This window comes from Mesocricetus auratus, unplaced genomic scaffold (assembly GCF_017639785.1).
Source record: "Mesocricetus auratus isolate SY011 unplaced genomic scaffold, BCM_Maur_2.0 Super-Scaffold_4256, whole genome shotgun sequence".
Lineage (NCBI taxonomy): Eukaryota > Metazoa > Chordata > Mammalia > Rodentia > Cricetidae > Mesocricetus > Mesocricetus auratus.
Genome location: NW_024429182.1, coordinates 16,579,903 through 16,651,991, shown reverse-complemented (window position 1 = coordinate 16,651,991; position 72,089 = coordinate 16,579,903). Strand labels below are relative to the sequence as shown.

The 72,089-nt window shown below is 47.1% G+C and overlaps 3 long non-coding RNA genes across 5 annotated transcripts in view; 1 reads left to right on the top strand and 2 right to left on the bottom strand.

The window, feature by feature from the left end:
- The first annotated feature begins 26,335 nt into the window (after nucleotides 1–26,335).
- LOC121139889 lies at nucleotides 26,336–41,575 on the top strand. The gene is made up of 5 exons (XR_005876710.1): nucleotides 26,336–26,508; nucleotides 30,279–30,428; nucleotides 31,628–31,876; nucleotides 34,787–34,902; nucleotides 41,053–41,575. It is a non-coding gene; the product is annotated as an uncharacterized LOC121139889 (long non-coding RNA).
- On the bottom strand, nucleotides 27,823–49,689 carry LOC121139882. 2 transcript variants are annotated; one of them, XR_005876704.1, is made up of 5 exons: nucleotides 49,333–49,689; nucleotides 30,300–30,399; nucleotides 30,041–30,144; nucleotides 28,280–28,321; nucleotides 27,823–28,008 (listed from the first exon to the last, which is right to left on the bottom strand). It is a non-coding gene; the product is annotated as an uncharacterized LOC121139882 (long non-coding RNA). The 2 variants fall into 2 exon arrangements; XR_005876707.1 differs by lacking the exon at nucleotides 30,041–30,144 and having other exon boundaries at nucleotides 49,333–49,687.
- Nucleotides 49,690–65,596: 15,907 nt separating this feature from the next.
- Nucleotides 65,597–72,089, bottom strand: part of LOC110343001 — a 7,081-nt gene continuing 588 nt past the window's right edge. The window contains exons 2-4 of one of the 2 annotated variants that reach the window (XR_005876702.1): nucleotides 71,136–71,339; nucleotides 70,580–70,636; nucleotides 65,597–70,297 (exon numbers count right to left, since the gene is read on the bottom strand). This is a non-coding gene — a long non-coding RNA (uncharacterized LOC110343001). The other variant, XR_002385195.2, reaches the window with a different exon arrangement.

Below are 72,089 nucleotides of genomic sequence, written 5' to 3'. Positions count from 1 at the left end.
TCTACGAAGGAAGGGGTTTCAAGGGCTGAAAATACAGTCCAACAGACAAGAGAATGCATACTGCTCTTCCCGAGGACCTGGGTTCGATTCACAGGACCCATATTTCTGACCACAACTGTTACTCCAGTTCCAAGTGATCAGACACTCTATTCTGGCCTCCCACGGTATCAGATACACACATGGCACACAGACATATGTACAGACAAAACACCTATACACATAAAATAATTGTTTTTGGTTTTTCAAGACAATGTTTCTCTGTGTAGCCCTGGCTGTCCTGGAACTCACTCTGTAGGCCAGGTTTGCCTCAAACTCAGAGATCCTCCTGCTTCTGCCTCCCTAGTACTAGGATTAAGTCATTCACCACCATGCCTGGCTCATAATTAATAATTTTTAAAGGAGGAGTTTTAACTCTGAACATAGCAAAATGTGGGGTCCAGCAGGACCACTAACGTTTCCCATTTCAGGACTTCCACTCTACTGAGGCAGTCTGGGAGTCAACACACTCCAGACAATGCCATACAACGGACTGCTGATGAATACATCTGGAATAAACAAAGTCTTTTCCCTGTGATCCACCCCCAAGCCCTAACTGATGGGGAAAGCCATTCTGTGTATATGATTATCTTATTCGTTGATGAATAAAGCACTGTTGGCCAATAGGGAAGCGAGATATGTGGGACAAGGAGAGGTGAAGGATTCTGGGAAACGGAGGCACAGTGAGTCACCATGAAGGACACAAGAGGAGTAAGAGATCTGACCCTTTCTCCAGTAAGAGAAGACCACGTGGAAATACTCAGATTAGCAGGAATGGGTTAATAATTAAGACAGAGCTAGACAACAAGAAACCATAGAAAACGGCCAACAGCTTCATAATTATTAATATAGCATTCTGCGTGTTCATTTGGGACTGATGCGGCTCTGGGACCAGGATGGCAGGAAGAATTATCGCAGCACCTGACTTTAGCACTGCACGTGCACCTCTGACCTCCATCTGCCTGCAGGGCTCCACATCCGCCCTCCCTGTGTGTCGCCTGTCCGTGTAGAATCGTTGTTCCAGCTTGTCGAGATCATTTCAAATCTAAGTTCTGTCATCCAGTCTATTAGAGATTCTGTTGCTCTTGGTGTCATCTGAAAGTGCAATGAACTGGACGCCTACATCTTCATCTGGGTCACCCAGAGAGAAACATCACACGGCCAGGGCTGAGTCCCTGGCTCAAAGAGCTCCTACTAGCAAGTCATAAAACACATCATCATCGCTCTTTGGGTTAGTTAAAATCTTCTAGACGGGGCATCACGCAGCCCACACTTCTCACACGGGACAACATGACAAACTGCCTTGTTGAAAGCAAAACAGACCCAAAAGAGGAAAACCCAAAACCTTCACCCACCATCAACTTATTCATCCATTCTCCTCATCAGCAACAGAGTATGATATTTCTTCCTTTGGTGCGTATTAATGGAGGAAGCATTCTGATTTCTGCCAATCATCACTCCCCTTGTCAAGCATAGATGAAGGCAATTTGAACTTGTGACCCTTTTGCCTCCCCCTCGGGCATGCTGGGATTACAGGTGTGTGCCCCCACACCTAGTTGATGCAGTAAATATAGGACTTCCTGCATGCCGGGCAAGCGCTTTACCACTGACCTGCAGCTCAAGCCCCACGTGTTCCTGACACTCTACCAAATCTATTGGAAAGGCAGCTTGGAATTTTCCTGCACCCCACTGTTTCTGAAATTAGAGGACAGACATACTGTGCCTATTTTTTCCTGTATAAATGATGGGAAAATATTGTGTTATACATGTATCACATAAAGTTGGGGTATTAAAACCCTAGAGGTGTTGGAGGAAAGTATTTATGTATTTTTCTATGTAGCTTAAGCAGAAAAAGCAAGCTATATGGGTGCATGTGCGTGAATGCAGACCTCTGGAAAAATTTATGACAAACTACCAGCAATGGAAAATTAACTAGAGCAGGTGGTCAATGAGAACTTTAGCTTCATCTCTAATATTTGCGTTTTGTTGAAAATATATTTATATATTACTAATCTGACTAAACCTAATAAATGTTGATTTAATGCCCAGGACCTTTAGGTTAGAAGGTTATTATGTAGGATTCACTTAGACAGAGAGAGTCCTCTAATTTTTCCTTCTGTTTCCAGAGTGTTAAGGTGAGTAATTCCAAACCAGAAGTAGAAGAAAACTGTAATTAAAAATCCAGACATATAACACTGGGAGTCTGACAGGGATCTTTGGGGACTCATGGAGGATGGGAAGATCCTGTGGAGTAATCATCACACAAGGGAAGATCCTGTGGAGTAATCATCACACATGGGAAGATCCTGTGGAGTAATCATCACACATGGGAAGATCCTGTGGCGTGATCATCACACATGGGAAGATCCTGTGGAGGAGTCATCACACATGGGAAGATCCTGTGGAGTGATCATCACACATGGGAAGATCCTGTGGAGTGATCATCACACATGGGAAGATCCTGTGGAGTGATCATCACACATGGGAAGATCCTGTGGAGTGGTCATCACACATGTGAAGATCCTGTGGAGTAATCATCACACATGGGAAGATCCCGTGGAGGAGTCACCACACATGTGAAGATCCTGTGGAGTAATCATCACACATGGGAAGATCCTGTGGAGTAATCATCACACATGGGAAGATCCTGTGGAGTGATCACCACACATGGGAAGATCCTGTGGAGGAGTCACCACACATGGGAAGATCCTGTGGAGGAGTCATCACACATGGGAAGATCCTGTGGAGTGATCATCACACATGGGAAGATCCTGTGGAGTAATCATCACACATGGGAAGATCCTGTGGAGTGATCATCACACATGGGAAGATCCTGTGGAGTAATCATCACACATGGGAAGATCCTGTGGAGGAGTCATCACACATGTGAAGGTCCTGTGGAGTGATCATCACACATGGGAAGATCCTGTGGAGTAATCATCACACATGTGAAGATCCTGTGGAGGAGTCATCACACATGTGAAGATCCTGTGGAGTGGTCATCACACATGGGAAGATCCTGTGGAGGAGTCATCACACATGGGAAGATCCTGTGGAGTGATCATCACACATGTGAAGATCCTGTGGAGTAGTCATCACACATGGGAAGATCCTGTGGAGTAATCATCACACATGGGAAGATCCTGTGGAGTAATCATCACACATGGGAAGATCCTGTGGAGTGATCATCACACATGGGAAGATCCTGTGGAGGAGTCACCACACATGGGAAGATCCTGTGGAGTGGTCATCACACATGGGAAGATCCTGTGGAGGAGTCATCACACATGGGAAGATCCTGTGGAGTGAACATCACACATGTGAAGATCCTGTGGAGTGATCATCACACATGGGAAGATCCTGTGGAGTGAACATCACACATGGGAAGATCCTGTGGAGGAGTCATCACACATGGGAAGATCCTGTGGAGTGATCATCACACATGTGAAGATCCTGTGGAGTGATCATCACACATGGGAAGATCCTGTGGAGTGATCATCACACATGGGAAGATCCTGTGGAGTAATCATCACACATGGGAAGATCCTGTGGAGTAATCATCACACATGGGAAGATCCTGTGGAGGAGTCATCACACATGGGAAGATCCTGTGGAGTAGTCATCACACATGTGAAGATCCTGTGGAGTAATCATCACACATGGGAAGATCCTGTGGAGTGATCATCACACATGGGAAGATCCTGTGGAGGAGTCATCACACATGGGAAGATCCTGTGGAGTGAATCATCACACATGGGAAGATCCTGTGGAGTAATCATCACACATGTGAAGATCCTGTGGAGGAGTCATCACACATGTGAAGATCCTGTGGAGTAATCATCACACATGGGAAGATCCTGTGGAGGAGTCATCACACATGTGAAGATCCCGTGGAGTATTTATCACACATGGGAAGATCCTGTGGAGTATTTATCACACATGGGAAGATCCTGTGGAGTGATCATCACACATGGGAAGATCCTGTGGAGGAGTCATCACACATGGGAAGATCCTGTGGAGTGATCATCACACATGTGAAGATCCTGTGGAGGAGTCATCACACATGGGAAGATCCTGTGGAGTAATCATCACACATGGGAAGATCCTGTGGAGTAATCATCACACATGGGAAGATCCTGTGGAGGAGTCACCACACATGGGAAGATCCCGTGGAGGAGTCACCACACATGTGAAGATCCTGTGGAGTGATCATCACACATGGGAAGATCCTGTGGAGTAATCATCACACATGGGAAGATCCTGTGGAGTGATCACCACACATGGGAAGATCCTGTGGAGGAGTCACCACACATGTGAAGATCCTGTGGAGGAGTCATCACACATGGGAAGATCCTGTGGAGTAATCATCACACATGGGAAGATCCTGTGGAGTGATCATCACACATGGGAAGATCCTGTGGAGGAGTCATCACACATGGGAAGATCCTGTGGAGTGATCATCACACATGGGAAGATCCTGTGGAGTGATCATCACACATGGGAAGATCCTGTGGAGGAGTCACCACACATGGGAAGATCCTGTGGAGTAATCATCACACATGGGAAGATCCTGTGGAGTAATCATCACACATGGGAAGATCCTGTGGAGTAATCATCACACATGGGAAGATCCCGTGGAGGAGTCACCACACATGGGAAGATCCTGTGGAGTGATCATCACACATGGGAAGATCCTGTGGAGGAGTCACCACACATGTGAAGATCCTGTGGAGTGATCATCACACATGGGAAGATCCTGTGGAGTGATCATCACACATGGGAAGATCCTGTGGAGTAATCATCACACATGTGAAGATCCTGTGGAGGAGTCATCACACATGGGAAGATCCTGTGGAGTGAACATCACACATGGGAAGATCCTGTGGAGTAGTCATCACACAGCACAGACAGCGCTAGTTTTTCATTGCTTGATGTAAAACCTGGGAAAATCAACTTAGCAGGAGGGAAGTGTTGGCTCACAACTCATGATCGCTTGGCTCCATTGTTTCTGGGCTATGGCGAGGCAAACTGCCATGTTGGGGAGCATGTAGGAAGCATCTCCCCTCATTTCAAGCCAGGAAACAGAGGGAGAGTAGAGGAAGGAGCCAATATCCCAAAACACCCTCCAAAGGTTTGCCTCCTGTGACCTGCTTCCTTCCATTAGACTCCACTACTCAAATTCCCACTGCCTCCCAATAGCACCACTGTCTGGGATCCAAATCTTCAAACTATAATATATAAGTATAGGGTCCAGAAATTAAAGATTGTCAAGATGTTGATTCCTGGAAGAATTCTAGAAATGATTATTGCTTATGGGAAAGTGAGCACAGTATCTACATCCTCCAATCTCAATTTGATATTCTAAACACAGTGGGGGTGCAGGAAGTATCTCACGCTGCGTTCCAACACATTTGGTAGAGTGTCAGGAACACGTGTGGGGCTTGAGCTGCAGCTCAGTGGTAAAGCGCTTGCCCGGCATGCAGGAAGTCCTATGTTTACTGCATCAACTAGGTGTGGGGGCACACACCTGTAATCCCAGCATGCCCGAGGGAGAGGCAAAAGGGTCACAAGTTCAAACTCATCCTCAGATACAAAGCAAGGCTGAGGACAGCCTGGGTTACATAAGACCACACCTTAAATTATAACAAGTAGTCACAACAAGCTGGGGTGGTGACACATGCCTTTAGTTCCAGAACTGGGAGTTAGAGCAGGCATGTCTGAGTTCCAAGCCAGCCTGGTCTACAGAATGAGTTCCAGGACAGCCAAGGCTACTGAAACCCTGTCTGGAAAAAAATCACTGGGGGACAAGTGGATATGAGCCTGGAGTGTGGCCAGCACCACGGTCCTACTCCTGCCAGTCACAGGTCATTGCTTGGTACCCAGGAAGCAGTCTTTTAAGCACTCTGCATCCTAACGTAAGGCCTTTTGTGTTGGAGCCAGTGAGATGACTCATGGGTAAAGGCACCCACATGGTTTGATTTCCAGAATCCACATGGTGGAAGGAGAAAACTGACTCCACAAAGTTGTGTTCTGGCTTCTGCATGGGCACCATAGCATAGTGGGTGCACACACACAGAGACAGAGAGACAGAGACAGAGAGAGGAAGGAAAAGGAGGAGGAGAAGGAGAGGGAGGGGGAGGAGGAGGTGAAGAAGAAGAAGAAGAAGAAACTGATCCTTATTTACAGGGCCTTTTCTGGGTTTTAGTTATGTTTCAAGAAGTCAGCTGATTCGAGCTGACACAGCCTGTTAACATCCTTCCTAGTTGAAATAACGGAAAACAGGCTCCCAGTTAGTGTCTGCACACAGAACATCAATTTGAAGGAATGGATTTAAAGAAGGGAATGTCTACACATCGATAGATGATTGGCGAAACAAAACCTGCCATAAACATACAATAGGACGTCGCTCGGTCACAGAAGGGAAGGATTTCCCTGATGCACACCTCTGCAGGGATGAACCCTGATGACTGTGGATGCTTGTCTACACAGAACGTGAGTCCATGTCTACACAGTTACCAGAGTGCACAAAATCACAGAGACAGACAATAGGGGCTGGCAGGAGGGAGGGAGGGAGTGACAATTGTTTACTGCGTATGACATTTTAATTAGGGGTAATTAAAATATTTTAGATAGATATTGGTGGTAGTTGTACAACACAGGGAATAATCAATGTGCACTTAAAAATTATTAGAATGAGGGCTGGAGAGACGGCTCAGAGGTTGAGAGCACTGAATGCTCCTCCAGAGGACCCAGGTTAGAGTCCCAGATTCCCAGCACCCACATGGTGGCACACAACCATCTGTAACTAGTTTCACAGGATCTGACACCCTCTTCTGGCCTCAGTGTGTGTGGGGGGGGGAGAGTGTGTGTGTGTCTTTAAAGATTAAAATGGCGCATTCTCTTTTTCTACCACTATGAAAGGAAAGCTATTTGAAAAATATATATTTTTAGCGCCAAGATTCTGTAAATAAGGAAGAATTAAGGGAGAATGATTTTGCCTTATTAAAACATTTAATTTCAGCGAGGTGGTGATGGTAACCGGGCGTTGGTGGCGCACGCCTTTAATCCCAGCATTTGGGAGGCAGAGGCAGGCAGATCTCCATGAGTTCAAGACCAGCCTGGTCTACTGTTGTGGGATATTCATATACTGTATAAAACTATATTGTGTGGTTGGTAATAAAAAGCTGAACAGCTAAAATCTAGGCAGGAGATATAGGTGGGACTTCCCAGCACAGAGAGGAAGTGGGAGATGAATCTGGATGTGTGTGAGACACCAACAAGACATGGAGGAAGCTGAACATACATAACGAAAAAAAGATTTTAAAAAAGGAAAAAAAGGTGGCTGAGCGTTGGTGGTGCACGCCTTTAATCCCAGCACTCTGGAGGCACATGCAGGTGGATCTCTGTGAGTTTGAGACCAGCCTGGTCTACAGAGCGAGTGCCAGGACAGGCTCCAAAGCTACACAGAGAAACCCTGTCTCAAAAACCTAAAAAAAGGGAAAAAAGTCAAAAATAGATTAATATAAATGGGTTAATTTAAGTTGTGAGAGTTAGGGGGACAAGCCTAAGCTTTTGTAATTAATAATAAGTCTCCATGTCATTATTTGGGAGCTGGCTGGTGGGACAGAAAAAGACTCGTCATAGTCTACAGAGTAAGTTCCAGGATAATCAGGGCTACACAGAGAAACCCTGTCTCAAAAAAATTTTTAAGTAATTTCCTTGAAAAATATGCATATATGTACACACACATTTACACATGGAAAATGTCTGTTCCATCGTTTGTCTTTCTCAGTCAGAGCACACTTTAGCTGGCCCTCTATCCCCCTTGGTGACTGCTGTGGAGTCCTCACCGGGGTGGGCACACTTGGGGGTCTGAGAAACCACCCTCTCCAGGCAGTGTTAGCAGGGTAGCTGGCAGTCAGGTGTCCCCCGTCTTGTCACTCTTCACCCCTCTCATTTAAAGCCTCAGCCAATCTAACCTCACTAAAAAACTTCTCAAACAGGGGTCACAGTGGTATCCTCCTGTTCCTTTCTTGGATGCAGACTCTCGAATCCTCCTTACACTACTGTTTATAAGAGGAGAAGGCAGAGACAAGTGTCCACCAACAAAATACATTCAATCCTCACAGGAGGCTCTCATGTATCATTAGTAATATTTACTACACAACTACATGAAAAACTTTCCACAGTATTTACTAAATGAGAAATAAAGCTTCCAAGACCATGTGTATTAAATAATTCTATTTCTGTAAAAATAAAATGTTGATTATGTGTGCATAAAAACTAAAACCTGGGAGACTGCATACGAAAATATTAAAAGTGACAATATAGGGATTATAGGTGATGTTTTAATTTGATTATGTGAGTCTACCAGGTTCTCTTCCATTAGCATTCATGTATAGAGAGTTCTAACCAGGTTGTGGTGGCACACACCTTTAATCCCAGCACTCCAGAGGCAGAGGTAGGCCTACCCCTGAGTTCAAGGCCAGCCTGGTCTATGGAGTGAGTTCCAGAGCAGCAAAAACAACAACTAAAAAGTGGTTCTTAACCTGTGGGACACGACCCCTTCGAGAGTTGAATGACCATATCAGATATTTACACTACAATTCATAACAGTAGCAAAATTACAGTTCTGAAGTAGCAAAGAAAATGACTTTACGGGTTGGGGATCACCACAACATAAGCAACTGTATTAAAGGGCTGCAGCGTCAGGAAGGTTGGGAACCTCTGGTGTAAAAGTTAAGGTTGACGTAACTGGGCAGAGCACTCTCAGAGCACAGGAAACACTCTTCACAGCCCCCACCTTCCTCCTTAGAATTTCCATGTCCATCCCGTGGTGGACGGCGACGGAGTTGTCATTTATAGACCCAGTGTTGGGAGGGGTGGAGAGGGGGGAAACTGTGGTCAGAATGTGTATGAGAGAAGAATCTATTTTCAATTTAAAAAAGGGAAAACAAAGATACCTGGAAAAGTCGTCTTTAATGGATGGGCACCAAACAGAGCGTTTGTGCATACCAATGACCAGAGTAGGTGTCCAAAGAAGAAGCAGCCCAAAGGGAGGAAGGTGTGGCAAAGGCAGATGGAAGTGCGCTAAAGGGAAATTTCTAGAGCTTTGCATCGTGACTTCATTCTTGTTTTTTCCTGTTTCTTGTTTCTTCAGACCTTCAGAAGTCATAAAACTTGTCAAATGACAGAAGATAGTGTTAAAAATCTCACAGACATCTTAGCATAATAGGCCAAATTTTAAGAGAAATTTGTCTTAAATCAGTGGCCCCAGTGCTCTGTCTGTGAGGAAGCCATGGTTTGCCAGTGGTTCTAGAAGAAAATGAAAGCAATCCCTGTCACCCATGCACTCAGTCTTGGTCCACAAAGATAGCTGGCTGCTAAAACCTAGGAAGCAGGCATGAGCAGCTCTGGTGGAGCCCAGAGTGGACTGGAAAGACACCTTCCCCTGGCTGCTCTTAGAAGGTTCTGAACTCGCACAGCCATCAAGGCAGATGTGTGGAATCTGCATTGTTAACAGATTCCTGTTCTTACTTATAGAGTAGCCAACTGAAGTCCAGAGAGGGAAAGGAGTCTACCAAGTGCAACAACAAGTTTCACCACACTAGCTCTCTACTCTATGAATGAATGAATGAATGAATGAATGAACGAACATAAGCAGGCTAAAGTTCATGGAAGGCATCATGAGACTAGGGATAGACATTTCATCTTCTTGGGAGCTGTCTTGGTGTTTCTATTGCTGCAAAGAGACACCATGACCATGTCAACTCTCACAAGGAAAACATTTCATCGGGGCTGGCTTACCATTGCCAAGGCTTAGTCTGTTATCATCAAGACTGCAAGACAGTATGCAGGCAGACATGGTACTGGAGAAGTAGCTGAAAGTTGTACATTTTGATCAGCAGGCCACAGGAAGTGAACTGTGTCCCATACTAGGTGCAGTCTGAGCATATGATACCTCAGTGCCCAACCCACAGTGACACACTTCCTCCAACAAAGCCACACCTACTCCAACAAGACCACACCTTCTAATAGTGTCACTCCCTACAGGCCAAGCATTCAAATACATGGGTTTATGGGAGCCATAACTATCCAGACCACCACGGGCATCAAGAGGAAGTTGACTAAAGCATTTCCACTAACCAGTGCACAGGTTCCCTGAAATCAATACACAAAGGAGGTGTCCTCATCGCACCCCCAACCCCTGCCTTCATTCTACCAACTCCTCTCTGCCCAGGCTGGTGCAGGATACAGCGAGGAGAGCACTGGTTAGCTGTCGCCTACCCGGGCCTCTGCTAGAGGACATCCAACTTCCTTCCTAGAGTCCTCCCAGAAGCCCTTCTGAGCAGGAAATGTATGACTGCTTCCTTCCTGCCCAGCAACCCTTGGAAAGCTGGCCAGTTAGCCCAAATCATACTCCTACACTGGAGCTCTACATTCTCAGGCCTTTTTGCAGAGACCCCCTAGCTGGTTACCCTCTTACCCATGCCATGCATGACTCAGATCCAGTGCCACCCTCTGATCCGATCCGTGGATCCTAGGACCCCAGGTCCCAGGTCTGGCCCCTCCCCTGAGATTCTCTGTCATTATCTTTGGACAGGGAGGCTTGTGCATCATCATTAATGGGCTAAACAGCGAGGTCAGCGAGGCAGGTAGCAGTAAACGCGCCAATTACGGCCGCACCTCCATCCCAGCGCCTTCGCTCCCAATCCATCTCCCCTCATCACCAGGCGGTGCTGAGCCGGCCCTGCCTTCATTACATTAATCAGGTTAATTCCAACTTAGAGTCCACATTCTAATCAAAAGGCAGTGGGGGGAGAGGGAAAGGCTGTCCTCCCAAGAATGGGGTTGACAGCAGGCCACAGACATGGACACCAGACAGCCTGGCCTCTGGGGCCAGGTCTCTCTCGGGATTATTCCCACTCTGCCAGGGCCTTTGTGCTTAAAATTGCTTTTGCTTTCTTGACTCCAGGCAAGGCTGAGACTCTGTATTCAGGAGTCAAAGGAAAATCTCATTCTATCTCTCTAAACAAAGTGAGCACACCATCCAGTTTTCCCTTCTCTTTCTCGTGAACCCAGGCAAGGCTGTTCTCGGAGAAGCTAAGAAACTCATATTGCAGTGTTTGTGATTAATGCCTCAGAGTCATGCAACTCACGACTGGTGTAACCGTGCAGAGATGCCCTGCAGGCCACCTCCAGCAAAGCCAAGTGCCTGGGGTCAGTGAGAAGACAGCAAAGGGGAGACACAGAGGCCATGGAGCTGGCTTAATGCTAACAATGATCAACAGGACCTCCTCTACCCACAGCTTCCCCATCAGCCCTACAGCCCCTCCCTGCCCACAGCTCTGTCCCCAGCCAGTGCTGAGCAACCTCACTTTTGTGCTTTCAAAATCCCCGTGTCAGTGTGGAGCCTTGTGCGGCTCAGATTTTGTCACTGTAATCACTGTAGTGAAACTTCTGGGGCTGGGCACTTTATTTATCTAGCTACTTATTTATGTATTTCTGAGATAGGTTTCCCTGTGTAAGAGTCCTGGCTACCTGAAACTCACTCTGTAGACCAAGCTGACCTCAACCTTAAGAGATCTGCCTGCCTCCGCCTCTGCCTCCTGAGCGCTAAGATTAAAGGCGTGAGCCACCATGCCCAGTGTTTCTTTTTTTTTTCCTAAAGGTATTTAGTTTAATAAGTTCAGCTGGAGGCTAAAAGTAACAACAGCAGGGACCTGGCCAGGGCTCCCCTCGTTATAGCCCACCGAGGCAGGTAATGCCACAACGGTTGCAGCACAATGGAGAAGGAGAAGTCACGAGGTGAGACAGGAGTGAAGGGAGGGCCTGTTCTTACAACAACCGCCCTGCAAGAACCAACCTGGGGTCTGGGAGACCTACGTTAGTCTCCTCACTCGTCTATTCTGAGGGTAGTGTCCTCAGCAACCTAAGGGCCAATCACTGGGCCACCTCTTTTTTGACGGTGCTGTTTTTCCATGTTGTTTGTGACAAGCTCTCATGTCACTTCTAAACTGCTTGCATGCATGAACCCCTGTGAATGAAATGACATACAAGCCATCCCCACACCCCCTCATGTCCTTCCTGCATCCCCCAGCTTCATCTCTGGCATGGAAAACTCTGAAAGGAAAGTCACTCCAACCACAAAGTAGGGTGGGAACAGCTCAGATGTTTCTCTCCTAAATTTACGTCTCTTCCCTTGTTCAATAACTTCCTGTTCATGGGACTGGAGAGATGGCTCAGTGGTTAAGAGCACTGACTGCTTCCTGAGGGCCTGGGTTCAGTTCCCAACAACCACATGGCAGCTCACAACTGTCTGTAACTCCAAGATCTGACACCCTCACACAGACATACATGCAGGCAAAAACACCAATGCAATGTGTGTGTGTGTGTGTGTGTGTGTACATATATATACATATATGTATGATACTGCTCTCCAGAGGACCAAGGTTCTAGTCCCAGCACCCACATGGCAGCTCATAGCTAATAGACTCCAGCTCCAGGGATTCCTGTGCCTTCTTCTGACCTGCTTGGGAACCAGGCATGCATTCAGTACACATTCATACATATAGCTAAAGCAGTCATACCCACAAAATAAAATAAAATTTGGTTAGTAAATAAATAGATCCCTATCCAGTCAATGCTAGAGCTTTCCTCAGGAACCATGCCAGCCTCATCCTTGGATTCCCTTTTATTTCATTTTTGCCACTGTAACACACACCGCACGGTTAGTGACTTACAATAACCCCAATTCATTATCTTTCAGTGTGTCTCACTGAACTCGAGTCAGACAGTCAACAGGGACAGTGTTTCTGGAAGGTTATAAGGAAGAACTCACTCTCTGGCTTTTCCCAGTTTCTGGGGGCACCTGCACCCCTCAGCTATGGCTCCTCCATCTTCAGAGGAGCATTGCAGGCCTCTGAGACTGACTCTCCTATCCCTTGTCTATAAGGACTTGGGGGAACACAGTGACCCTTGGCAACCATGACTCCTCCAGCTTTGCAAGGTAATTGAAGGTTTTCTGGACTAGGCTATTGGTAGGCTATTATTGTCTCTCACAAATGCTAAACGTGGAATTTATCTCCAAGTGCAATTAATTCTACACCTTCAAGACAGTCCTTCCTCTATCCGGTCCCTCTGCTCTTTACCTTGAATTGCCTACACAGTGCAGTCATATGGCCACATCTTACCCTAGCCTGTTCCTCTCTGGTTCGCTTCTTTTTAAAATGTTTTAATTAAGAAAAAATAATAATTCTGGGCGGTGGTGGCGCATGCCTTTAATCCCAGCACTCGAGAGGCAGAGGCAGGCGGATCTCTGTGAGTTTGAGACCAGCCTGGTCTATAAGAGTGAGTTCCAGGACAGGCTCCAAAGCCACAGAGAAACCCTGTCTCAAAAAAAAAGCCAAATAATAATAATAAATAATAAAGGGCCAGGTATGATAGTGCAAGCCTTTGACCCCAGCACTTGGGAGGCAGAGACAGGCAAATCTCTGTAAGTTCAAAGCTAACCTGGCCTATTTAGTGAGTTCCAGGATGGCCAGGACTGCATAGAGAGACTCAGGCTAAATAATAATAATAATAATAGCAAATTTAATTAAGTGTATACATGTGTTGGGGAGTGTGCAGGGGAGGGGACAGAAGAGGACATGGGATCTCCTAGAAATAGAGTTACAGGCAGTTGTGAGTCACCTGACATAGGAGCTGGGAGCCAAACTCAGGTCCTCTACAAGCCATTTTTCAGCCCCTCTAATCTGCTTCTTAAGTGTCTGTCTCCATGTAGCAGAGCCTTCCACTGGGCATAGCAACTCCTCCTCCCAGCCTCCTTGGAGTGTCAGGACAACTAGCCCAGGAAAAGACATTCCACGGCTCTGACGCAACCTTCTAAGGGGGACTAACCCAGTAGGTAAAGGCCTGGAGTCCTGTTCTCAAGTACAGCCTGCATGCTTCCTCAGAGGGTCCCTAACAGTTAGTTGTGCTTCGGTTGTCTGCAGTGGCAAACAGCTTCCTTGTTTAGCTCTTTATCCCTGTTCACTGGCGTCACCTCCCAAATGTACCGCCTTTATTCCAAGTTCATGTCTCCAGCTCTGATTTCAGAGACAATCAAGTGTACCACCACCACCCGGTGTGATCCCTGCCTTTGCCCTTAACTGTCATCTTTTTGTTTGTTAGTCTTTTGGAACAAGGTTTCAAGTGGTCCAAGCTGGCCTTGAACTTGTTATGTAACTAAGGACAACTATGGATTTCTGGCCCACCTGTATCTACCTCCCAAGTGCTGGGATTATAGGCATGTGGTGCCACAACCCAACCCTCCTCCTCTGCCTTTTAATGAGGATCCTGAGATTAAAACAAACACTCTGCCAACCATGCTACAACCCCAGACTCTTTCTTTTTTTAAGATTTATTTATTGATTATGAATACAACATCCTGCCTCCATGTATGCCTGCAGGCCAGAAGAGGGCGCCATATCTCATTATGGATGGTTGTGAGCCACCATGTGGGTGCTGGGAATTGAACTCAGGACCTCTGGAAGAGCCTCCAATGCTCTTAACCTCTGAGCCATCTCTCCAGTCCCTGCCCGCCCCCCAACCCCTTTCTTTTTCTTTTCTTTTCCTTAATATTTATTTATTTAATGTGTGCCTGTGTGTGTGCCTGCATAAGTTTATGTGCACCATGAGAAAGGTACCTGCAGAGGCCAGGAGAAGGCATTAGAGTCCCTGGAACTGGAGTTACAATTAGTTATAAACCACCTGGTGTAGATTCCGGAAACAGAACCCAGTCCTCTGCAAGAGCAGTACACGTTTTTAATCATGGAACCATCTCTCCAGCTGCTTTCTCCTTTAAATGTTTTTTAACACTGATTGATTGATTGATTGATTGATTGATTGATTGATTGATTGATTGATTGATTATGTGAGGGTTGTGCATATCATAGTGTTCCTGTGGATGTCAGAGGACAACTCTCCAGAATTGGTTCTCTCCTTTCTTAATGGGGTTTCCTGGGGATTGAACTCAGGTCATCAGGCTTGGTAACAAACGCTTTAACCCACTAAGCTATCTTTCTGGCCCTTTCTTTTCTCCCCCTAGCCCCTAAAAGTCCACAATCTTCCCTCCTCAGCCTCCTCAGAAATACAGGCATGTGCCACCATGCCCTGCCCCAGATACTCTTGGGTTGGGGACTTGATTTGGTTGGTTGGTTATGGCTTTGGTTTTTGATTTCTTTGTTTTGTCTGCAGAGTTAAAGGTGGAACCCAGGACCTCATACACGTTAGGTAAATGCTCCACCATAGAGCTCCGTGCCCATCCACATACACTCCCCTGCTCCTGGGCATGCTCATGTTTCCAGGCTAGTTCTCTCTGCTGAACTCCAGCCCTGTATTTGGTTGCTCAGTGGATAACCTAACTCTAATGCCCCAGTAACTGCATGTGTTCCAGGCTGAGTTGTCGTGCACAGCCTCCGTCTTGCTTTTACTCCAGTGTAGTTAGTCCTTTAAGGGACCGCTCACTACCATTCTGTTTAGAAACTGCTTCCCAAACCCTGCTCATCTTACCCAACCTAGTCGCTCTTCCCTCTTTGCTCAGGCTACCATCACTTCTCCTCTGCATCCTTGAGAGATCTTGCCTTCGGTCTCGCTTCCCCAATCCCCCTCCACCCAGTGGCCAAAACCATCTCTTTTTTAGTTGGTGGTGGTTTTTTGAGAAAGGGTTTCTCTGTATATCCCTGGCTGTTCTGGAGCGTGCTCTCTCTCTCTCTCTCCTCTCTCTCTCTCTCTCCTCTCTCTCCCTCTCTCTCTCTCTCTCTCTCTCCTCCCCCCCTCTCTCTTTGTGTGTGTGTGTGTGTGTGTGTGTGTGTGTGTGTGTGTGTGTGTGTGTGTGTGTGTGTGTGTCTAGACCAGGCTGATCTTGAAATCAGAGATCCACCTGCATCTGTCTTCCGGGTACTGGGATTAAAGGCATGCGCCACAACCACCTAGCTCAAACCCATCTTTCTTTTTTTTATTTATTTATTTACTTATTTTTATTACATATACAGTGTTCTGTCTGCATATTTGCCTGCACACCAGAAGAGGGCACCAGATCTCGTGACAGATGGTTGTGAGCCACCATGTGGTTGCTGGGAATGGAACTCAGGATCTCTTGGAAGAGCAGCACAGTGCTCTTAACCTCTGAGCCATCTCTCCAGCCTCAAACCCATCTTTCTAACAACATATCTGAGAGTTACTTCCCATTCAAAGTCCATATTTTTCAGCGCTATCTATAGCAGTGGTTTTCAACCCCTTCAGGAGTGGCATGTCAGATCGCCTGCATTCCAGGTGTTTATATTATGATTCATAACAGTAGCAACATTATAGTTTTGAAGTAGCAACAGAAATAATTTTATGGTTGGGGTCACCACAACATGAGCAACTGTATTAAAAGATCAGTGTTAGGAAAGTTGAGAGCCACTGATTTAGAGTCCTTTCTGCTCCAGGATCTGCTCTCCTGAGAGCTCCAGCTTCCTGTCATGCTACATATAGTGTTGGATTTGGCCACAATGTCTATCCTGTTCTGCATGCCCAGCAATCCCTTCTCTACTCAGAAACTGTAGTCTTTTAAACATCTCTTCCGAGAGCTTCCAGAATGCCTCCAGCGTCATCCATACAGTCTGTGCTACAGCCATGGCATTATCCCCGGCCTCCTCTGGTGCACGCAGGCTCCCTGTCTCTGTCATCTGCCCCGCATCTCTGCGCCTGGCCCTGACAGCAGCTTACTCAGTGCTTCCTGAACAAATGAAAAAATGTCTGTGCAGCTCACACACGGGGGTAGCTCTTACCCACATGATGGCACACATACAGTCGCTGTGTTACTCATAGTTCCATGGGCTGTGACAGCCATCCTCACTCACGCTCTCGTTGCAGTATACCAGGAGTCTCTGACAGCCAATCATATGCCTCTAACGTCACATACCTACAACCAAATACCAACATTCACCCACGTACCCACCTCCACATCCACCAAGTCACCCACAGTCACACCCACACAAACATGCCTAGTCACAAACTCCCACATAGCCAAGCACACGAGCGAGTCCCACATCCACAGCTCCAAACACCTCGAGGGCACACTTCATCTCCAATTGTGAGCAAATGCTGTTGGTTTTCATTAATCTGCGGATTCTGTGTTTGCCAGTCTCTCTGGCTCCCCCTCTCCCTCTTCCCCACTCTCTCTCTTTCTGCTCCGAGGCAGGTGAGCGCATCAATTTTCTCCTCGTCTGTGGCAGTTAAATTAAATGGAATCGGCCTGATTGCTGAAAATCAAAGGGAAGGCTGATAAAGCAATTAAATCCCTCTAATTCCTCGTCCTGAAAGGTGCAGTGGCTCTGAAGCTAATTAACTTCATAATGAAAATCCTTCTTTACCCTCTCAGGTTCTTCTCCCCAGGACCTCTCCTCTCCTTTCCTTCTGGGGAGAAGCTGGCTACTGCGGAAGCGCTGGATCAGCAGCATTGAAAGTCAGAACCCTGGAGAGGTCTCCAAGGCGCTCTTAAGTTCCTGATTCCAGCGCTCTCTCCCTCATCCTGTCTCACTCACCTGCCCCACACCCAGCACCCTGTTTGCCTCTTAATGTTGCATTTCTCTCTAGCAACACGCCCCAGACACCCAGTACCACACCAACACCCACGCCACCCCCATACGCAGCCCACCTCCCCACCAGTCCCATCTCAACAACAGCCTTGTCCTTGCTCCAAACACTGAGTCTCCTACATTAGCCAACCTGATACTAGCCCAGCCCAACACCCAGCCTCGGCCAACTGCAGCCCATTCTCCTACCAGCCTACTCTACCCCACCACCTATAACTCTGAACAGCTGATATGTGCAAGCAGCTATAGAGAGGAATGAATCCCAAGCCTTACCAGAGGGATTTCTTTGCCTAGAGGTAAAGACAGACTCAGAAAAAGACAGTCACTGTGTGAACTACTCAGACTTTCCTAAAGAAAAAAACGGTTTGGTTATTCGGAGAATTATAACAAAATGCCACAGCCTCATTGAACAAAAGTGGAGGTCTGAGGCTGTAGCTCAGTTAGTAGAACATTTACCTAGCATCCACAAAGACTCAGGTTCAATTCCCAGCACCATAAAAAAACTAGGTATGGTGATTCATGCTTGTAATTGGTGGAAGTGGGAGAATGAGGAATTCAAGGTCAACCTAGTCTATATCAAATGTTGGAAGCCAACCTGAGCAACGTAAGACCCTCTCTCAATAAATAAATAAACATGGCCTTTAAAAGTAAAAAAGCAAAAATTTATTTTTCACAGTTGTGAAACTGGAAGCTACAAGGTCAAGGTACCAGCGGCTTGTAGCTAGCAAAGGCCTGTTTCTTCACAGATGGTAACTTCTTGCTGTACCCTTAAATAGTGGAAGGAACCAGTAGGCAGGAGTCCCTCTGGTGAAGGTTCTGCCCATATGACCTAATCACTTCCCGATACTCTACCTGCTAAAATAATCTCTGTGAGGGCCAAGATTTCCACATGAATTGCAGAAGGCACACACAGACATTCAGACTGCTGCGCAAGACCGTTAGAGGGGCCATGCAGGCTTCCAGAGGCACAGGGAGGCTCTTAGAGGAGAGCCCCTTAAGTCAGGCCATGGATTTGGAGAGGGAGATAGTATCAAGGGAAAGAAAGAAAAAAATCTGAGAGCTGCAGGGAGTGAGGCTGGTGAGGGCTTGTGAGTTGGTTTGGAAAAGAGTTATGATGCCTGGAAGGCCCGGCTGTGGTCAAGACAGAGGTCAGGCAGCGCCAGGTCATAGAAAGCTGTGAAGGCCACACCCAGGAGCCTTGGTTTCCTTCAGGGTCAGGGGTTAGAGAAGGAGCTATGCATCGGACAGAAACATTTTTGTTGAGTGTGTCCTCCTCAGCCCTCGTCAGCTCCATGAGGGGGAGCAGAGCATCAGGGAGCCTGGCTATCTCCCGGTCATACATGAGAATCCGTAGCACATTGTAGGGTTAGAACTGGAGAACAGGGACCGCAGGACACATGCAGCCATCCTTGGCCTTCTGGAATGTGAGAGAAGACACTTTGGTTCCTGCACTGCCTGTTGACATTGATACATTAGTAACCCCCTTCTCTCCTCCTGGGAACTGTCCCCATACTTTTAAACATCACTTAACTCACTGACGGCTATGAGCCTCGCAAGGGAACAGGGAAGGTCGCCTCAGCACCGCAGCAACCCCAGCCCAACCTATCACAGACGCTCGCTCGTGGACATCTGTTGATTAACACGGGGCTGGGAACTACACTCCCAGCCCCAGAGGTCAGGACTCCCTGAGGCTCTGCCCTAACCCAGGTTAACAAACAGCACAGAGAGTTTTGTGACTGGCTAAGCTAAAGGCCTCACTCCTGGTTCCCTTTCTGTCCCCTCCTATTCCCACCCCTCCAGTTTCCACTCATTGTCTTCCCTTCAGTTTCTCCGTCCCTGACCATTGCACAGCCCAACTCATCACCTTTCACTGCCTTTCTCGGGGGTTTCTTAACTGATCTGTCTGCTTAGGTCCCAGCCACCCCAGAATCTTCTAACGTGGCAAACAGGACCGCAGACTTCACCTGCTTACTGCCCTTCAATGGCTCCTCGCAGTTTCCCGTCAGCCAGCACGCAGGGCTCCGGCCGTCAGCGACAGTGGCACATTCTTGCAGCTGAAATTGCCACTGCTGTCTGGACCAATGGTCCCTATCTGTGCCTGGAACAGTCTCCCCAAACTCTACTGCACCCGGTTTCTTCCAACTTCACCACATTCTACCATCTCTTGCCCAGTGTGGTGACACACACCTTTTCTCCCAGCATTTAGGAGGTAGAGGCAACTGGGTCTCTGTGAGTTCAAAGCCAATCTGGTCTACATAAAAAGTCCCAGGCCAACCAGGGCTACATAGTGAAAATCTTCCTAAATAACAAATTAGTAAAAAAAAAATAAAAGCTCCCCCACCTCTCAGAATTCTCTGGGATCTTTTCTCTTATAAACTTATTTTATGCACGTATGTGTTTTGCTCGCACACGTATCTATGCACCATGTACAGGCGGTGAACAAGGAGTGCAGAAGAGGCTCTCAGATCCCCTGGGGTCACAGACAGTTTTGAGCCACTCTGTGACTGCCAGGAGTCCAACCCCAATCCTCCAGCAGAGCAACCAGTGCTCTTGAAGGCTAAGCTATCTCTCCCGCCTAGAATTCTTTAAAAGTTCTATTTGGAGCCCAGCAGTGGTGGCTCACACCTTTAATCCTAGCGCTCAGAGAGGTAGAGGCAGGTGAATCTCTATGAGTTCAAGGCTAACCTGGTCTACAGAGTGAGCTCCAGGATAGACAGGGTTACACAGAGAAACCCTGTCTTGAAGAAAAAAAGTTCTGTTTAAGTCAAGTATAACAGTGTGTCCCTGTAATCCCAACACTCCAAATGCTGAGGCAGGAGGATTCAGGCTAGGCTGAACGGCACAGCTGGTTCTAGGCCAGGCCACGATAGAGAGTAAGAACCTGTCCTCAAAAACATCAATTTGGGTTTTAGTTTAGTTTTCCTTTGAGCTTTTCTGTGCCTTCTAAGCATTCTACACTGAGCAAGTAGTTGTTAGTAGAGAAAAGACGATGCTGGTCTGGGCTATACCCCAATTATAGAGCACTTTCTTGGCACATGCAGAGTGCTCTGTGTGCTCTCCAGTGAAGGGAACAAGAGGAAGGAGAGCATACGTTTCTGTGAGAAAGAAAACGTTTTAACGCTGCTGAGAACCCCCTTCTCCGAGGCTCTCACACCCCTTCCTGGGCCTCTCTCCTGCCTCCTAGATGACTGGATCAGTATTTGCTTGCACACCAGCACTCAAACCTAGAACAAACTAAGTAGATGGCTGCTTGCTCATACTCAGCAACACTGTTTGAGCATGCACCACGTGCCACGAGCATGGGAAACATTTGCACACTTACTCACACCCTGCACAATTCTCAGCTCCATGCCCCCGGATCCGCTACACTGAGTCAACGTTGCCTAGGGCACTGCTTGGCTCATCACATGTGCCCTGTGGGGTTTTTTTTCCTTGTGGTGCTGGGGTTTGAACCTGAGGCCTTCAGGAATGCTAAGAAGCCTCTACCCCTGAGCTACAGTACCATCTCCCACACAGGCACCCATGATTACTGAACAAATTAATGACCAAGTGGCCTGAGAAGATCAAGGTTTCATCAAATCCCAGCCGCCTGTGGGGATTAAGGTGCTGGGGACACTTGCCTAGAAGAGAGACCAGCAGCCACAGTGCCCGACCCCGCCCTATCACATTCCCACCCAACACCACTGTATCCTGCTGCCTCAAAGGAAGGAGGATAAGAGGCTTTTCCAAAAGCAGAGGGCCATCCTAAGGACCTATGACCCCTGCCCCTACCCCAGCCTTGATCTGTACCTCCAAAGACCCTCAAAAGTGTGTCCAGGCACAAGGAAAGAAAGCAGGGGGAGAGAGTGAGAAGGAGGGATGGAGCAAGAGGGGGAGGAAGGCAGAGAGGGAGGGATCATCAGAAAAGCAAAGACGGAGGAATGGAAGAGAAACAGAACAGTGACAGACAGACTCAGGGGGCGGACAGGCGCTAAGACCCCCGAGGGGAGCACAGGAGCATCAGCACACCAAGTCCCCCTTCCCAGTGCTCAAGTTGGGGGATGTGGATCTTGAGGAGGGGGGGAGAGGAAAGCCAGCTCCCAGCCCTCTGCAGGTGCCAGCCCCTATTTCCAGAGCCAGCGGGCAACACCCAGCAGGGGGTAGATGAGGCTTCGACTTGAGTGATGGGCGCCGATTTGGGCCCAGATTCTCTGCTTGTGGGGGCTGGCGCAGCTTTGAAACTAGGAAGGCCCTGGGTAAGCAAACCAGGCTGGACTGGTGATGGGAAAGAGGTAGGCATCTCTGTGGGAAAGGGTCTGGCACTTTTCTTTGGAGCACTGGCCTAGAGCTAAATTAACCAGTGATTTGTGTCGAAAGCCAGGGTATTTGAGTGGGGACCCCATGCAAAGCCTGAATGGAAGAGCTTATGTACATTCCTACACATATACTGCATTCCCAAGACCAGCATTGACACCTACAACGAACTTTAAGTAGATGGCTGCTTGCTCATACGCAGCAACACTGCTTGAGCATGCACCACGTGCCACGAGCATGGGAAACATTTGTACACTTAGTCACACCCTGCACAATTCTCAGCTCCATGCCCCCAGATTCAATGCACACACACCCCCACAACTGCCTCGCCACTACCCCAACTCATGCTCACACACCTACTCACATGGAGAAGTCAGTCTTGCCAGACCTAAGACATTGTCACCAGCTCTCACTCACAACCTCAGTTGCTCAAAGTGAAAAGGTGATTTACTAACTCATCACACAACACACTTGACAGTCTCCCAGACATCCTCCCATGGACCCACAAGTAGATATATGCATGTGCATGCATGTGCACACACACACACACACACACACACATGCACGCACGCACGCACACGCGCATGCAAAGTTTAGCAAAAGTGATAGGATAGCCCCAGAGAATGTTGGTTTTGGAAAGTACAAAAGCCAGCACTGGGTTCCTGAAATCACAGCCCTAGCAACACTAAGTGGTGGCAGACATGGAGTCCAGGACTCTTAGCAACAGTCCTTCCATCCCATTTGATCCGTTCCCTTCCCACGCAGTCTTCAGGAGCCCTTACCCTGCCAGGGTCCAGTCCCCCTTAGTCCCTCCAGTCACCCCCACCCCGTCCCTCTCCTGTCAGCTCATTCTCATCCCATCTGCATCCCTTCTTCTCCCCCACCCCCATCCCCACCCCTCCAGCCTTGGCGATAAAAGAGCCAGATTGGAGCGGGTGCCACGCAGCTTCATTCCCCACCATATGGGCCCAAAAGCCAAATCGTCAGCTAAGCGATTAAATCAAGTATGTCGAACAAAATGTTATGAACTGACATTATGGGTATATAATTTTATGCCATTTGTTGCCATCTGTTTATCTAAACAGCCCCCATTCCACACAGACATACAGACTCACACCTTCCCTCCTACCCTCCATTCAGCAGATTCCCCACCCAGCCAGGGCCAGAGGTCAGGGGCAAGAAGACGTGTCCACCAAAGTCAAAGAACCCAGGCATTCGAGATTCATGGGGATCCAAAGAAATGGGGGGCCAGGTGTCCGGATGACTGGGATTGAAGAGTGGGGTCATTGCCACTCACTGACCTGAAAGGGCCAAGGCCCTTACAAAGCTGGAGATTAACTCCTCAGAAGTCACAGCCATAAAGGGGACTGGGGTCCCAGCTCAGGACTATGGACCAAAGCCAGGGAACCTCACTGGCAAGCCTCCAGCATGGCACGTGACATGCGAGTGGGTGTGTGTGTGCTGAGCAGGTCCGGCACTAGAGTAGCATCTGTGCACAGTCACGGCTGTGGACACTTCTCTGCCCTGCCTGCTCTGGGCCTGAGATCCCCTCAGAACCAAAGGCCCAGCCAGGGGTCCAGAAACTTCAGCTGGATTCATTCGTGTCTCAGCATGAGGCCACAGGACAGGTGCCCTGTCATGTCCAGGTTCAAGGTAGCACTTCCTGGACCCCCAGCTTTAATCAAATGACCCCTTGGTGACAGCTCTGGACTCCCTGTGAGCTTGAGCATGGATTGCTAGTGACAGGTCCTCAGCCACTCTGTCCTTCCCAACCTGTGTCTCTTCTCCAGTGTGAGTCCTGAGTGTCTATCCCGTGTCTACCACAACCTCTGTGCTGAGTGTCTGGCTCTCTGGTGTTTTTTCTTCTCGTTGTTTTCATCCTTTTGCAGCCTGCTTCTGACTCGGTGCAGACTCAGGCCTGGTGGTTTCCCACTTGAAGGTGATCTCCACGGAGGATATGGGCCACGGTGAGAGGCCACAGTAAAGGAAAATGTTTCACACCACAGACACAGGTGGTGAACAATCAGGTAGTCCTGGGAGCACGGACAACTTGGAGCTGTGCCAAGAGCCAGAAAGAGGGCGGCTGTCAGCCAGGAAGTGAAAAGGAAGGTCCTGAGACTTCATGCCAACATGGAACTGGACAGAAGGTGTTGGAAGTCCAGGAAAAGAGATGGAAGACAAATTCTCTAGTTTATTAAGACTTACCCCTAACACACCACACACACACACACACACTCTCTCTCTCTCTCTCTCTCTCTCTCTCTCTCTCTCTCTCTCTCTCTCTCTCTCTCTCTCTCTCTCTCTCTCTCAAGTAGGTCTCTGATGCACACTCATACCCACCCTGGCAGACACATATAAGGAGCCACACACAGAGCCAGAGTAACACCTTCCAGATACACACCCTCGCGGCCAAGGACAGAGTCACTAATAAAATAGCTCTGCTCTCTGAGCCCGAGTCAGGCATCCCCAGGCCCACCTTGCAGGGCCACGTGCAGGTGTGTGAGGCCAGGAATGCTGAGTTCAGTCTCCACTTCCCTACACCGGACCACAGGGCATCATCAGAGACCCAAGTGTCCATCACTGCTGCGGGAAGACATTGGAATCACCCAGAGAGAGCCAAAAGTGAGAGACAGAAAGCCAAGACAGAATCTGATTCAGCCTGGAGAGGCTTGAGGCTGAACCCAAGACCTAGAGAGAAAGAGAACGAAAAAACAGAGACAGAGACAGTGGTCAAGGGACCGAAGAGGAACAAGAAAGACAAAGAGAAGAAAGAGACTCAAAGGCCAACCGGGAGAAAACGGAACAGCAAGCCGCGCGAGGGGACGCTGCGGGCGGGCGCGAGGGCGGGCGGGGGCTGCCCGGGACGCCGGAGCCCGGCCTGCGCGGGTGGCGGCAGCGGCAGAGGCTGGAAAAGCTCATTTTGCTAGTAATTTACTCTCCTGCTTTTGGGCCGCTCCGCCTGCCGCTGCCGCCCGCCCGGGCTGCCTGTTCCAATATTAGATATAAACAAGTAAACTGTGTAATGGATCACATTAAGCAGGCCTTGCGTCTTGAGGCAGGATTTAATTTGCATGGCAGATTAGCTTGTCTTCCCAGCAAGGCACCCCGGGGCACCCCGAGCTGTAATAGGATCCCGCCTCTTAGAGCCCATTAAGGCAATTGAGAGCGCCTCCTAATCTCCCTCCCCGCCCAGCACCAGAATCCCCTCCTGCCGGACTGGGAGGGACTTGTGATGGCCGGACCCCATCTTGTCACCGTGGGTGGTGCCCATCTCAGGGCCCACCTCGCCCTTAAAGTGACAACCCCGAATCCTGTGGGGTTGCACCCTTCTACCTCTTGCTTTGGCGCCTAACCTCAGAGAAATGTCCCTCTCCTCACTCCCAACATATCCGAGCTAAGGGACTGCTCTCGGCTCGCCTCCAGGTCTACTCAAACTCCAAGCCAAGTGCCCCAACTTTCTCTTCCCCACATGGCTTCTAAACCTTCCACCAACGAATGAGCTTCTTGGCTGATGTCAAAAGCTAGAAGATGTTCCACAGAGCAGCTGTTTGTGGAGGTGCCTGTCGCCTTAGCCATGCAGTTAAGATGGGGTTCAGAGTAGGACTCCGACCTGCTTGGAAGTCAATGAACAAGTCACAGTTTGGTTCCAAATTAAGGCTAAGTTGTTATGATAGCCATCATTGGGGGGAGGGGGTTTCTAAAGTTTGCAAGTGGGATCCTTTTCAATCAACCCCACTTTGAAGGCAACGTAGGCTCAGAGGGGAGACCGTGACTCACTCAAGGTTGAACAGTAAGTGACGGACAGCTCCAGGACTCAGTCAGGTCTCCATGACCCTAGTGCGCAGCCTTGTGACACATCATGGTATTGGAATGAGTCCTGGGACCCAGAGAGGCATGGGAGTTTTAGGTTAAAGACAATAAGGACTATATCAGGGTCTACATCAAGACCAAGCATCCATGGATACCACACTCCACCACCAACCCCAACCTCCCACTGGGCTGGGCAAGTGGAGCCCACAGCAAGTTTCTGAGTGGGCTTGTTTTGGACTACACAGTTTCATCTGGAGGCATCAGACTCAAAGGCGATTGACTCGTGGTAGACATAGAGAGGAGTTTCCATCCTGCAGGCATACTGTGTGGGCATACAGCGCTTTGCTGTTATTGCTGGAGGGACACTGAGCTGGATGGGCCAGGATGGAGGGTAGGCAGGGTCAGGGCAGCCCCGCTTGGCTCACAAAGGGTCCTTGTTGTGGGTAATGGGACTCCCCTGGTAGCTTTATTTGCTGTCAGTGGCTTTTATTAAAGTCTCCAGTTTCAGACCCTCCAACCTCCAGCCATTGTGTGTGCTCCCCATGGGCCCTGCCCCCAGCCCCCCAGCCCCCAGCCCCCCAGCCCCCAGCCCCTGGCTAAGCTGACTCCAAAGGGCCTCCTGCCCCCTGCCCTGCCTCCTACCTCTACCTCCCAGAAGCTACACACTCAGAGGGAATTTCTCAGCCTCAACACCCACCAAGTATCTGATCTACCACAGGTTGAGCTGACGCTGGCTGAACATAGCGGGGTGAGTTGGCCAGGAAGAATTCACAGTGATGCACACATGTGTACACATGTATGTGTGTCCTCAAGGGGTGTGCACCCATCTGTTTCCTCAGCCTGAGACTGCACAGATATGCTAGGATGTGTACTGCTTAGGAATCAAGAAGGAGGTGGGGGAGGTACAGATTGATTCCATTGGCATTTGGTGGCACCTGATAGACATCCTGATCCAGGGAACCTGCCAGACCCCAGATCAGTTCTGGAGGTAGGAACATAAGGTGTTCCAGCCTTGACTGCCATCTGGATACCTTCTCCCTGCTCCCTTCTCTCCTTCTGTCGTAGGGGTAGGAAGGAAGCAGTGGGGGGGGGGTCAGCCTTGACCTTGGGGAGGTAGGGGGGGTCTCAAACACACTGAATATCTGCAGGTCGTCTGACCTCACTTCACCCAGGCCCAGGATTATAGAGCAGAGCCCCAGGCTGAAATTCCCAACCCAGAACCCAGGCAACTAAGGGAAGCCTGGTCCTCATACACTTCTAGTTGACACATTTGGGGGTTGGGAGTGGGGAACCTAGGCTGAAGTTCGAAATGAACATGAGCACTTGGTCCCAGGGAGTCCCTGCTGAGCTAGGGAGGCAGAAAGGAACACAGACAGAGGCCTAAACAGTCCCAGGTAGGACCTGGGGTGGGGGAGGGGGTCTCAGGTCCCACCAGGGGAGCTATGCCGTGCCTGATCCCACTCCACAGGGGCAGATGGAGAGATGGCTATTCCTCTCTGTACCCCGCTATGTGAAATCTGAGGTGAACACAGTGCAAAAGCCTCTGACTGTGTGCTGTGGAGTGTGGACCAGGGGCAATCGTATGAATGTGCACGTGTGCGTGTACACCCATGTGTGTAAATGTGAGTGTGTTAGTGGAGGCTTGAGTGAACGCAAGTATCTGGAATGAGTCAAGAAATGAACTTGCACAACAGTGTGTGTCTCTTCCGGGGCGTTGCTTCGTGAGGAGGCGCGCACTCTGTTTAAGTGGAAGAAGGTGTCTGTGTTTGAGGGTGAATACATAGGGTGAACACATGCATTTGTTGTCGGCTGTCAGTAGTCCATACATTGGAGTGTGTCAGAGTTGGGGAGGGCCAGGGGGTCCACAGCCCTCCCCAGGGTCTTCTAGACTCCTGGCTCGGCCTGTGCCAGGCCATTTGGGGAGCGCCCGTGCTTTATGGTGCGCGGGTGAAAAATGGAAATGCTAATAAGTAGTCGTTAAGTTGTCTTGCAAAAATGTTAAATGATAAATTGGGTAATGTTATTGTTGAAATGAAATATGTAAAATAAATGAGTTATTTATTTCTAATAAATATTTTGTTTACGATATATTTGTAGGGATGTTAATTATTTTCCCCCTCAATCGGGGCAACGTATAAATTCTAATAAAGTACAGGCTGGTGAAGACGGTGAGGGCGGGGTGGCTCCTGTGGGCCCGGCTGCCGAGTTCTCCTCCATGGGTGTCTTCAGGACTCACTGCTGTCCCCGGCTCCAAACCCAGGGAGAAAAAAAGGCAAGAACAGATAAGGAACTCCTGTGATCCCAGCACTGGGGTGGCTGAGGCAGGAGAATAGTGATGTTTAGACTGCCTAGGCTACATAGCAAGGCCTTGTCTCAAAAGAATGAGAAGGGGTGAAAGAAAGAAAAAAGGAGAGAGAGAGAGAGACAGAGACAGAGACAGAGACAGAGACAGAGGCATAGATAGACAGGCTTCCCCTGAGGAAATGGTTGAATATCCCTCAGCTGGGCCTGTTCCTTACCTAGCTGCTCAGCTCTGGGAAGCTCTGCTGCTGTGGAATGACCTGCATGCAAACAGCAGAAATGGCAACAGGAATCACACAGTGACCTCACACAGTCACCAACACTTCCAACAGCACTGAGAGCTCCGCTGGGCTAGGTGCCCTCAGAGACTCCCGTTCCTCCCTGCTCTGCCGGGGATGCCCAGAGAGGCAGACAGTTCACCCTCCACTGTTTCCAGATCTCCACCTGCACCCCTGTCTGCCCAATTAAACTTTCTCTCCTCTTCCTTGGAGGAAGCTTACCCTCCCCTCCCGCCTTGACCCCCCCTCCATGCAGGACTGTCTAGGGCTAGTGGTGTCAGTGGCCTCTTTGGGGTCAGCCCAGCTGAGCCCCTTGGAGATCCATCCACCTGGCCGGAAATCAAGCTAGGCCCAGGCCTGGCCCCTGAGGCTGAACCATGGGGGTGGGTTGGGGTTGCACATTCTCCTTCAGAACAAGCTGCTTCCCTGCAGGCGTTATCTCCCTGTGGCAATAAAACTGCTGAGACAGGACCTGGCGGGCAGGGACAAGCCGCGGGACCTGAAGTAGGACTGTTCTGTCCCTGCCTCAGGGGCCCCCAGCCTTCCTTCCAGTCTGCCCATCCAACTCCTGGGGCTAAACTAGACCCAAGTTCCCACGATGAACCTCTAGGCTGACCAGATGGGGGCTCAACCACTTACAATGTCTTTCTCTGGGGCTTGCGGGGGGGGTCACAGTGTAGGGTTGAACAAACTCAGCGTGTTCCTGAGAGTTCTTTAAAGTTGGGGTGGAGATTCATGCTTCCCAGACTGGAGTGCCTAAGTCTGTCAGAAAGGGACACCTGTAGCTCTCTGTCCACCTACCTCTGCCCACCATGCCCACGAGCCTCCACACCTACTTTATAGAGGGACCTCCATGCACAGCCAAACTGTGTGCTTGAGTGTGCACACGCGAATGTGTGTGCAAGAGGCCTGGTCTGTGGGAGGACAGAGACCTTTGGCCTTGACTAAGAAGTAGGGAAATAGCAGCGGTCAGCAGGGACACGCCGCACCCATGGCCACACTCACAAACCCCACGCACAGACACACTTGGACACATAGCCTCATGAGTACTGGTGTTGTATACATCCAGCCGCAAAGTCTCAGTACCATATTACCAAAGCCCTACAGATGCTCCTCGTGGGGGACTTGAATCAGGTCCAGGAGTTGTGAGGACCAAACAAAAAGGGTATATGAAATCATTGTTCATCTGTGGGGCTTTGAGGTCTTGGAAGGGGGTATTGACACTGGGAGAGGGCGTCCCCTGCTGGACAGAACAGCTACACCAGCTCACCACCTCAAGCTTTCTCCCTTACCTCAACCCACTCATAAAACACACAGTATACAAGTCTGCCACAGAATGGATGATGTGCAAGCAGGCAGCAGAACTCTAGGTTCTTTTCAAAACATGTAAAATATTTGATCATCATTTGTTTAAACTGTATAAATAATCCACCAAGTTTTAATAGGATTTTTCTATGAATCGGCAACAAAGCATGAAATGTGATATTTTCACCATGAGTAACTTGGAAATTAGTCACCTCTGTCTGAAGTTCTGCTGGCTGGAGACCCCCCATACCTTTCTTCCACCTCAAGCTACACTGGATTTTCAGAATGCTACCCCCTCAGCTTTTGCCTTTCTTGGGTAATGGAGGAGGGAATTCCAAGGAACCCCTGATGGCTATTATTTGGTTTGAGAGCAAAGATCAGGTACCCTGTCTCTACCTGAGCAGAAAGACCTGAGTCCAACCTCTACCCTGAGTCCCACCACAGGCTGCAGTGAAGGCTGGACTAACGTTTAAGATGAACAGTCAATGTAGGGATAGTTTCTGGAACAGAAAGCAACAACAGTTTAAAAGTAGAAAGTTTGAGCTATTCCCCATTTCCCCCAGATGTCCCCAAAGAGTCCTCCAATTCACCCTTCCCTAGGCTGTGCATACCCTCATATGTTATGCCCTTTCAGGAGAGAGACCCATGAACCTACCAAGAAGGCTGCCAAGCTCACCACCTAGGCTGGGGACAGAAGGTTCGAGACCAAGGAGCCACAGATGGTTCCGAGGAAGATAAGACCTGAAGAACCAGACCTAGGGAAGTAGAAAGGGAAACATCAAAGGTGAGAGACCAACAGAGATTAGAGGTGAAAGACTCAGGGATGAGGCCAGACTTGGGGAGTTATATGGGTAAGAAACTATCCAATGTCCAAGAAAGGTTTTCCGATTTACTTCCAGAAGTCTCTTGCCTCCTGAACTCTGGTCCTACCACCAAGCCAAATATCCTTCCTCTGCCTCAGGCCCCTGTCTGGAAAAGCAAACAGCCCATGTCAGTGACCAAGGGCATAGGAGCAGAGATGGCTGGCCCTGAGGCACTCAGCCAGCTCAAGCCAAAGCCTGATGAGGCTCAGCCTCAGAGTTGGGCATGGGCCATGGGGGAGGGGAGGTGGGCCTCCTTCCTGCACCAAACCACTGTCCACGTGCTCCCCTTTCTGCCCCCTACCCCTAGCCCTAGTTGAATAAAACTCAGGGGGTTAGGGGAGCTATTCATGGAACCAGTGAATGTGTGAGCTGCCCAGCAGCCCCCTCTCATTAGGGGACCCCCGTCAGGTGGCGCTCATTAACTTCAAGTTGTCTCTTGTTTTAAAACTCGAGTGAGGGGGCAGGGTGGCAGGCACATTGTCTGGCTACTGCCCCAAAGAGATTAGGCTCCGGGGGAGGGGGCAGGCAAAGGACCTTTAATTAGTTACTTTGAAAGGTTCCCCGTCCCCTTTCTCTCAGGTCCCCCTCCCAGCCCCCTCGCCCCCCCCCCTTGGCTGGGCCCAGCTTCGAGGGGGGACAGTCTTTTCTGCTTGGTAGAGTTGCCTGGTCACTAGGCTTAAATCCTTAGTCTTTGTTCCCGCCTGGACAATGGACCCAGTGCATCAACCAAAGAGGCCAGAGAAGACGCGGGGCCATCTCCTGTGAGGTTGGACCCAGCTGAGACAGTGTATCCTGGCACCAGGACACAGCAGGGGCTGGACATCATGGACCCTTTCTAGGCAGACAGGAAGAGGACGGGAGGGAGACACACACACACACTGTCTTCCTCCCCATTAAATGGGGGAACTAGCGCAAGGCGTGGTGACAACGCCAGCAGCCCCAGCACATAGGATACTGAGGGAAGTTTGCAGTCTGAGACATATAGTGATCTCTAGGACAACTTAGACCATATACTACGAGCCGTCTCAAAACAAAAACAAAACAATCTGGGGGCTTGGGTGGTGGCTCGGCACATGAAAACACTAACCACTAAGCCCCACCACCGGAAATTGATCCCCAGGACCTGTCACCAGGTAGAAGAAGAGAATCAACTCCTGCAAGCTGCCCTCTGACCTCCACATGTGACACACAGGGAGGCAAGAACACAGAGCAGACAAGGGCTTGGGATGGACCTCAGCCAGTGGAGTGGCTGCCGAGCCTGTGTGACGCCCGCCCCATGTAAGACCAGATGTGGTGACACACACCTGTGAATCTAGCACTCAGCGGCTGGAGGAAGTAGGACAGGAAATTCAAGGTTCTCAGCTACATAGTAAGTCTGAGGCTAGCCTGGGCTACATGAAACTGTCTCAAAACCAAACATCAATTTTAAAAGATGTGCAGGAAATCACCCTTCCCTCTTAGGTACTGAGGATTGGATAGCCTGTGTAAAGGCATCTAAACTAATGTCTGTATACTGTAAGCATGCCATACATGCTACGGTTTTTCCCTTGGATGCGTCCTAAAGCCAGAGCTTGACCCGAACCCTCTGCTACGAAGCAGCAAGCACATGGGACCCATTTTGCTTCCAGGTACTAGCGGCAAACATAAACTAAACAAACAAAATGCCACATTTGAGAAAGGCTTAGTGGACAGGCGTGAGGAGGAGGGAGAGGAGGATAGATAGTCAGTAAGTGGTGGGGGCGGGGCGGTATAAACTGAACTGGAGAGAGTATTTCTGCCGGCTCGGGGGTGTCTCGGGGTTGGGGTGAGAGACTGGGTTGCAGGAAGAGATGGCCATTTGCCTGGGTCAGCAGATTAATGGTACTAACGAAGTTTCTGAGAGCGTGGTGTGTTGGGGGGTCGCGGCCGTCCATGTGGAAAGGCACATGACTAGGGATTGATCAGGCTGTAGATGAAACAGAGAGAGCTTCCCGGACAGCGGAGGTAGGAAATGCCAAAACCAATTATGCCCCAACCCCTCTGGCCTCCAGATCCCTCCTCTGGAGAGCAGGGAAGAGGCTGTGACCTCTCTCTGTGGGTGTGTGCACTCCCAGACACACACATAGACACACGGCTCACGTGCCTAGGTTATGCTCTGTGTGTACAGGGGCAGACCACTTATAGGAAGGGGCAGCCTCAGGACATTAGTGCTGGTTTGTGTGCCATCTCCACAAACACATACATTTGTGTCTACCTCATATGACACCTGAGTGTCTTTGTCTGACCAGTACACGAGTCACAGGATGGAGCTAGCCAGGGAATCAGGATAGCAGAAGAAATTAAGAAGTAGGCTACTTTGGGCTCAACCCTAGGTTTGTCATAACAAGTCATTTAGGCGACTAATTCTTCAAGTAGGTAACTGAAAATTTATCAGCCTCTGGTTGATGGGCGTGTACCCCACTTTGGGGAAACCCTCCCTGACGGAAATAATCAATTTTGCAATGATTCCTTTTAACAGCCCAAGTTTGTTGAATGAATAAGTGTGTCAGGTTGGGCACTCTCTCCAGTTTAAAGAATTCACAAAGGATATCAAAGAACCAGATCAAAGACTGAGCAAACATCCCGTACAGGACCTGGAGAAGCCCTTGGTTAAAAATCAACAGTTAGGGGGTGATTAAGAAGAAGATAAGGGCCCTTCAAACTCAACACTAGCCCAACAACAGTGGGGGTCTTGGGGTCTTTGGGGGAGACAGGGAGGGGGTGAAATGGCGAACGGAGGCACATGGAGGCTTGAATTTGACTCCTGCATAGGAAGGAGCGACTTCCTTTCGAGCCGTGTGTGCGCTGTCAGCATCAGAACCTCCAGACACAGAATTCATATCCTGTGCCATATGTTGAGTGCTGTCATTATAGTTATTAGCAATCATGTCTTATCATAAAGTCACTTTTCCTTAAATATGTAAGAAAAAATAGCTATTCTTAGAGTGAGTTCTATCCAGTCTATTCCTCTGGGAAATTATTTCCAGTTTTATAGTGTAAGAATGTAAACCAACAAGCAGGTGAGATAAGGGCCCAGAACACTCATATGAGGCCCTGTTGGAAGCTGATGCAGACACAGGGAGCTACCACCATACTGCTAGGATCCACAAGGTGTCCCTTTTCGAGATTAAACTCCAAAGGTCACAGTCAGTGACCTTGGGATCCTAGCTCACCCCCTTAAACTCCAGACTCACAGACTCAGTCACTGAGACTCTTGGCCCTATGATGGCTCCCTCTTCCCATGCCTCCCCCCATAGCTACCCTGCACCCCTTTGCAATGTCTATGAGGGAGACTGCTCCTCTTGGGGCCTGCAAGCTTTTGTTAGCGTTATGTGAGCCGCTAGTGACAAGGGCCCTGAAACCCAACTCGACCAAACTCATAAAAGGGGTCACTGTCTCTTTAATTAAAGTTCCCTGTTTGGAGGTTAAAGACAAACCCGTTTGATGGTGCAGGTGTGTAGAGGTGGGGGTGGGGGAAAGAGTGGGAAGGGCTGGAGGGAAATGGAATTCTATCCTTGGAAGGGAGCAAGGAGGGGCCTCTGTAGGGCAGACTGGCTGGCCCACTAGTAGGTCTGATGGGGAGCTGAGGGTCCCTGGTGTGGAGAGAACCTCAGGGAATAAATCAGGGAGCTTAGGGGCCCCGGGACAGCTGGCTCTGATGCCCCTCAAGCATGCTGTGCAGTCCAGGCCCAGAGCCAAGCCTGTGGCAGACTGCAAACTCAGCCACCCCGCCCAACATTATGCCTGGCTGACCACTCCCCTTGACCACTCTGGGATTTCCCCCTTTCCCATCCCAAAAGTTCTCCATTAAATGAGGGCCCAGGGCCTAATCCCATCTCCACACAGAAGCAACTTCATCACAGTTTAACATAAAAAGATCAGCTGGTATCGACCCGTAATTTGGACCCATGCCACGCTATTGGCAGGAAGACAGAATAAGTTAGGGTGGCCATGTTTCAAAAATTCTCTGTGTGCACTCAATCACAGCCCAGGGAAGGCGGGCGGGTGCGTAATAACCCAGCCGCGCTCTCCATTTCCCCTGTAGATCAATGCTAATACCAGGAGGCCCCGGAAGATGGATGGAACCGACAGGAACCTTGAAATCCCGACACGGGGGCTGGTGCCTCAACCGATAAAGAATTTCATTGCTGCTGGGGCAGGGACACCAAAACCCTTGGGGTTGTGGGGAGACAGTCTGGGGGGGCAGAGAAGCTAGAGAGGGGACAGCCTCTCTCTCTCAGGGTTATACCATATGTTGCAGGCATGATACACCTTGGCTCCCAAAATGCTAGCCCAAAGCCTTCTCCTCCGAAAGGATACTCAGGACGGGTCTTGGACTCACTCAGACACAAACGGGGAAACTCAGACCTGGTGCAGGTAGGCAGATCTGCTGCGGGGAGACACGGTCACTCTTGGCGTCCACACCCGCCACTGTGAGACACCGAGCTAGGGTCTTTCCTGTCTTCCCTCCATCTCTGCCTTCTCTGTATTTCTTTCTGATGTTGTCCAGAAAGTTGCTGGCAGAGGGAAGTCTGAGAACTTTCTAACAAGTAAACCACCAAGACCAAGGCATCTAGACAGAAGCACCCATGCAAGGCTGAAAGCAGGAGTTGGGGGTCCATAGGATAGCTCAATTGCACTGTGGGCCTCAGTTTCCACATCTATAAAACCAGAAGCTTGGCTGGGCTATTTCCTCCCTCCCTCCTCTCAGCCTTTCTCTTGCATTTTAAAAAGTCTCATCATGTAGCATAGGTTAGCCTGGAGCTCCCTATGTAATCCAGGCTGACCTCCAACTTCTGGTGATCCTCCTGCCTCAGCCTTCTGAGTGCAGGGATTCTGTGATCATAGACATAAGTCACATGACCAAGTAGAACAGGAACATTTGTAAGGCCACCTACCTTCCAGATCTGAATTTGTCTGTCCAAACACTAATACTTGCAGCACCACACACAACACGCAGGCAGCCCTAAAGCTAGCATTCCCAGTTTTGTTTTGTTTTTTTATTTCACTGATAGACTAAAGCATAAAATTTGTACATATCAGCATGCAACATTAATGTTCAATACACGCATTTGCTGCAAAATGTTTAAATATGGTTTAAATATGCATTTATTTCTTTGAACATTTATCATTTCTTTCTTTTTTTTTTTTTTTTGGTTTTTTCGAGACAGGGTTTCTCTGTGGCTTTGGAGGCTGTCCTGGAACTCGCTTGGTAGTCCAGGCTGGTCTCGAACTCACAGAGATCCGCCTGCCTCTGCCTCCCGAGTGCTGGGATTAAAGGCGTGCACCACCACCTCCCGGAACATTTATCATTTCTATATGATGAAAAATTATTTTTAAAAAACTCTAGTTTTATAGTTAATACAGATAATGCCTTATCTTTTGAGGATGACCTGAACATACACACACACACACACAAAACGGGGAAGGGGGGTGTCTACATCATCCTGGAGCAGGATGCCAAGGAGTCTCAGAAACCCACTCTCAACCCTCCTAACAAAACATCAAGAACAAGACAGAGATACAGAGAACTGTCAACAGTTTGGGGAGAGAGGCAGAGAGAGAGAGAGAGAGAGAGAGAGAGAGAGAGAGAGAGAGAGAGAGGGAGGGAGGGAGGGAGGGAGGGAGGGAGGGAGGGAGGGAGAGAGAGAGAGAGAGAGAGAGAGAGAGAGAGAGAGAGAGAGAGAGAGAGAGAGAGAGAGAGAGAGGAGCATAGGGCTGAGATTGACTGCCTCCCTACCTGCTGTCTGATTTCCTCCCAGGCCTTGTAGGACAGAAGCCATTTGTATGGCCTGGCACTGACATCTTGTGGCCACCTCTAAGGATTGCAGGCATCTCAATGAGTCCCTTGATCCCCTACAGAGGGAACCATGGTCCTAGCCTGGTCAGAACCGCAGGTCCCACCCCTGGAAGCCTTCCTCCATGCTCAGCTGTCGAGAAGCTCACAGTAGGCTGGCAAGGACATCCTGCAGGGTCAGGAGAGGGGACAGCTACCTTAACAAGAGTCTCCACTTAGTGACATACAGGACTGGAGAAAGGGAATGCCTGAGGGAACTTCAGTCTAGGGCAGAAATAGAATCGTGGTCTTCTATAACCTTCACCTGACAGAAACTGACCCTGAGCCAGGAGCTGAGAGCTGAAGGAAGAGATGTGGTTTTCCCTAGGTCACCCCACCAGGAAGAGACTAAACCCTGGCCTCGTGCATAGCCAGACTGCAAGGGAGTGTTTACCCTCCTTACAGCCTTAACCTGTTGCAGGGTGAGACATGGGAAGGCATGGATTTACCCTGGCAGAGCCTCTAACCTCGAGGAGCAAAAAGACTCAGCCCCTTGCCAGTACCTCATCCCTTCCTGAGGACAGTGGAAGCCCAAGCCATCACAGCCTTCCATATAAAGCACCAGTCTGGAAGTCAAAAGAAGCTGGCTTCCATCACCAGCCTAAGGCTGGTGAGAGGGCTTGGGCACAGGACTGGAGTGAGTGGGGTTCCCTAGAGCCAGCCTCCTCCATTCCACAGAGATCTAAGGTAGGGACGCACAGAGGTAGCCGTGACTAAAGCAGGGCCTAACTGCAGACTCCCAGGACCCATGTTCCCTCCTACTCTACAGAAACTCTGCCACCTCTGAAACCACATCTCAGGCACCTAAAAAGTGACAGACCACACACAGGCAGAGGCCATGAGTTCCCAGCCTCAGAACCCTGGAGGTGCTGGTGTGATCAGTTTGTTATAAATTAGAGACTCATTAAGAAAAGGTGTGAAGGGCTCAGGAACAGCTTTCGGGGCCATCTTTTCGATTTCTTGTTCAGTTTGTTTATTGCGATTGTCCTTGTCTCATAAGCTTATTGCAAAACCAATAAAAATGATCTATTCAAAGAGGGGAAATGCTCTTTTGACTAGTAAGCTGCCACTTAGTCGTAGACCCCACCTTCCCCCTTCCCAATGGCTGCAGCCGTAGCTTGGTTGACCAGCTGTCTCCTGCCGCGGGGTCAGCAGAGGGTGCCAGATTCCTGCTCACCAGAAACTGTGTCCACCTGCCATGCAGCCACCCTGGGCTGGCCTCAGGCCTCCAACCTGGCCCCATCACACCAGTGACTGTGTACCCCAGCCCTCCAGCCCAGCTCAGTTACAGGGGGATGGGGGCCAGAGCAGGGTCCAAGGACAGTCATGGGAGCTTAGAATTTTAAGTGGAATTTTGCTGTTTCTTCACTGTGCCTCAATGGAGATGTGTCGTTAGCATGAAAATGAGTAGGATTATGAGAAAGGCCTCCAGAGCTTCCCTACAATCAGAAGTCCCGGCTTTGACCTTGACAGAACAGAAGCCACTGAAGTCACAATTAAGGTGAGGGACATAGAAACCTCCATCTAAGGAAAGTGGTCCTTCCCACACTCCAGTTTCAGGAATGAAGTCAGTTGTACCTAGTGACTACAATAGCCTGAGACATCCTAGATTTCCCTGTATTGCTGATGTTGATATTAGTTTAAAGGTTTTCAGATTGTTACGGGGTAGAGAGGGGCACACGGCAAAGGAGAGGAAACGCGGAGAAAAATCCAGCAGACCTTTTCTTGGACTCAGAAGTCCACAGTCTGAGTGGGAGACTTGAAAGTTTTTTCTTCCCATTCCTTTCTGTCTCAAACATGGAATCAAGGTCAGACCCGAAGTGACTTGGTCAAAGTCCCTCAGTCAGTGGCAGAGTTAGGAGAAGGACCTAAGATATCCAGCCTTTGCCTCGTGTTCATTACAAAACTCTGCTGTCTTCTACATCTTGTTCATGCCAAAGAGTATGGCGTCCTTTGCCACGCTGCTACAGCCATCACGACCCCAGCTGCCCTTCCCTTCCACTTGCTAGAGCAAGACTGGTCTTTCCCAAGGCCAGCGCATAGCCAACCTCAGGGGCCTGGAGGAGGGAACAAGCCTTGGGAAAAACATGTGGAGTTTCTCTGCTGCTCCAAAGCAGTTGACGATGTCTTTATCTATTTGGACAAGGAGGACAAGGAGTGAAGGGGAGGTGACAGAGCGTTCTCAGGAAATGGAACATCTCAAGGACTTGGCCTGTCTTCAGAGTCCCAATGACATTGTCCCTTGATCTCTGTGGATATGTTTACACTGACAAACACTTAAAATAGCCTTACTGTGTGTCAGTACTGTTCTAAGCATATTGCTTACTCATTTGCTAATTTCATTTTATGTAAATTTAACCTAGGCTTGCCTGTAATATCACCAGCTAGGAAATAGAGGTAGGAGCATCAGGAATTCAAAGTGTGCCTTGACTACAGAGCAAGTTCAGACCCATGGGGTGGCATAAAACTGCCTCAAAATATTAATTTAGTAAACTTGTATCTTTTGATTAAGTTACTAACTCCTCTTACTCTTCTGAAGTAGAGAGTTATTAGTCCCACTGAGTCATAGTTTAAACAGCTTGCCCCAGGTCTCACAAATGGGAAATGGCAGAGCAGGGATTAAAAGTCAATCATTTTGGCTCTTACCTACCATGCTAGTACAGAAGCAGAATTTCCCTCACCCTGCCTCTGAAGGGTCAATATTTCAGCCTATGAAGTGAACTGACAATAGACAGATTAACAGAAGAGAGATACAGATGCAGTGCGTGTACATGCACAAGAGCCACATAGAATATAAGACTCAAAAAGAGGCCAGACTGGGTTGGAGAGACGGACGACTTCAAATATGCAGAATCCACATAAAAAGCCACACATGGCATATCTGTGACCCAGCACTTCAGGAAGACCGCTGAGGCTTTCTTTTTGTTTTTGCTGTTGTTATTTTGTTTTGTTTTTAGAGGCAGGATTTCTCTGTAGCTTTGGAACCTGTCCTAGAACTCCTTCTGTAAATCAGGCTGGCCTCGAACTCCCAATGGCTGGGATTAAAGGCATGTGCCACCACTGCCCAGCCTGTTGTTTTTTTTTTTAATTTTTAGTAATAGCCAGATCTTGGAAACAAACCAGATGCCCCTCAACTGAATGGATAAAGAATATGTGGTATTTTCATATAATGAAATACTACTCAGCAGTAAGAAACAATGACATCATAAAATTTGCAGGCAAATGGACAGAACTAGAAAAAACCATCCTGAGTGAGAAAGACACATATATAATATGTACTCACTCATAAGTGGATACCAGACATAAAGCAAAAGATACACAGCCTACAATCCACAACCCCAGAGAAGCTAGAACCCTCTTCCAGAAACAGATGGAAGCAGATGCAGAGATTCACAAAACTAACCAATGGGCCAAGCTCCTGGAGTACAATCCAAGTGAGGGAGGAGCGATAATGTGAATAAAGAAGTCAAGACCTTGATGGGGAAACCCACAGAATCAGCTGACCCGAGCTAGAGAGAGATCACTGACTCAGGTCTGGCAAAGGTGGAACCTGAGTAAGACCGAAATACACTCCTTTAATAGGTGAAAATGGTGCAGCTGGGACAATATACGAGGCTACTGGCAGTGGGTACAACATCTAACTCTTACCCTTACTCCTCTTACCCGAGGAGCAGATGGGAGGTTGTGGGGAGAGGAGTGGGGAAAACAGGAGGACAGGAGGGAGGAGAAGGAACTGGGATTGGGATGTAAAAAATAAATTAATAAAAAAGCAAAATATATATATATATATATACTTTTATGTGGGCTGGAGAGTTGGCTCAGAGCTTAAGGGCATTGATTGTACTTCCAGAGGTCCTGAGTTCAATTCCCAGCAACTGCATGGCATCTCACAACCATCTATAATGAGATCTGGTGCCCTCTTCTGGTGTGCAGTCATATGTGCAGGCAGAACACTGTATACGTGATAAATATAAATCTTTTTAAAAAAGATTTATTTTTATGTCTATGAGTGTTTTGCCTGCATGTGTGTATGTATAGCATGTTTGTGCCTGTGGAGGCCAGATGAGGGCATTGGATGAGGACATCAAATTCAGGCATTGGATCCCCTGGAATTGAACTGTCATGTGGGTGCTGGAAATTGAACCCAGAAAGCACTCTCAATCTCTGCAGCATTTCTCCAGCCCCTCACTGGAGCCTAGCTGTAGAGTCTCAGTAAAAGACCCTGACTCAAGGAAATTACACACACACACACACACACACACACACACACACACACACACACACACTGAGTTCCCGGTGACCGAATGATTGCATTATGCTTTTACTATTTGAGACAGGGTTTTGCCATGGAGCCCAGGGTTGGCCTGGGACTTTCCATGTAGTCTGAACTGGCTTCACACTCTCGGTCTGCCGGTCTCCGCCTTCCTACTGCTTGGATTACAGAAGTATGCCGCCACGCCTTTGTGAAATTTTTAGACCACACATAAAAGAACTGGGGCTTCTGATGGCTGACAGGGTGAGCTGTACAAAGGTGGGAGAGGAACAGAAAGCTGAAAGCCATTACGCTATCATGCAAGGAAAATCTCTCAGGTGACAACCCTCTGAAGAATGTGCGACATCCGGGGGCAGGAGTGTGAACAGGACCTCTCCTACAGCCAGATAAGACAGATAAGAGCTTGTTTACTTTACAGGCCCAGTGTGGATTTCCTCTCTAAACGCAGAACGGCTGTAGGAAGGGACTGAAGCTCAGAGCTAGCCCTCTGTCCTGCTGAGCCGCCTCTGAAAGCGGGAACACATCTACACAGCAGGCTTTGGAAGAGCACATTCCCATCGTCTGGGAACCTTCTTTTACTGACAGTACAAGGACTTGGGGCTCCCTATGATAGGGAGGAAGGAAGATGCTGGACATTCCAAAGAGATATGATGTCCTTGGAGCTAACACTTGTTTACCACAGTCTGGGTCACTGCTGCCCTTGGTTTCTTTGAAGACCAGTGTTTCCCGCCTGAGACAGGCATGGGCCACAGAAGCCTCCCACACCGTTCCTATTTGGAGGAGGCTTTCTGCTGGGTTCTGGAAGCCAGGGTGAGGGGTGTTATGCCAAGAACCCACAGCCTCCTGGCTCCCTCCCACACGGCAGCCTGCACTGACATCTCTGAGAGGGCCTTTGATTAAAGAGACAAGTGACTTTGCCCATTCTATTGATCAGAATAAATTACTAGGAACTAATTTATGGGCCTCCCCACTGCCGATGACATGGTGGATTGTGCGCTATTGGTCAGTAAATTGGATTGTCAGGCTAGATTATTGGTTCGTATACAGTTATCTCTCATAGCAATATCAGGCAGCCCAGGTAGAGGAGTGAAATCCTTTCTCTGCTGCCAGATGCCAGGATGTCAGGCTGGAGGCCTTCTCCCTGCTGCTGGGGAGGGGTGGGGAGGGAAGAGGAGGAGAGGGGAGGAGAGTCGAGTGAGGCCTCTGTGCAGGATGCTTATTAATTAGTGCAGCATCACAGCATTAAAAGAACATTAGTGTGGAATCGGCTGCAGAGTGATGGGGAAATGACATTGTGGGCCTCCTCCTGATTCTCCAGCTATGGCTCTGCTGGGTAGAGGCAGGGAGGGGGTTGATGAGCAGACAGGGGGATGGGAAAGATAAAGGGTGAGGGGCAAAAAGGGCCACGGGGAGGGGAAGAGAGAGGAAAGGCCATATTTGCTGGGAGTTGCAAGCAGAGCGGATCTGCTAAGTGCCAGCGTCGCTGACGCACGCTGGGGAAATGGAGCTGCCGTTCTGCTCCGTACATCACAGCCAACGATGAAAAGTTCTAGAGCTGGGATTTCTCAGGCAATTTGGCCAGTGATGCATGGGGCAGTAGATCCTCGCGCACTCTTCCGTGCTTCTGCCAAGCCAGCAATAACAAAAACTTATTTTTTGCCAGGGAAACGGATATGAGTCAGGCAGCCCATCAGGAGTAAGGGGGGCTTTACCACGCCACTGCGATTTGTACCGCTCCACTGTTTCCCTGAGCTCTAAAGACCTGCCAGGAGGTGACAAAGGCGAGACAATTTCGAGTTCACAGTCCTGTGTCCTCGAAGCATAACAGCGTGCCAGAGATGGGGACTTGCTGGGCCTGTGGGCTGCAAAGTCAGCGGTCTTTCCTTCACGCCCCCTGAGAGGAGGGGGTGAGATGAGGGGTGAGCGGAGAGTTGGGATTCCGAGGAAAGGTTCACCCCCAGCTCCAACCTTATGGAAGCATGGCGGAAAGAGCCCAGAGTACAGGAAGGAACCGGAAGGACATGGCAGGCAGGAAGGAGTATGGGGTATCCGTCCAGCCATGATTGGTGGAAAACATCACTACTTCCAGTTAAGACCATCTGTGTCCTCTTTTATGCGCTGCCAGGGTCTTTGCTGCCCACCCAGACCCTGAGCTATCCAGTCCCTGAAGGGCTGTATTGGGAGCCCCACGGAGTCTTGTTTTCTCTCTGGCTGTTGAGCCAAGAGCGCTGAGGAGGCCTTCTCCTCCTTTGAGGCATGATCAGGAACACAAGCAACCTGTTCTCTCAGGCCTCAGGGCAAACGGTCAGGAGGAGCATTCAGCCCTGACTTTAGCTACCACTCATCCGACACTGCCGGTGACCCAGCAAGTGAACCCCCTTGGGGCAGGGACCCAGGGCTTCCAGCTCGCTTGAGCTGCCCCTGAGAACTGCCCGGAGGAGGTCTCATTAGTATCTACAAAGACATCAATATCATTCCTCCTCATGGTGCTGTTGAGCATGCTGAGCTGAGTTTTCTGAGACTCACACCATGAACTAAAAATATTCTACACATTCCAAAAGATAGAGGCTTCAAAGGCGAAGCCCCCTGGCCAAGACTCCAGGTGTATTTTATGCCTACCCACCCCCCTCGCTCTGCTCTCCGAAAGTTAAACAGCAGAGCAGGTGAGAAGGTTCACTGGGTAACTGCACTTGCTGCCAAGCCTGGTGACCTGGGTTTGTTCCCCAGGAACCCCGCAGTGGAAGAGCACCAACTCCCACAAGTTGTTCTCTGCTGTTTACACATGCACTGTGTGTGACCCACCCCCAACACACATATATACAAACATGCACACACACATAAAACAAACAAGTAGATGCAATGTTTTTCTTAAGTTAAACTGTGGCCCTTGGCTATTTAAGTATGAGTTCCCATCTTGGTTGTTCTCCTAGTCAAGCCTCTGGTGACAAATAAGAAGCCAAAGAGAAAAGACCTTCACAGTCAGAAGAAACAGGACTAGGACAGTGCCTTTCCTCTTGTCTGGCTTTACTATGTCCCAGCTTTCCTTACAGCAACTACTCGAAAATGAGTTCACTAGGCCTCAGAGAACCCGAGCCCCCAAGATGGAAGAGTTTGCAAAGCCTGGAGAAGAAAAGTAGGCCCACTGGCTGCCCTATAAATTAGAGACTCATTAAGAAGAGGCAGGAAGGGCTTTGGGGGCCTGAGCCTTTCGATTTCTTGTTGCAATAGTTTATTGCTATTGTTTCTATTTCATACGTTTATTGCAAAACCAATAAAAATTATCTATTAAGAGCAGGAAACTCATCTTTTGACTTCTTGGTGGAGGTTTCTACAGAATAAACTTTAACTGGTCCAGCATAGCTTGCAGGAGAGGAGGGAGCCCTGCGAAGTTACCTCCAGAGACCAGTCAAGCACACAGTAGGAGTGTCCAGACCTGGGGGAACAGGCCGGGGAGGTCACACAGTCAGACTCTCCTATACAGCCCCTGTCAGCTAGCTACATATAACATCCGCTGCTCATTGCCTAGTAACCCTGGAGCTCCACAGTTCCTACTCCAGAGAGGAAGCCCTCAGTTGGAAGAAAGAGCTAGCCAAGTGCTTGATTTATGGAACTATTCTTGGAAGGAAATTTTGTAGGGATGTTTCCAAACCAGATGAATAAAATGTCCAGGATTCCAAAAGGAAAGCCTTGTCTAGTGAAAAAAAACGAGGAGCTAGATTTATTGTACCCTGCTGTGCTGGGCTAGGCTCTACACGGCCACCCCTTCTGTTTTGGTTTAGTTTTGCACTCCTTTATTAAAATCATTTGTTATTGGTGTGGGTGTGTGTACCTGTGTGTGCATATGGAGGTCACAGACAACTCTGTAGGGTTGGTTCTCTCCACCTTTGTGTGGGTCCCAGGTATTAAACTCAGGTCACCAGGCTTGCAAAGCCCCTTTGCCTGTGAGCATCTCACTGGTCCCTGTACCCCCCTTTTTAAGGAAAAAAGTGTATGCTATCTTGGGCTAGGGATGTAGCTCAGTTGGTAGAGAGCTTGCCTAACAAGCATAGAGAGCCTGGGTTTGGTCCCCAGCACCACAGAGAACACGGTGGCTGTCATCCCAACATTTGGGAGGCGAAGACAGGAAGATCAGAAGTTGGAGGGCATTCTTAGCTATGTAGGAAATTTGAGGACAGCCTGGGATAAAAGTAAAACATTTTTAAAATGTATATATTATCTCCATTTTATTAAAATGAGCATTGACGATGGGCAATGTCAGTCAGGTGACCAGGAGCAAAGGACCACATATTCCCTAGCCTGAGAATACCAGTTCTAGAAGAAATTACCACCTCTCCTTTGAAGAAAGGAGGTAGGTATTCTCCTTGTGGGTCTCCAGGATGCCCTGGAGAGGATTCATAACCAATAGAGGGAAAACTCACCCAACCGTGACTCAAGTTAGAACTTGCCTCCAGAGTTACCCGCACCCCTAAATCTAGTGTGAAGAACCACAGGGGTTTCAATAACCTCTGTCAGGTCACAGGATGGTGACTAATGGGCCTGGAGGAGGAGACTGTGAAAACACTCTAGGAAATAAATTTGGGTGATTAAATTTCAAGGCAGTTCATGGAACAGCCACCTGAGGCCTAAACTAAACCATCAAGTTACTAAGAGAATCAAGATTTCACTTTAACCACAGCTGCCTAGGAACCAAGTTTAAGACTGCAAATTATCAGTGGGACAGGGGAAAGGTCTTCCCACCAAGTCCCTAAGCCTTCCTTCCAAAAGGCCAGCACAACCGAGCTCACTATTGCCTTTCCATGGCTATTGCGTCATTTTTAATGCAAAAATTAAAATAAGGTAAAAACGATTGCTCCCCCATGTAAGAAAGGAAGACGTGGGAAAAGACCTTCCAAGTGGGCACAAGTCAGACCACTCACAAATTTCTGAGAGACTCTCGGGTTACTAAAATAACAGAAGTGGCCCAAATTCCTCTACTTCTCTTCTATTTCAGCTGAATGTCATGTACCCTGATTGGATCTAAGTCCCTAACAGTCACGGTCTAGTGGCTCGGGATGTAATCCACCCTTCTCTCCCCTCAGCCCAGTCACACCCCAGCTGCTGTTAAGCTTTGCAGGTAAACATCACCAAGACACTGTCCCTGCCCACTGTTTACAGCCCACAGGACTTCACTTTAACTTGTCTGTTGCTTTATGGATAAAGCCAGGTAGGAAGAGCTGGAGCCCCAGCAGCCTCTATGATGGCCCAGCAGACTCTGTGGTGAAAGGGCCCAGCAGCCTAGCAGCCTAGCAGCCTAGCAGCCTAGCAGCCTAGCAGCCTAGCAGCCTCCAAATGGAAGGATTCAGGCAGGAAAGACCTTAGCAACTGCAGCTGTCTCTCTCTCTCTCTCTCTCTCTCTCTCTCTCTCTCTCTCTCTCTCTCTCTCTCTCTCTCTCTCTCTCTCTCGGGAGTTCACCTCTCTCTGCCCTGACTCCACCAGATGTTTCATACAAATCCAGTTGAGACAGCTGCTAACCCCATCCTGCTAAATTTCCAGGGGCCCTGGAACCCCAGTCTTGGCCCAAAGCTGGGCAAATTTCTAGCATCCAGACAAGGTTGAGATTGTTCAGAAAGTGCTTCAATAGGAAACTGGGGAAAAGCCAAAAAACTAAATTACAAAAGCTGAGAATCAGACAATGTACAGAGCACAGATTATTCTCCCGAATAACCCTCGTCCAATCCCAGAACGGTTTGTTGCAAGAAAAAGGATAGAGCCCAGGCAGGTCTGCCGGCGGAGGCCTGATAACCCAGTTACTTGGAAGGCTGAGGGAGGAGGATCACAAACGGAAGGCCTATCTGGCCTGCAGACTGAGTTCAAGGCTGGCCTGGGAAACGGAGACTTCTCTTCAAAACCAAAAGTAAAAAGTAAGAGGGCTGGAGTTACAGTTCAGTGGTAAAGCAACTGCCGGGCATGTGCAAGCCCCAAGGTCAATTCCCTGCAGCAACCTCCACCACGCCCCACCCCAAAAAAGGAGGGAGGAAAGGTGGAAAGAAGGGAGGGAAAAGGCAGGGTAGGAAGGGAGAAAAAAAGATCTGTGAGAGTGGCAACGTAGGCCCATTGAGGGAGAACTAACTGATCACCAAAGGTAAAGCCTCCGGGCTGGCGAAGGGACGCCACTCAGGAAGGCAGGGGGGCCCCGGGAAGGCAGGTTTACCATCAGTCATCCTAAAAAGATGGGTGGAGTAATTACCCCTTTAATGAAATAATGTACTTTTCCTTCCCAGAATTCCTGAATCACAATCATGAGGCTTTGTTAGCTTGCCTGCTTTTCTAAATTACTTGGGGGAAAATGTACTTTTTCTTTTCTTTTATCTCTGTTCCAAGCATGCTTTCCCCAAGACTCTGGGTGTCCTTACTGTTTCCCTGAAGCCTCCTCCCTGCCTGTCCTGGCTGACCTCTGTGCTGTCTTAATGAGCATGGCCTCCCCTCTCTCTTTTCTCTCCTCCACGCTCCTCTTCCTGGCAGCTTCGAAGATTACAGCTTGCCTGCCCTGGCCTTTTCTTTTAAACCCAGTTAAATTTGTCTTCAAGCATCTGTTTGAGTCCCTTCTGCCTTACTTTATTAATGAGACTAAGAATGTTAAGAGGGAGACCCTGATTTTTCTGGCATCATCTGGCAACCCAGATGAGAGCCCTACCATTTCCGGTACCGATCCTTTAGGATACCCAGACTTTCTTGTCCCTCACTTTCAGTTCCTCCGGGCGTGGCTCGGGACATGCTCTTATTTCAGCTTCAGATAGAGGTCAACTCCATTGCCAGGCTTCAGGGTGCTCTCATTGGCTTTCAGAACCCGCCACCCAGGCTCCTCTAAGGCTCTGGTCCCCAATCTAGGATTTACTACCTGCTGCTCTGCACCTAGATAGGAGTACTCCTAGACCGATGAATAAGGAAGGACTTCTTTGTGTTGTAGCAATTGTTCTCAACCTGTGGGTCGTGACCCCTTGGAGTCAAGAGCCCTTTCACAGGGGTTGCCTAAGACCATCTATGTACCAGATATTTACATTACGACTCATAACAATAGCAAAATGTCAGTTATGAAGTAGCATGAGAATAATTTTCAACATGAGGAACTGTGTTAAAGGGTCACAGCATTAGGAAGGTTAGGAACCCCTGCTCTACAGGCTTCTGCAGAGTTCAGTGGTCCTAATCCAACTGTCCCCAGGATCCTCCCTCTCAGAGCTCCCAGGCAGTGGCAGTCCTTTAAAATGCCTGTCCTATGCCATTTGGATGTCTGCTGAACCAGAGTGAGTTTCCTATATTCCACCACTCTACTGGACACAAATATTTACCCATTGCCAGCAAGAATCCAGAAGCCCTTCTCTCAAAGAAACTCCACAGGAGTAAAGCATGCTGGGTTATACTTATAATTTCCATCCAAAGATGGAGACTCAGTCAAATCCTGCATCCACACACAAACCCTAGTTCCTAGGAAACCCCTATTCAGCACCTCAGTATCCATTAGCCAACTTTCCTCCAACCTACACCTGCACATTCCCAGACAGCTGGGACCAATAAAGCCAGCTTTGGGTTCAAAACCTGGTTCACTTACATCTTAGCTGAACAGCCTCCTTTTAAGTCATTTTGAAGCAATATGAGTTAGACATATTCCCAGTAAGAAGACAGGGAGAGGGGCCACAGATAATGAAGATGGCTAACTTCTGGCTTCTTCTTCAGCCCCCTGACCTGTGACAAAGGCCTGGCAGGCTTTTTCTTCCAGGCCCTTCTGCTGGCAGACTGGTCTAACAAGTTCAAGGCCAGACCAGAACATGCTTACCTAAAAGTTGTGGGCCTATCATGCTCCCTGTCTTTGTTTAAGGTGACCAACCTTAACTTAGGGGAGGGAGACCCCCCAAAGACCCTTTAAAGCCCCCAGCCCTTGAGAGACCAGACCAGGATCTTCGTTCCTCCATCCCCCTATTCCCCACCATGCCCGCTTTTCTAGATCTTTCTCTGTGCCTTGTTGTGTGTGTTTCCCCACTCCTAACAAACACTTTTCTCAAAGCCTGATCCTGTCTGGGATTTTCCCTGCTGCTACCTGTCGCGCTCCAGAGCTTTTCTGCCTTTTAATTTTTTAATTAGAAGCGAAAACGAACCCGATCAAGACCCCTCAAGAGTAACAATTTAAACCCAAACTGCTTAAAGTAGATTTTTTTTCAGTTATTTTGTGTGTGGAGGTGAGAAGAGCTGGAACGTCAGTGCTGTTCTTTCCCCATGTGGGTTCCTGAGACCAGACTCAGGTTGTCAGGGTTGGTGGCTTGTTCCTTCACCACTCTGATGGGCCTGAGCTAATATTTTAATAAAATGGGCTTAAGCATTTTGTCTTTCTCATAATTGATGTGGGAAATTAAATGTCATCTTGTACATCACCCAGTATTTTGCCTGACACATAGTAGGACAGATTTAAAAAGTAGCTATAAATACATAAATCTTTCTTAACTGGTATCAATACCACTATATCCTGTTCCCTGAAAACTCTGCAACCACAGAACAAAGACAACATCCTTATAGAATCATTCTAGATCCATATGATAATCTCATTATATATTAGTAAATTCAGTCTTTCAAACGTAATACTCTTTTACCTCTGGGACCAGGGACTGTTCATAGTTATACATAAGATGTTTTCTGAGCCCAGTAAGGGATGAAGGTGTCAGAACTTACACCAGAGAAAATTCTCCAAGTTCATGTCAAGGCTGATGAAAATTTTTCTTCCCTTCAGAAGAGAGTCTTGAGAGTTCACAGGGGGCACGTCCAGGCCCTTGCCCAGAGAAACTCCCCAGATGGCCTATCCATCATCTATGCGGCATACTGGGTCACCTCTACAAGAAAATACCTTGACTTTGCTGACTATTTTTACATTTGAAATTGATCTACACTGGGCACCGAGTTCACACTCAATGAGGTTTAGGATCTACTCGTTTTGCCGGTGGGTGGGCGGCTAGAAGATTCAGTGGGTCACTGGAAATTTGTATGTCTTTCCCAGGCTAAGAAGAAACAGTGGTGGCCTAGCAACCAGGGAATCTGCCTAGCAACAAGGGTGAGAGGCAGCGGCCTGCTGGGATTGTTTGGAATGGCTGACGAATAGGCAGGCAGGAAGACTTTTCTGGATTTTGTCAAGCTGAGGTCTCAAGCCAAAAGGAGAAGGGTGATCTCTAGGGATCAAAAAAGATGTGGGGGGAGGCAGGGCAAACACAGTCAGAGTATTGGAGACTTTACAGACCAGAACTAGAAGAGGCCTCATGCCTGTTCCACAGTGTGCTTAGCAAAGAGGTGGCCTTCCCGCTGCCACCAGGAGGAAGCTGACACCCCAGAGTGGACACATATGAAGAGTCTCCACCTCTGTGCTTTGGTTTGCAAGGGCACATACAACAGGACATATGTTCACGTGTGTTGCTGACCTGGAGGTGTTCCACTCAGAAAACCACCAATCCTCGGAAAGGACAGAGACCTACATCCCTCACAATGAGACCACAGGCAGCTTACGTGACTTTCCAAACAGTGCGTCTCGTAAGGAACCATTAGGAACTCGAGACTGATCTGGCTTCAATCATTTGCCCACTTCTCCCCTTTCTATCCATCACAGGACAAGGGCCTGAGCGTGCCCCCCCCCGTGAACTCTCGAGACACTCCCCTGAAGAGAAGAAAAATTGTCATCCGCCTTTGACCTGATTAATAATTAAAACCGCTGAGTTTCAACTGCCCCTAACAGTGAGGTGCTCCAAAACCCCAGAAAACTTTAACAAATAACCAGCCTGCTGCGGGGGAGAGGAAGCTCTTTTCACTAGACAAACTGACAATTAGCCGCTATTCAAATCCCCCTCCGGTCCTAGCATATTGGTTCTTCTTTGAAAGTGGCTCTGCATGGGGTAGAATTTTTGGCCTTGAGTTGGGAACTAATGTGCATAAAATCAAAGCATGGAAGCCAGCAGTTGAGAGAGCAGAGGCTATTTGGGGATTAGTGATTTCAGGGTTAGACTTCTAATAACTTGGGGAGTGGTGGGTTAGGAATGTCCTCCAGGAGCATCAGGCAGTCAACTCGGTGGGATGTGTCCTCACATTGAACTGGAAAGCCTGAGTCACTCACTACCCCAGAGATAGAAATACAAAATGGCAGGAAATAACTGCAACTCAGCAGTGCCACATGGCAAGCTGCATTTTAGGACTGCCGCAGACGACGTCTCTCGCGTGCAGTCTTGGGGTCACATGTGAGACCCCAAGTTGGGCTCCAAGTTTTCTCCCCAAAGAGCCACAAATATAGACCGTCCCCCCACTAGGGAACACGCTGATGGAGAACAAAGGAGAGGGGATGAGATGGGAGGAGAGAGAAGGAGGGAGCAGGCATCCAAACTGCTCATTTCCCCCTCGGAAGCAGAAGGCCCAGCCACTACGGTGGGTGAGCAAAGCAAATTGGTAATGGGTGATCCAGATTGCATCTCAGAGTCGTGCCTGCTTTCCAGGCACTTACTGAACTTTTATAACTCTTTTGGGGGTTAGGCAGAAAAACCCGTGCTTTCTTATTGACCAGTTGGGGAGAGGGAGTCGAAGCTGGCTGGCCCAAGTCTGTTGCTTCTCTGTCTACAAGCCATACTGTAGTCCACCCAAAGATGCTTTTTAATCAGTTTAGTAAGGGAAGAGAGGCTAGAAAATCATCGTGGGATCACTGGCTGCAGCAGCTTCAAGACTGCAAAAGCCCAGCTTGGAAAGCACTGGAAAGTCATTTTTGCAGAGAGGGAATGCAGATGGCAGAGACCCACACAAACCACTCATCCTCAGCACCCTCAGAAAGCCTTCGTGACGACAAATTTCGTTTTTCATCCTTATTTGTCTTGATTGACATACTACTTAAAACAGGAAAATGCTCTCAAGTATATGACTTAATAAGTAGGTATGTGAATTCATATAATGCCTGGTCAGGTCAAACGCAAAGCATAAGCCATCCCAGAAGGTGCCGTTGACCCCTCACCGTTCATATGCATCTACCTCCCCAAAGGAGGCACTATTCTCTCTATACAAACAGGCTTGGTTTTGAACTTCTCACAAGGGCAATTACCAAATACTCGTGTCTACCTTCCTGTGCTCAGCCTGTCTGTGAGATCCATTTATGTTGTTGCAGGAATCAGAAGTTCATTGCTTTTCATGGCTGTGTGGTTACCCACTGTAAACTATCCCTGCTATTGGAATAGTAGTGTGCCTTCCTTCTTGTTTATTGCTTAAAGCTGCTACGAGTGTTCTTGTACTATCCTGTGGTGGATATCAGCAATCCTTTCTGCTGAGTAAATATCCCAGAGTGGAACTGGAAGGCCACTTATCATAAACAGAGTAGCTTGACCTTCAAGAGAAAGGGGACCATGCGTGTCTATTGTTTTACCCTGTGAGATTGCCATGGAGTAGGTACTCAGCAAATATCTTTGGAAATAATAAAAGAATACTGATAGAAAAATCAATTTTACCAGAATTAATGTGCATATTTGATGTGATTTTAATTGGATAACAAGAAGGTTTTATTTGGAGGGGAAAATGAATTAAATGATTTCAAAGTTACATAGCAGAATAAATACTTGAGAGGGGCAAATAAAAATGTGAAAAAGGAGAAATAAAGAGTGAGACTTGTCTTCCCAGATGTCAGACCAAACTATAAAATCTCTGTAATTAAATCAATCTCGGTATTGGCATGGGAATAGATAAATGGATCTGTGGAATAAAATAGAGAGCCCAGAAATAGACCAAGTATACATATGAGAATTTACTATATGACAAAGTTGGTATTTCAATTCCATGAAAAAGAATGGATTATTTAATAAATGGTGCCAAGTCAACTTCCATCTGGAAGAAAATAAAACTGGATTCCTATTTTATACTACTTACAAATATGAACTCTATATAGATTAAAGACAAATGTGAAAAAATAAGACAATAACAATCTTGAAAATTTAGGAAGCTAAAAGCTTGGTAAAGAGACAGGGAGGGGTACTCTATACACCAAGACTGGAAACCCAAAAGCTATAAATGAAAGTATAGACATATTTTACCTCGTAACAGCTTTTTTTTTTAAAGTTTTACATGGGGCTGGAGAGATGGCTCAGAGGTTAAGAGCACTAACTGCTCTTCGAGAGGACCTGAGTTCAATTCTCAGCAACCAATGGTGGCTCACAACCATCTACAATTCAATCTCATGCCCTCTTCTGGTGTGTAGGCAGAACACTGTATATGTAATAAATCTTTTTTTTTAAAGTTTTACATGGCAAAAGAAAAAATAAAAGCAATAGACATGGGGCTGAAGAAATGGCTTAGTGGTTAAGAGCACTGGCTGCCCTTCTAGAGGACCCACGTGATAGCTCACACAGCATCTGCAATGCTACTTCAGAGGATTTGATACCTTCTTCTGGCTTCTGTGAGCACTGCATCTACATGGTAAACAGATAAACACACAGGCAAAACACCCATGCACATAAAGTAAAATAAAATAGTTTTCAAATAGACAAATGTACAAACTTGTACAGGAGAAATGGATAATTAGAAGCAATAGCAAACAAGAAAGTTTTATAAGTAGATAAAAAGCAAGCAGACAGCCCGGCAGGAAAATGAGCGACCGGCAGCAGCAAACACATCATAAGAAAGCACTTAACTGGTCAGCAAGCACAGAGGGAGGGGCTCCCGACAATCTTTTTAAGACTTATCTAATTTGTTCATGTGTATGGGTGTTTTGTCTGCATGTATGCCTGGACATCACATGCATACCTTGTGCCTTTGGAGGCCAGAAGAGTGTGTTGGATCCCCTGAAGCTGATGTTATAGATGGTTACAAACCACCATGTGGGTGCTGGGAACTGAACCTGGGTCCTCTGGAAGAGCAGTCAGTGCTCTTAACCACTGAGCCATCTCTCCAGCCCTGCTCACAACTATTAATATTCATGGAAATACAAATCAAAATGGGATATTACTTCATCCATTCCAGATGGCAAGAACTAAACTGAGAGTGATTTCCATTGCCAGAATGAAGGACAAATATTTCACATTGATGATAGAAATGTACATTTGTAACCCTTCGTAAACTAAGAACATCATTAGAAACTGAAGATGTGTATTCTTTTGATCCATCAATCCTTATCTTAGGTACCCTAGAAATTAAAACACTATGTATATATGTACATGCATATACACATATATATGTTTTTTGTGTGTTTTACATGCATACATGTACATGCTTGCATACACACAATCAGTCCTAATTGTACTAGTCATTTTCTCACAACCTTGGGCAGGGAGAATAGAAACAAACTAATAGGGACTATATGATCTGCTAATTAAAATTATAATTAAAAGAAAAGTCCTCCTCCTTCAAAGATTAATTATTTTTTGTGTATGGGTATTTTGCCCATATATTTGTATTTGTACACCACGTGCATGCAATACCTTCAGAGGCCAGAAGTGGGCAACAGATCCCCTGGGCCTGGAGTTACAAATGGTTGTGAGCTGCCATGTGGATGCTGGGAACTGAACTTCAGTCCTCTGGAAAAGAAATATGAGGTCTTAACTACTGAGTCATCTCTCCAGCCCCCAAAGCACTATTTTTTGGGGGGAATCGTTCGAGAAAGGGTTTCTCCGTGTAGCCCTGGCTATCTTGGAACTCTCTCTGTAGACCAGGTTGCCTCCAACACATAGAGATCCACCTGCCTCTGCCCCCCCCCAGTGCTGGGATTAAAGGCGTGTGCCACCATTGCCCAATCCAAAGCACCATTTTTAACGTCTGGAGATGTCTATGGTGTAAATCCTCCCACCATGCCCAGTTTCAAGTCAGCAGCTGATGTCATTTGGAGAAAAAATAGATGTGAGCAATCAGCTGTAGAGTACGGGGACTCCAAGACACCCACACTTCAGATAAATTATACCCAGCTTCATTATCTATTGGTCAAGCGTGGAGAAGAATAGGCTTGTTAGTCCTTCAGAAGTCTTCTTGATACATGTCCAAAGGGTGCTGTTGAGTGAAAAGCAAGAAACAAGGAATCCCAATTTTGTAAGATATATATTGATAAAATTTGTATTTGTATGTGCACCCTATTTGCACATAATTATATGAATTTGAGCTAAGAGAAAAGTTAAACTAGATGGTCTGAAACTGGCTTTATAAATCAGGCTACCCTCTAACTCACAGAGATCTATCTGCCTCTGCTTCTGGAGTGCTGGGATTAAAGGTGTGCACTGCCATACCTGTCTTATATAGAAATATCTTCAACTAAAAAAGAAGGAACTAAACTATATTGAGCCTCTGACATCTGCCCAGTTCCTTACCTGGCTGTGTATAGCAGGGATTCTATAGTCATAGTCATAGTTACATTCTTTGGTTCAGCTAGAAATATAAAAACAAATGCAGGGAAAATTATTACCTGTAATTTGGTGTGAATTAAATACAATACAGGGACAAATAAAATAATAGTGGACATTTCACAAAGATTAAGTCCGCCACTCCTCCCCAAGCCTTCTCTGCCCCAGGTGGATGCCAGGACAGAGAACCTCACTTCCAGAAGGCGGCTCTGAGGCCAGCCTGCTTTCTTCTCCTAATGGAATGACTTTGCAAGGCTCTTTAATTCCCTGTATCCTGCCTGACCTAAAGATACATTTTATCTTTCAGCTTTTACTGTAATTGATTTACTGCTAATCACCATGGAAACGGGTAGAAAATGTGAAGAACACAACCCAGGAAGTCACACAGAGTAAAGAATTTCCCAGGTGACAAAAGGTTCGGTTCTGGGGTCTGACTCTTGCTCTGACATGACTCCTGGAAGGCCTCTGTGGGTACTACCCCTTCTCTTGTGTTTCAGAGCCCCATGCTGCTCCCCACTTTCTCTGCTTGGGTGGCCTTGGGGTTTCACTTCTAGGCCTCTGGTTTACTAGGGTTTTATCTTGGTATAGCACATGAAAAAAATAGGCAGACAGCAATCTCAGTCTCCAGACCAAGGATTATTAGCTAAGCCCTAGTAAATCCCAGTTGGCCCCAACAGTCTTTCTCCAGGAAGTTCCAGCCCCTTAAGAATGCCCCACCCAGAGAAGCTGCTCAGCTGGGTAAAGTCCTTCCTGCCACTGGGTAGCCCCATCACTCAAAAACTGCGGTCTTCTCACTCCTCCGGGGACCACCTCACTCCAGGTGCTGCTTTCAGTCATAAAACTGGTAAGCATCCTTGGCCATAGGAAGGCTAGCTTACCTCCAGGTTTTTGCTTATTTACTACTATTTATTGTTTTTGCTTCGCCTGTTTTCTTTTTGAGAGAGGGTCTCACTATAGAGCTCTAGCTGGTCTGCAACTTGCTATGTAGACCAGAATGACCTCAAACTCAGAGATCCACCTGCCTCTGCCTTTTGAGAGATGGGAGTAAAGGTGTGCACTATTATAGTGTGCTGTCTTGTTTTAAGACTTTCCTTTATATACATGGGTGTTTTGCCTGCATGTATGTCTGTACACTGCATGCATGCAGTGCCTATGAAGGCAAAAAGACGGTATTGGACCACCAGAAACTGGAGTTACGTACAGATGGTTGTGAACTGCTATATGGGTGCTAGGAACGGAATTAGAGTCCTCTGTAAGAGCAGCAAGTGCTCTCACCGCTGATCCATCTCTCCAGTCCCTTTATTGTTTATGAGACAGGGTCTCATATAGCTCAGGCTAACCTTACACTTGAGATGTAGTCAAGGCTGGCCTTGAACTCCTGCTTCTCTTAACCTCCATTTCAGGAATGCTGGGATTGCAAAAAAGTATTACGATGTCCAGCTGTTGCTTCAGGTTTAATCATGGCACTCTGTTTGGGGTTGGAGCGCACGTATTCCACAGAGTGTTTGTGGAAGTCAGAGGACAGCTTTCCTGGGTGGGTTTTCCTCCTTGTTGAGGCAGGGTCTTGCATTTCTGCTGCTGCACAGCATATTCTAAGCTACCTTGCCCATGAACGTCCAGCTAGTTTTCCTGCCCCTACCACCTATCTCACCTAGGATTACAGACTCAGCATTTTACATGGCTTGTAGGGATTGAGCTAGGGTCACCGGTTTTGGAAGCAAACCCTTTTACCTGCTGAGCCATCTCTCTGGTTCCTAGACACAGCTTTTTGAAAACTCTCTGTGTTAAATATTTCATTGAGGACATCCAAATTTTACATTCATCTAGCTTTTTTTTTTTCTTCTGAAACAGGTTTCTCTGTATAGCTTTGGAGCCTGTCCTGGAACTTGATCTGTAGACTAGGTTGACTTCAAACTCACAGAGATCTATCTGCCAGCCCCTGCTTCCCGAGTACTGGGACCAAAGTCATGTGCCACCACCACCTTAAGGCACTGAAATGAAATGCACTAGAAAACATGAGGAAGAAACATGGCTTCATTAGAAGGTCCAAGGAAATGTCAATTCTATGGGATCCGTAAACTGCAAAAGAACAACGGGGAATGTACTCTTTTTTCCTTTCCATCTTCCTTTCTTTCTCTTCTGCGATGGGGTTCCTGTGTTGCCTAGGCAGGCCACAGCTTCCTGAGTTTCTGGGATTATGGACAAATTTTCCAAACTCAGAGTTTGGAATCTTAATAATTAGAATGTCAATTGAGCCCAGGCAGATTCAGGGGTGGGGTGAGGTGGGATGGGGGTGGGGCTGGAAGTCAGAGGCAGCAAAGGGAGAGCTCAGAGGAAACTGAACAATGTTGTGAGTTAGTGGTGAGATCTGGGGAGGGCCTGAGGGAAAGATCTCTTCCCTGCACTTGAAGCCTGAAAAACTGAAGCAGCTATTCTTGGACAAGTCCTAAATGTCCATTGTCAGCAGTTTGTTTTGGTTTTAATCTTCACTTTCCCTGGCTACAAATACTCACTGTAAACATACCAAACATAAGAGAAATCGGCAAAGTAAAAGTGAGATTCCTAGCTGGGCGTTGGTGGCGCACACCTTTAATCCCAGCACTCGGGAGGCAGAGGCAGGCGGATCTCTGTGAGTTCGAGGCCAGCCCGGTCTACAGAGCAAGTTCCAGGACAGCCTCCAAAATAATACAGAAAACCCTGTCTGGAAAAAACAAAACAACAAAAGTGGAATTCCTAGCCCTCAGAGACATAATCACAATGACATATTGAGTGAATGTATCTAGATTGCTTTCTCTGTAGGAATGGACACATTTGATATGCACACATTTGTAAACTGTTACAAAATTCCTATCTTAGAACTATCTTAAGCAGTCCTAAGCATGTAGTTAACCGTGCTTCCTCATATCACCTACGCATACATTAAAATGCTAAACAGGGCTGGAGAGATGGTTCTGAGGTTAAGAGCACTGGTTGCTCTTCCAGAGGACGTGGTTTAATTCCCAGGACTCACATGGCAGCTCACAAACACCTGCAGCTCCAGTTCAACAGAATATGACACCCTCTTCAGCTCCAGTTCAACAGAATATGACACCCTCTTCCGTCGGCCACTGACCCTGCACAGATGTGGTACACAGACATATATGCAGGCAGAACACCCATACATAAAACAAAAAGAAATCAATCTTTTAAAGAATGCTAAACAAGCTGGGTGACGGGTCTCTGTGACTGGTCTACAGAGGGAGTCCCAGGACAGGCTCTCCAAAGCTACACAGAGAAACCCTGTCTCAAAAAACCAAAAAAAAAAAAAAAAAAAAAAAAAAAAAAAGAAGCTAAACAATAGCAAGCAAGACACCCAAGTTTTCACTTTTCCTCTAGTCATGATCTCAGTGCTTTCTTAGAAAATGCATTCTCTCAAAGATTGTTATTGGTCAGCCTGGTCTACAGAGTGAGTTCCAGGACAGCCAAGGCTACAAAGAGAAACCCTGTCTTGAAAAACCAGAGAGAGAGAGAATTGTTCTCCCTCCAAATGGCAAGTACTTGCCTGTCTAATGCAAGGCCTGGGTTTATCTCCAGCATCACAAAGAACATCAAAAGTTGGGATCCTTCCTTCCTTTCTCGATGTTTAAACTATATGCATAGCAGGTAATCCACCAATGCATTCCAGATATAGTACCGTGGGGTTGGCTGTGGTTTGTGGATTCTGGGTTGTGTCCCCCACACACACACACACACATAGACTATCTTGGACATCTGTCCCTGTCAATATCTAAGTGTTATTGTGACTGGCAGGTGTGGACTCCTCTCCAGAGAGAACAGGGTTCTTCAGATGTTGGTGCTTGCAGCCTTGTATTAGGCTCCTGTCGGAATTTTCATGCTTTAGTGAGTGAGCATTATAACCACGGAGGGTAGGATTTCTTCAGATTCTGAATTGCACTGGTGAGCAACGGACCTGCCTTCAGTCCTTCAAGGAAAGAGGTGAGATACAAATTAGCCCGATCATTTATTCAGAGGTATTTCTGCACAGGAGCAACGAATTCTGTCGTCATAATTGGAAGTGAAGGTTGAAAAAAAAACAAGGCCAGAGAAAATTCACCAGCACAAGTTTTTCCTTTGTGACCTCGCTAAAAAGGTATTTATACACTCTTATTTAACTATTACTTAATATGTGATACTTTTGCTTATTGCTAAGTCTATTACACTAGAGAATAGACAGAGCATTCTTTGCATGTTTTCATCCTATTGGGATCTCACTGAATCTTGTTATGCTTTTGTGTGTGTGTAAGTATTCTACATGTGCTTGAAAAGAATATAAAGTAGTGATGCAGTGTTGTCTACCATCCTTAATGCAGGGAGAAGTCAGAAGACTAAAGGCCACATTCCTTGCACGATTAACATCTCAGCCTGGGGATGTAGCTCAGGGGTAGTTTTCATTCATTTAGCATGTGTGAGGCTCTCACAATGGAATGGTTTCCATTCTCATTGCAGAGGGGAGATAGGTAGATAGAACAGAAAGGGAGGGGAAGGGAGAGGGGGAGGAGAAAGAAGAGAAGGAAGAGGAAACCTTTCAAGTTAAGTGGTTTCTCAGGATCCCCTCAGAAGCCTAAATTCAAAGTTGTTCAAGTCTCTTGTATTATTTGCACATAATACTTTAGGTTACTTATAGATTATTTATAATACCTAATACAATGTAAATGCCATATAATTAGTTATAATATAGTTTAGAAGATGACAAAAAAGTCTGTATACATTCAGAACAAAGGTTTCTTTTTCCTCAAATATTTTCTATCGTCATATAATTTTTTTTTTTTTTGTTTTTTCGACACAGGGTTTCTCTGTGACTTTGGAGGCTGTCCTGGAACTCACTCTTGTTGACCAGGCTGGTCTCAAACTCACAGAGATCTGCCTGCCTCTGCCTCCCGAGTGCTGGGATTAAAGGCGTTGTGCCACCACCGCCCGGCTTCATATAAAATTTTTAAATTTTTATTTATCTTTACCTGATGTGTATGAGTGTTTTGCCTTCATGTAAGCAAGTGCATGCCTGATGCTCAAAGAGGCAAGAAGGGGGTTCAGTGCCCCCTGGAACTGGAGTTACAGCCAATTATGAGTCACCATGTGGGGGGCCAGGAAGAGCAGCCTTAGCCCCCTTAGCCCCGAGCCACTCTCCAGTCCCAACTTCACGTAATTGAATCTACTGATATGGAGGGCCTGTTGCTATATTGGACATCCTGAAATTCACCTTGTTGAAAATCATCAAAGCCTTTTTAAAACAGAATTTTTTAAAAAGTAAAAAAGTTGTTTAAAATTGTCAATCCAAGAGGCTAGAGAGATGGCTGAGTGGTGAAGAGCAATTTGCTGTCCTTGTAGCCAACCCAGGTTTGATTCCCTGCACTCATATGGTTGGCTTGAAGCCAGTTCCAGAGGCTCTGACATCTTCTGGCTTCCTTGGGTACTAGGCACCCACATGGTACACAGACATACACGCAGGCATCATACCATGCACATAAAACATTGGCAAGCCATAAAAAAGACTACAGAGTTGAGAGTAACAGTTCCCTGATTCTTCCCTTATAATCCAATCCCGGAGGACAGGGTGGAGGTGCCGCCAAGCGTTGTTGTGTGCAAACAGCCCTAACTCATGGTGATTCCACTTAATGACTTTAGACTTTATGATAGCGTCAAAGCAACACACATTTAGTGTGCATTGGGACTGGGATCCTTCCCTGGCCTAGCTATATGCTACATAATACTCTCTGGTGGGTGCTGTGCAGGGGCTGCCAGCTGCAGCTCCTCATCAGCCAGGAGACACAAGCAGCGCTCTACAGTGAACTGTGCAGCTAGACGGTGGTGTATGAAATGCATTTTCCACTCCCAGTGTTTTCAATTTGCCGTAAGTTTAGCAGGCTGTAACGCCACTGTCAGTCAAAGAGCAACTGTGCTTCCTTGTAGATATGTCTATGCAGTACAAGAATGTGTTAGTACATAGTGCATGCCTGATCTTAAGAGAACACATGTCTAGAAGGGATTTCACTGTATGCATACTTGGGCACACTGTGCTTTTTCTCCCTTTATCTCAAGCTATCTTTCTTATATTGCACAGGTATATCTTCTCCAGTGTTTTAATGGTTGTATAGTATTCCAGGATAAAGTTGTTTTGTGGGGTACTTGATTGTCCTTTGATGGATACTGGAATTACTTCCATTTTGGTGGCTATATTGCCACAGGTGGCTTTCCTTCACACATGAACTTTGTGGCTGTTCACCTGCTCTTTTCAGCCGTTTCCTACAGTGACCCTCATCCAAGCTTTCTTCTTTCCCTCGGCGCAGACCCAGATATTCTACATGCTTCCTTCCCTTCCCTTCGGTGGCTGCCATTCGTCCTTTGAGTTCGTTTACCTCTAAACCTCACTGAAGAGCAACCTTCTGTCCCTAAACTCTCCTGTCTGGTGGTCAACACTGGGACATTTCAGCTTTGAGTGGGCTTTGCCATCATTCTACAGTGTAAGAGGGGACGGCAAAAACTCATGAATGGTGATTCAGGTCCTGGCTCTGACTCCTGTCCACCTGAGGCAAGAGTAAGGAAATACCTATTTTACAGAGTTCTCCAACCCAATTTCTAACTCCAGTATTGGGTTAGATTAATTCTTCCTCCCATAATATACCTGCTTGTCAAGCCTGAGTGTGCCATATTTTCAGAGAAATCTTAGCAATTCTGAGCACCCTAGATTAGGGATCCCCATTCAATGGGCCAATGTCCAGTCAGTTCTGTTGATAATAACCATGGGCTCGAACCAGAAAGTCCCTCTTAATTACTATACACGTAGGCATCTGCAGTGTTCTATGAACAACCAACATCCTAAAAATGCCAGACTCTCCAGTCCCAAAGGCAGCTAGCTAATCCTGAGTGAGTCACACCTAACCTCCAAGGACCTGTAACCAAGGCTGGCAGAAGTCCTCAGGATGCAGTTTCTGAGCTCCATGGAGAACCAGTGTGTGTGCACGTGTGTTGTGGTGCCGTGTCACAAAGGGACTGATTTCATGAGAATTCAGTCTCAGAGTGAGCTGTGGGTACAGTGTCTCATGGGTCACTGAATCTGCAAACACCTGTTGTTCCGCATTTGCTCTGCTGAACCAGAGCCACTCCGAATCCCCAGGCTGATCCCTTGACTTTCACACCTGTCCATATCTAAGTGCTTCATTGTGATGGAAGCCAGCAGCCGGGGCCTCCAGGAAATCAGGCGTAACACTTCTTGGCTCTGCTCTATCACACAAACATCAAGCTAATTTTTCTGCTCCTGGATGCTCAGAAGGGCTGCTTTCTGCCCATGTCATAAGAAGAACACAAAGTAAAAATGTTGTGCTTGCAAGAGTTCAGAAAGAGAACATTATAGTGAGGGACATGTGAGTCACCCTCCACCTCTCCCCCCACACACACATGAGAAACTGGATTCTGGGGAAATTCTGGCCCAGAGATTTGGAGCTTGTCACCTACTGAGAGCTCAGACTTGAAGCCTGCTTGGAGAGTGAAGGCAGACTTGGTGAGTGGGACGGAGAAGACTGGGTGGTGGCAGCCCAGAGTAGCGACCAGGGTTTTAAAGATGCAAAGAATGTCCCCAGGCACCTTTGACACAGTGTTTTCCTGTATCTCTAGATGTTTCTGGCAAGGAATTGAGTGACTGGGGTGGAGGGTCAAGGGACATAGGCCAGGAACAAAAACACCGTCAGGGATCCCAGCCAGGAGTGACTACTGGGTGACTCCTGGACCTTCAGCTGGGAATGTCCAGGTGTTACCTAGGCTAGCACTGCTTCTGCCTTGGGTACATTTTCTTGCTAAGTGTCATCCATAATGACATAAATAAATGATAGCTATTACTAACTAGTTAATAGCAGTGATCATCAGAATGAAGATTTATTGAGCACTTACTAGATGCTGCCAGACACTGTTACAAGTTCTTTATATGTATTAACTCAATTAACATAAACCAATGACACAAGCACTGCTGATATGTCCAGTTCCCAAATGAGAACTCTGGGACATGGAGGGGTTAAGTAACTTCCCTAAGAGTAAAAAAGGCAATTCAAATCCTGGTAGGCTAGCTTCAGAGTGTACCCTCCTAGACACCCCACTGTTCTGCCTCTTGAAACAAGCAGCCAGAGCCCTGTCCACCTGAAGCTTTTAATCTAGAGGAAAGATACATTCACAGTAAGTTACTTCAGTGTAAGGTCACACATCACAGTGAACCCAGTGCTCATGAGGCTTGAGCAAGAAGCAACCAGGTCTCTTTAGGAATATCAGGGAAATGTTCACAAGGACAAGATGCACCACAAATGGCTTGTACAAGATTCCAGAAGCAGGAGCGACACTGACAACAAAAGATGTCCAATGTCCATTCCTGTGACTGGCTCAGTTTAGGGAGCACCAGGAAGGATGATGCTCTACACAGAAGACAGTGGGGGATCAGAAATGTTACATCTGGCATGGCAAATCTTAAAAGTTGGCAGAGGATGAAGGGGCGGGGGATGGTCATGTCTTATATGATATGTCTTTATTTTTCTTTTATGTGATGAATTTAGGAATGACATGGTCAGAGTGGCTTATTAGAGATAGTGGAGGCTTCAATGTGGAAAGTAGATTAAAGCAAAGTGGGAGACAGGAGGCCATCGTGGAAGCTGCTACAAGAAACTCTGAGGACCGCTGACCTCTGTCAGGCTGCAGCTGGGAGGTAGAAAGGATTTTTGAGTATTCGAACTATGAAGTCTTCTAGCTGGGCAGTAGTAGCATAAACCTTTAATCCCAGCACTTGGAAGGCAAAGAAAGGCAGATCTCCATGCATTGAGGCCAGGCTGGTCTACAGAGCAAGTTCCAGGACAGCTAAGACTACTCAGAGAAACCCTGTCTCAAAACACCAAAAACAAAACAAAACAAAAAAAACAAAAAAAAGGTAAAATATAGAAATATACAATTAGCAAAAGATATTCCAAGTTGTCCCATATATATAAATAGATATTAAACCAAATAAGGTTAATGTAAAAATAAAACAATGACATATTGGAGCCATACTAGGAAAAGTGATACTCTATATATTGATGGGGGAAGTAAATTCAGTCAGTAGAAGCATTGGAAGCACACAGTAAACTTGACAATGCAACTACCCCATAGCCCAGTAATTTCCCTTCTGATTATACAATCACAGAGGCTCTTTCACATAGACACAAAGACATGTGGACAGAGATGTCCATGGCAGCATGGTTTGTCATGGGCAAATAAGAAAGCAGACTATTAACACATAAATAAAATATACATGTGCATATTTTGAAGATATACAGAAAATAATCCTACACATTCTTGTTGACTAAATATGCATGAGAGAGAGCCTTTCAGTTGACATCAAAACTACGATAATAGGAAAGAGGGGAATTAAAACTAGATAAAAGATTAACAGTTGGGAATGCAAACTAGTGAATGTGTGCCTATGTTATTCTTTGTATGTATCTATATATTTTACATTTGCAAAAAACCAGAGGGGCTTACAAAGGTACTTAAGATGCAAAATCAGTAAGATCTGCTGACTGATAACACAAGGCTGAGGGTGAGCAAGGAAGGCTAGGCAGTCAGACACATGTTAACCACAACATATCCTGCTTATAGAACACCCTGTCAGTTGGCAGAGTGCTTGCCTAGCACATCAGATACCCCGGATTTGATCCTGAGCACAAAGCTGGTGTGGAGATTCACACTTATAGTCATGGCACTCCATAAGTGGAGGCAGGAGAATCCAAGTTCAAGATCACTTTTTCTTGCAACCTGTCTTTGTGGGGCTTCAGTCAGATCCAGCCGACTTGCCTGGTTCATACCTGAGAGGGGGAGTGTGGATTGAGAAATGGCAGATAAAGACGCTGAGAAAAAGGCACAGACATAGAACAGAATCAGGAAGGCAATTCAGTGGATACCGGATGCCCCAAGTTTATTCTTCAACATTCTTAAATACCCCAACCAAAAGGGGAACACGGCAAAAGACTTTTTTATCAAGATACAAGGAAGAAACAGAATTTTTTCCTTAATTCTCCAAACATTGGTAACCATGCCTTAGACTAAATCTCTAATTATCTGGACTTGAGGGTTAAGAGTAACCACACCTTAGAGCAAGTCTCATTATTACGTAAGACATCCACGACCAAGACCAAACATCCTTCAGTAGCCACACCTTAGATCTTTAGGTCTTATAACTTTAACCCTGCAAGAGTAAGGATAGTTTTGAACTCTGACCTTAAACCAAGATGAACCAGAGCCATTTTTATGGGCTCCAACAACTTGTACGACAGAGTTCATGGTTTTGTTTTATATATATATATATATATATATACATATATATAATTTATTTATTGTGTATACAGTCTTTTGCATGCCAATGGAGGGCACCAGATCTTATTCAAGGTGGTTGTGAGCCGCCATGTGGCTGCTGGGAATTGAACTCAGGACCTCCAGAAAAACAGTCAGTGCTCTTAACCACTGAGCCATCTCTCCAGGCCGAGTTCATGGTTTTTTGAGACAGGGTTTCTCTGTGTCGCTTTGGACCCTCTTCTGGAACGCTGTAGACCAGGCTGGCCTCGAACTCATAGAGCTCCACCTGCTTCTGTCTCCTGAGTGCTGGAATTAAAGGCATGTGCTACCACAGCCTGACCAGACCTTGTTTTAAAGAAAAATTATTCAATATCTTGCCCACTCTCTGGAGCATTCCTCTAGGCACTGAAGCACTCATTACTACTTCTTTTGGCTCCAAGAGACGTTTGGTTGGACTGGGCTAAACAGTAGGGTATATGGTGGGGGGGTGGTGAACATGATCTCACAGTGCTATAGAAATAAACAAGTGCTGGAGAAACCACTACTAACTGCCTGCTTTGACAGCAGGCCTGCCATGTCTCATTCACAGTATCCCAGCGTTTGGTGCCAAGGAGGAGAGGCAGCAGACCCACATTCCCATGAGGAAATCATCGTCTGGAGACAATGCCCTCACTTAGTCAGGAATGTGCCCTCCAACTCTCTCAGACTCTCTCCTTCCACACTGAGGCTGAGTACCAGGTACCATTTATCATCACGCTGATACGGACACCGGACAAGGACACTTTTCTAATTTGTAGGAATGCGGTGATTAAATGGGTCAGAATCCAGAAACTACTCAGAACAGATTTTGATCCACAACATGGCCAATGAGTGCTTGTTGTGGACATCATTAGTGTTAAGAAATACTCTATGACTCCATGTCTCTATAAGTGGCAGGAAAATGGATCTGATTTTTTTATTTCATTTATTTATTTATTGAGACAGGTTTTTACTATATAGCTCTGGCTGTCCTAGAACTCTCCATGTAGACCAGGCTGGTCTCAAACTCACAAAGCCCCACCTGCCTCTGCCTCCCCAATGCTGAGATTCAAGGCAGCTCCCTGGCTATTAATATTTCTTCATTATCTATCTAGTTGCTGTAGGGTTAAATGTGAGAATCTTGATTGTGCTACTCAAAACAAAACAAAATCTAGAAGTTTGTATAGGACCCCTTGAATTTTAAATATTGTTCCAGGCTTTTAAAAAATTATTTGGGGCTTGATATTGAAATACAGGCTTTTAATACTAACCTGTGTGTTCATGAGTTTCAGGACAGTCTGGTCTACAAAGTACATTCCAGGTTAGCCAGGCTACATAAGCAAGATAGTGTTTCAAAAATCTAGACAACAGAAGAAAAGGCACACTATTATGGTGTTTTTGAAGCTTAAAGCTTGAATGTAAAGAACTTGTTAAAGAAAGGCTAGGGGTGTAACTCAGTAGTAGCATGAGTGTGTGTGTGTGTGTGTGTCTGTGTGTCTGTGTGTGTGTGTGTGTGTGTGTGTGTCTGTGTGTCTGTGTGTGTGTGTGTGTTCAGTCCCTAGCACCATAAAGAACACCATAAGATGCATCATGTTTGAGGCTGGATAGTTCAATAGTTAAAAGCACTGGCTGCTCTTCCAAAAACCTGGGCTCAGTTGCTAGCACCCACATTGTGGTTCACAACTATCTGTAATTCCAGTTCCAGAGGATCCGGTACCCTCTTCTATCCTCTGCATTCTTATAGTATAGACATATATACAGGCACAATACCTGTGGGTACACACAAAATAAAAATTAATAATTCTAAACACACACATCACAGTCAGTACTTTGAATTCTGGTAAGAGCATTGCAAAGGTCTGACATCAAATAATTACTCTAAAAGGCTCTCTACAGCTCCGGAAATTCAAGTTCTCCATGAAGGGCAGTTTGAACAGGGAATATAAGATCTCTTTTTGTCTGTCATTATCCCTCCTCACCCTTTTTGCAGTTACTAGGTTACTGAAGAGAGAGATACACCAGCCTTCTCTCTATCTAGAAACTGTTACAGAACAGGAAGAAAGAGAAACACTAATAGAATAGTAGTGTTTCCTACTATACTCAGTGAAATGTACAGGGATTTCTTTCTCCCTGTCAGCAAGTTAACATTCAAGTCTTCAGGAAAGATAATCTGTAATGGAAATCAGATCTGAGCTCCTACACCATGTGCACTGTGCCAGCATTCTCTAGGCCCCCATCCTGGTCAGTCATTACTGCTTAGTATATCTGTGACTCACTACTCAGTTTCAAAACCTTCTAATGGCTCACTAACCATGTGTGAGAAATGCCTGGCTGTAGGCTGCAGTCTCTAAAACCAATAATTCCCAAAACGTGTTTAGATAGGTAGATACTGCCACTGAAGACACTTGGGCCTCATTCTTCTTCCTCCTCCTGTATGCATACACACCAACATAGGTATATGTCACAAAGAAAAACAGCCCGTCGAACAACGTGTGTGCATGTGTGTCTGTGTGTACCATGAATGTTACATGTTTGTCAGAATAGCTGTGGTGGCTCACACTTATAATCCCTGTTCTTAGGAGATAGAGGCAAGAGGATTGTGAAGATGAGCCAGCTGCATAGTGAGTTCAAGGCTAGCCTGAGCTATACAGTTAGGCTATGTCTCAAAACAGCAAGGGTCAGGGATGTAGCTGGATGGTAGAACACTTGTCTGGCATGGACAGGGCTCTGGATTTGATCCCCAGCAAAGATGACAAAGAATAAAGTAACTAGGCAATAGTATAGGAAGTTGTTAGACATGGCAAAAATCACAAATATATTTCCAGTGTGTCTGTGTGGGAAACTGTCTTGAAACATTCCCATGGGGAAACAACGTAAAGTAGGTGTCCTTAGCTCCGGTTTTTGCAGTTTTACTATTTACTCCCAAGACATTTGGACTGCGTGGCATTGTATTAAATTTGGCACCTTGCAGGCATTCCCTGAAGCTAAACTGGTGCTTTTCCCAAGCATTTGCTCAACCCTGTTGAGTTCAACATCTGTTTGTAGTGGTGATGTGTGTGTGTTGAGCCACAGTGAGCCCACTTTCCCTCCTTGAGACCCTCATGTGGTCTGTCTTTCTCTGCCAGGCTTTCAAGTTAATTGTTTCCTGTTTCTCTGAGTCTGTTCCTTATCCCACCTCTCAGACCACCCTCCACACACTCCTACCCCCACCCTCTCCCTAGCACATGGGTCTTTGTCTCTTGGCCTGCCCTACAGCACCCTCTGAGAGCCTTGGAGTTGATTTCCAAGTAGAGTAATCTCAACACAAAACCATGTCATTCTTGTAAAGCCAGAAGTGGCCTTACAGGTTTCCAGCGTTTTAGCGAATCTTTGTTATGCACTGATAGTCTCTTAATCCCTGAGTGCTGAGGTTCTGTGAGATCATTTACCCACAATGTTTAGCAAATCTTTGTGACTGCCTGGGATCTCTGGCATCCCTTAGATAGTCACTTTTCCCAGGACTCCACCCAGAGCTTGCCTTTCCTAGCAAACTTGCTCTGTTGTTCACAGAAAGGTTTTCCCTGGCTATCGCTCCCATTCCTTCTCATCAGTATCAGAGCCTGCTGACTTACTGAGTTGTTGCTAGAGTGGGCTGAGTTGTGGCTCACAAATACTTTATTTACAGAAGCCACTGGGTGGGCAGGGCTAGCGACACTGGTCAGTGGTTCAGAACACTGGCTACTCTTCCAGAGGACCCAGAGTTCAATTCCCAGCACCCACATGGTGGCTCACAACTGTCTGTAACTCCAGTTCCAGGGTTATTCAATACTGCCTTCTGGACTCTGTGAGCTTCAGACATGCAAGTGGTGCACAGACATACATGTAGACAGAATACTCACACACACACACACAAATAAATTATTTAGCCTTTAATCGTAGCACTCAGGAGACAGAGGCAGATGAATATGTGAGTTCACGACCAGCCTGGTCTACAGATCAAGTTTGAGGGCAGCTGAAACCCCATCTCAAAACACCAAATAAATAGATAGAATTTAAAAAGCTGCGCCAGGCTCTTACCAAACTAGCCATTTACAGTTCAGCTTTCCTTTCTCTAAATTCCTTTTTCAATACCGGCTGGAAAGCTGTACTAGCTCTCACCCAGTCTTGCTGGCATTGTTCAACACCGCACCCCACATCCACACCTCAGTTTCCCTCCCCTGTCCTTGTCACCCCATGAGAGCACACATGAGAACTCTTTTGACAGTCTTTACAGTTTATAGTTCCCTGACTATCTATTTTCAGTCCACTAGAAAGGAAAGGAGGAAAAAAAACCAAAAAGCTCTCAGCAAACTGGGAATAGCTTAGTGGCAGAATGCTTGCCTCATATACACGAGACCCTGAATTCCATCCTCAGCGGGGTGGGGGAAGCCCTAGATGGACCACATATGTCTGTGCATCGTGTATAATGAGGTGCAACACAAGACAGAGGTCCAGTTCTCTTTGCAGGAAAGGAGCGTCTCGGGCTCTAGCCATTTGTTAGTATGTTGACTGCATCTCACTCTGCAACCCAAATCTGTATCTTTTTCCTGTGCATCTTAAACAAAGAAAGGCCTTGATGCTTATAGAGGATTTAGGTAACTACTTCCCAGTTAAGGAGAGATTTTTTTTAAATTGTGCTTTCATTATGACTCCATCTCCATTTATTGATCAAGGGATTTCTTGCCTCACTTAACTTCATAATCTGCTGATCAGATTAAGAAAATGTGAAAACTATTGTTTGGCAGTATGAGTGGAGACTTTAAAGCGATACTTTGGAGGCTGGATGATTCAAATACTATAATCCAAGAAAAGCGCCTAATTGATCATGCAGAATGTGTTTTTATGTTTTATTCTTTTTATGGACTGAGCATGCAATGAAACGAATCGGCTTAAAAGTTTTGTGGCTGTGCTGTTAGAGAAGCAGGGACTTCCTAGTGGAGAAATGGAGAAACAGACAACAGAAAGTACTAAGTCAAGGAAGGGATAGGAAATAATATACATAAAAGGACATAAACAAACGTATGCATTACTCCACACCTATTGCACTCTTCTTTAATGTACGGAATAATACATATAAGCAGCCAGTAAATTAGTCTCAGCCATAAGAAGCAGAAAAAGTGCCCTCGACCTTGGTATTTCTTTTCTTACACCTTCAATACCTAGCATGCAGCTGTGCGTTCTGGGAAGACCTGTGTTTACTCCTTACCGCCTACCTCCTCCTTTGCCAGCTTATTGGTCGCTTTCTTCTCAGTAATTCTTCCTCTTGAGGGCTACCAGGGAAGAGAAAAGAGGTGAACTTCAGGTCAGTCTAGTAAGCTTAGACACAGAAGCAATTCAATCTCGGTACAATAAATTTGGAAGACCTGCTCAATTTTGTGTGTGTGTCATTTAGGAATTTGTTCTGTCCAACTGAGAGAACATTCCCCTTAATTAAAGCCTGGACATCTTTGAGATTGATACTTTGTTTATTAACAAGCATTATAATAGGGTTTTTTTTTCAGTCTCTGGAAGATTTTATTTAGCTTATTTGGGACAGGATCTTGCTACATACTTAAGGTTAAGCCTCAATATCTATTTCTCTTTCTCTTGGTTTTTCAAGACAGGGTTTCTTTGTGTAGCCCTGGTTGTCCTGGAACTGACTTTGTAGACCAGGTTGGCCTTGAACTCACAAAGATCCACCTGCCTATCCTCCCAAGTGCTAGGATTGAAGGAGTATGCCAATACCACCCAGCTATTTCTCTCTTTTAAAAAAAATGTGTCTTTTATTACATTTATTTCGTGTATGTGTATGCTGACAAGTCACAGGATAACTCGCTGGGTGGAATCAGCTCTCCTTCCGCCGTGTGGTCCTGGGTCACGAAAGCAAGTTCCTTTATGCTCTAACTATCACCATAGCCATGGCCTCAATCTCTTGGCCCTTCTGCTTCAGTCTCTCACGTGCTAGGACTCAGGCCTGTCACTGCAGGCATCTATCTGAAGGACAAAGGAAAGGGAATCATGTATTAGTACCAATTACATGACAGAATCTAAACCTGTTTACACTGCTGTTTTTAATTGCTTAAAATTACCCAGAGAAGTGAGTAATATACCCATTCTATATACAAGGAAAGTAAGGTTCAGAAATACTGTCTGACCAGTCCCTCAATTTGCAAAGAAAACCCAATCTAACGGCCTTCAAAGTAGAAATCCTTTACAGATGAAGACGGGTATGTCCAAAAATCTCCGAAAACGTCTATTTGCAGGGACTTCATGGGAAACCCATTACAGGCAAAACGCTTTTACAGAATAAAAAATGTCTAATTCAATGGTTAGGTGTCCTCCCTACCCTGTCCTTAGTGGGGGGGACAGGGAAAAACCATATTACTGCATATAAGACCCCTCACAGAACGGTCAAATCACAATGGGCAGAGCAGATTACTGAGGAAATGGTGACAGCACTCAGGCACTTTGGCCTAAGATGCTAAAGTGACTCTGTAATATGAGAGCAGCTGTGCACTTCTGTAGCACAATCGAGACAACTGTTGGCCATCCTCACTGCAAACAGCTGCAGGCTCGGGTTTACTTCTGCAAACCTCACTCCTAGCCCTGGATCAGGCGGGTGTCGCCAGCTGTCGCAGCAGCGGCCACAGCCTCCGCTTTCCCACTCCCACGCACCCGCCAAGGCCGACGCGGCCCCGACGCGGAGGCGCGCGCCCCAGGCGCACGTGACGGGTCTGGGGAGGG